The following is a 65550-nucleotide window of genomic DNA, read 5'->3' as shown; positions in this document are numbered from 1 at the left end:
TTTGTTGAGTGAATGAGTAAATGACATTTAGCAGGTGCAACTCAGGAAGTGCGTGGTGATTTGCATCATGTATCTGTTGTTCTTCGTGATTCAGAAACCAGCCAGATTCCTCTCCTGGCCTGAGAAAGGCATTTTCTCCCTCTTTGACTCCACCCTCCATCAGCTTCCATGTGCCATTTACATCCACCCTTTGACTACCTTCTCTACAGGTCACCACCCAAGGGTAGGGAGAGGATAGCTCCTCTCTGCTCCTGCTGTTGCCAAGCAGGGGACTTGGAGCCCCTCCACCTCCCAGCTCAGAACGCTTCGTCTCTGCCTCTCCTCTGCTCAGAACAGATGGCTCTGAGTCCCCACTAACAGAGAAGTTCCTGTTCTGTTATTTGAACATTTTAAACACTTTCTGAATTATAGAAGCTTCCATCTCCTTTGATCATGGACTCGGACTCTCAGAAATGAAGAATCCCTTGAAGGACACTGAGTCTGGCCTCTTCCCTGTCCCACGAGAGACTGCATCTGAGAGAGGGCCGGTGGCCTGCCCAAGATCACTGTAATGGACACAGTCATTCGTATTTGTGTGTATGTGTATATATATATATATATATATATATATATTTGGTCTCTTTTTTTTCTTTCATTGCTGTTTTATTTTGATGCTCTTAAATGCATCCTGGTTTCCTGGTCTTAATGGAGCTATATATAAATCAAGGCATGGGCTAATGATCCAATTGGACTCTCCCATTCAGGGCTTGAAATCTTGAGTAGGGTGGGAAAAGGATAGGGAAAAATTGTCTGGAGCTCTCGTGAAGTTCCCCCAGTAAGATGGCCCAAGAGCCCTGGCTCCTGAATCTCCACATAGATGCTGTGAGCTCCTGATGTGCTTCAACAAATCCCCTTCTTGCTTAAGCTATCAGTCAGTTTCTGTTGCATACCAGCCTACAACCTTAACTGATGTAGTCCCATACCTCCCTGTACAGGATAAAGCTTGGCTCCAGCAGCCTCTCACTGCCTCCTGCCAGCTCTGTTAGAGAGTGCATTAAACCAACAAGCTCACAGGCTCATCTAGGCATGCAGGAGAGATAAGAGTTTTCAGAGAATGAAACAGGCTGATGTCTGGTGTTGCAGGGATACAAGCCAGGATTGGGGTGATCATCTCAATGTGTGTGCTCAACCCTCCAAGCCTGAGGTCAAGGTGGAAGAAGAGGTTAATCATCCAGACCCTATCAACACCTGCTTTCATGCCCAGACACACAAATGAGCAGATACGGGTGCATGCACAAGGACAGGCACACCTGCATACCTGGCATGACACCTGGGAGCTGGAATGCGACATGTGTCCAGGAAGCACAAGTAACACATAGCGTGAGCAGGTCAGGTCTGAGGGCCTCATCCTGCTCAGCAGCGAGGTCCCCCATCGACATTCCCAACGAGTGAGTCCAGAGTATCAGAGACTAGGGTCGCCCAGCAAGTGCCCTTTTGGCCAGAAAGGTGTGTTCTACTGACCACTCCTCCTGCTGAGCCTGAGTGGCTGGGCTCTCAAAGATCTATAGCTAGGACCTCAGCACAGCAAGGTCTGAGCGACCAGCCCCACTGGGGCAGGGGCTGGGAGTTGAATACAGCTAGGGTTGGGTTGCTTACAGAACAGATACTGTCTCCCCCGCCCAGAGTCCGCCACCCTGGTGCTCCTACCCTGCCTCAAAACACTTAGGATGATAACATCCTATAAACTCCTAGCAGGGTATTCTGTCTAGCTCAGTCCCAGAAAGCACCACCCTGCCCTGCCTGGCAACCTAAACTCCAGAAAGCACTTGAGTCAGAAGGAACTACCCTGATTACAGGCTCCAAGCCCCAGCTCCTCAACTGGCACGTGAGCCCTCTGGTCCCAGCCAGTCTCTCCTGCCTCCTCTCCTCCGCTTCCACACACACACACACCCCCTCCTTTCTGACCACACCACACCTCTCCATGACTCACCACATACCTTCTGTCTCAGCCCATGTGTCTCTGCCTGTTCCTCCACCAGGGATTCCCTTCCCCGTACCTTCTCTGGCTATTTCCCAGCTTCTAGGTCAACTTCTCACAACTTCTGAGGGATGGAACCACTTCTTCTGCCTGTAAGTGGTCCTTACTGGGCCCAGCTAAGTGTTTTCTGGTTCTTTCTGGGGCTATGAGGTCCAAGAGCAGGGTTGGAGTTACTGCCCACCACCTAGATGGGCACCCATTGATACCAATGTGTTTCTGGAACTGGCATAAATGAGATTTCTGATCTTTTCCCCAGCCCCTGGACTCAAGCTGGGGAGGTGGCAGCCGATGACCCTCAGGAAGCCTTTGCCCATTTCCTGGGAGCTGAGTCTCACAGGGGTCCTCCCCAGGACTGTAGGGAGAAGGTTCAGACCCTGGAGCTAGGCTTCTGTGGACCCAGTTCATGAGAAATCACGAGGTATATCTCTGGGTCAGGAAGATACCCTGGAGAAGGGAATGGCTACCCACCCTAGTATCCTTGCCTGGAGAATCCCATGGACAAGGGGAGCCTGGCAGGCTACAGTCCATGGGGTCACAGAGTCGGACACAACTGAGTGACTAACAGGCTAGAAAAGCCACATGCAATACACCTCTTAAACAGAGCCAGAGTCTGAAGCTGAGAGAGGACCGAGAGTGGCCCGGGTCACACAGCCAGTGAATCCCACACTGACTGCCTCCTTCTCAGGAGAAATCAAGTATGATAATGTCATTTATAACAAGAAATATATGTTTGGCTGCTCATCCTGTTTCTGGCATTGAGCTCCTAAAACCCTTGGAGTTTGCTAGGTGATGAGATCCTAAAAGTGTCTCCTGTTAGGTGACTTTTGGAACTCACCTAAAGACAAGGCTAACAGCAAACCCTGCAATTAGAAGGTTGGAACTTTTGGTCCCAACCCTGCCCCAAAACCACCTCCAGGAAAGGGAGGGAGGCTAGAAATTGAGATCACATTCCAATGGCCAATGGTATAATCAATCATGCCTGAGTAATGAAGCTTCCATAAAAATCCAAAAGGGAGGTGTCGAGAGAGCTTCCAGGCTGATGAACACATGGACCTCTGGAGAGCGTGGAGGCTCCATGCCTTTCTCCCATACCATACGCTGGCTGGGACCAAAGGAGCAGATGCCAGATGCTCAGATGCCCTACACATCTCTTTTAATAAATCCTTCATAATAAACCAGCAAGTAAATGGGTTTACTAAGTTCTCTAGCACATTAATGGAACCCCAGGAAGGAGTTGTGAGAACCTTGGGTTTACAGCCACTTACCACCTGGACTTGTGGTTGGCATCTGTAGTGTGGGACAGGCCTGGTAGGGTCTTGTAGGACTGAACCCTTAACCTGTGGAATGTGATTATTCTCTGGGTAGATAGTGCTTCCCTGATAGCTCAGATGCTAAAGAATCACCTGCAATGCAGGAGACCCTGGTTCGATTCCTGTGTCAGGAAGATCTGCTGGAGAAGAGATAGGCTACCCACTCCAGTATTCTTGGGCTTCCCTCATGGCTCAGCTGGTAAAAACAATCCTCCTGCAATGTGGGAGACCTGGGTTTGATCCCTGGGTTGGGAAGATCCCCTGGAGAAGGGAAAGGTTACCCACTCCAGTATTCTGACCTGGAGAATTCCATGGACGGTATAGTCCATGGGGTTGCAAAGAGTCAGACATGACTGAGCGACTTTCACTCACTCACTGGGTAGACAGTGTCAGAGTTGAACTGAATTGCAGGATACGCAGCTGAGACGAGAGGATTGCTTAGGGGTATGGGAATGACCCTCTCCCTCCCATGCCCATGTTGTACTTGGGAGCAGAACCCTAAATGAGGACCCTCAGGAATCGTTTTTCTTGTAACCTCAGAGCCAGCCCATTTCATGAGCTCCAAGCATCAGACGGTGGGGGGCGGGGGCAGGCAGTCAGCCTGATGATGGCTGCTCCAGAGGGAGGGCTGAGACTTGGGGAAGTTGGGAGTGACAGATGTGGGTTGAGCTGGAGAGTCCAGCTCCTGGAGCTCGTCCCCTCCAACCTAAGGGGCAGGGAGGACACCCATAGAGGGCAGGGATGGAGCAAACAAGGGTCAGGAGGTGAGCGTGAGTCTGGGTCACTACTCTGCCCACAGCCGCTGAGAGGCAGACCCAGCAGCAACGATCAGAAAGTGAACAGTGATTGCCTGGCTAGGCACTAGGGGAGAGGGCACGACGCTTATGCTCATGGTGGAAAGAACATGCCTCCTCACTGCTACCCGCCTGGAAGCTGCTGATCTCCTGCAGGGCCTGCTGCGCCCAGCTGCTCTGAACCTGGTGAGTCCCACCAAGCCGGCCCTCCCCATGGGGGAGGGAGGGAGGGATGCAGAACAAGGCACTCATGCACAGCCATGCGAGCCCCCCAGCTTGGGTCTCAGGCGGCTGGGTCAGCGCAGGCAGAGGATCTCCATGGATCTTGTGGCCACACCCTGACACCAGCACCCGAGTAGAGACCTATCTTCTAGAATACTGATTCAGCTCCCACCTTGAGTTCAAAGGCTGATGCACACAGAGCTGTGTCCCGTGCCCTCCCGACCCTGCAGAGTGGGGAAGCAGGGTCAGAGCAGACAGTCCAAGGTGGGCACGCCTAGAGACCCACGCTGAGCAGCCGTGCATTCTCCGCCCAGACTGCCCACCTCCTCCTCTCCAGCTCCTGATCCCAGCAGAGACACCTTGAGGCTATAAATAACATGATTGTCTAAAGGCCTATATCCACGGGCTTTGTACCGGCCACACTTTAATCGGGCCTGCTGGCAGCCAGGCTGAGGACTCCGGGCCGGAGTGAGTGGCTTCATGCTGGGTGCAGGCATAGGCTCAGGCGTCCCACGGGGGTTGCTGACAGCTCAATTCCCAGCCCAGCCACAGGCGCTGCCAGCTGTCCAGCTGGGAGCAAAGAAACGGCAGGTGCAGCTCGGCCAGGGTCCTGGAGCCACAGTCAAAGGTGGGCAGAGGCACTGATCCAGTGGAGGTCACCCAGAGGGGTACAGACAGGGCAGGTGGGACCTCCTTGCTGCCAGGCAGGGCCTCAGGGGTCTTCTGGGGAGGCACCCCTGCCAGAAATCAGGCGTTGGTTCTCGCTCTCAAGGATCCCTGTGGGCGGAAATCACTCAGCCAGCCCCAAAGGAGGCAGAGGTGTTTGGGGACCATGCCTGGGCACAGTCTGCTACAAAATCCTCCAGCTTCCATTTTCAAAGTAAATTCCAGATCCAACCTGTTCTCCCCACCTTCAATGCTACCACCATGGTCCCAGCCCCTCTGCTTTCCCCTGATGGCTACAGAACCTCCCTTTGGCCTCCCTGCTTCAACACTGACCCAACCCCACCCTGCCACAGTCTGCTCTCAACACAGCAGCACCACAGTGGTGCTTTTATGATGTCAATCAAACACCCTGGGGCCTGTGCCCTGGAAACCCCATAGCAGCTCCTATCTCACTCAGGGTTAAGGCCTCAGTCCCTACAAAAGCTTTCAGCCCCCCCCACGCTCTGGTCCTTTTACTGTTGCTCTCGTCTCTGCCACTGGCCCCCCTTGCTCCTGCTTCAGCCATAGCGGCCTTCTTGCAGGTCCTCAAACACAAGCCGGTACATTCCCACCCCAGGGCCTTTGCACGAGCTCTTCCCTCCATCAGGAGCACCTTCCCCCAGACAGCTGCAGAACTCATTCCCTCCTCCAAATCTTTGCTCCAAGGTCACCTGTACAGTGAGGACCTCTCTGGCCACCCTTTCAAAGACTGCAACCTGCCCCGCCCCCCCGTTCCTCTCGCCCCACTTTCCTGCCTTATGCCTCTCACAGCACTTATGACCTCAAACACACTCTGTCTTTTACTGCTTCTGTTTGTTTCTTGTTTGTTTCTCTTCACATGGGCTTGGACTTGATGTTCACTCCCCAGGATCTGCAATCTTGCCCGGCACATAGCAGGGGCGTAACAATTACGTGTGCATGAATCAACAAATGAATGAACGGATAAATTAATAAATTCAGGGGGTGGTCAGTGCTCTTTGCTCCTATAGGGTCAGCCCTGAGCCCGGCATGGGTGCAAAGGAGCAGGGTACCTGTGCCAGACTTCTGGGCTTGGGCCTGGTCTCTCTCTAGGTACAGCGCAGTCAGCAGGAAGCAGCCGCCGCCCAGGGCAATGACGAAGGCGCAGCACAGGAAGCTCTGTTGAAGGCTGAGGAAGCGCTGCAGGTAAGTGTCGGGGCGCCCCGCCCGCAGGGCGCTGGAGATCTGCAGAGGAGATAGGCAGGGTCTGCCAGGCCCACCAGGAAGCCACTGGGCCTCCAAGTGCAGCCCTTCCCTGGAGCCCCACCATCCACCCGGCCTTACAAGTCCCGTGAGGTAGGGGCTGCCGGCGTCTCCCAGGATGTGGCCCACTGTGATCTGAAGCGCCTCAGCTGTCGCCCGGCACCTGGGCACCACCACCGACTGCAAAACACAGGAACACCAGGGGATGTCCCTGAGCGAGGACAGGGATTGGTGGCCCCTCAGACCCTCTCCTGTTCCCCCGCTGCCAAGGACCTGCCTGGTGGGGCAACAGGCTGGCCGAGAGAGTAGGGTGGCAGGGGGTCACTGACCCCAATGCCTGAAGCCCCACCACCGAGACATTAGCCTCTCAGAGTCTCAGGAAGGCTCCCCAGTCCCCCAGTATGCAGCTGCCAAGCCCCCAATGAGGGCCACCCCTCTTAAGGGTTTGCTCTTAAACCAAGGGGCCCAGGCAGGGCTGTGACAACAGTGAAGGGGTGGGCGAGTCCCAGGTCAGGGGCGCGGAAGGCAGCGGTGGGCTGGGGAGTGAAGACAGGGTGCACAGCCAGGTGCCCATGTGGGCACCCAGGTGGGGTGGTGTGGAGGGCTCAGTCTCTCTCTCAGCAGGCCCATCTGGGCAGAGACCAAAGGCAGCCTTGCTGAAAAGGCCCACCTGGAAGGGGGTGGGGAGGTTAAAGATATGAATTCTGAAGTCAAACTGTCTGGGTTCCAATCCCACACCCCCCACTCACTAGCTGTCTGACTCTGGGCAAGTCACTTCACATTTCTGTGCCTTAGCCTCCTCATCCCTATATGGGCATAATCATGGGACCTACATAAAGGGTTACTTTCATGATCATTCCTCATCCGGTACCTGAGGACATTAGGCTGAAATAAACTGAACCTGCTGTGCCTCCTGCTTGGCAAGCCTTCCCTTCTCTGGTCCAACTGGAGCATCCCCATTCGTCCTTCAGGACTGACCTTCAAGAAGGTCACCTCCTCTTGAAGCCTTCCCAGAGTTCAGGTGCCTGCCTTGAGCTCCCACAGCCCCTGTGTGCACCCCTAATTGAAGGCACATCCCCCACAGCTGGAAGGGTTCATTGCCCTCCTCCCCTTACCCTTACATGGTCTGGCAGCAAAGCTCCTGCCTAATTTCTCTTGGAGTCCCTGGGGGTTCAGCAAGGCACCAGGCATGGCAGGGACTAGCTGACAGCTTGCCAACTGAACAAGTCAAGTAGAATCATCTTGGAGACTGATCCCAGGAGAAACCCTGCTAGAACCCAGAGCTGCAGCAAGAGGATAGGAGGGAGGCAGGGAGGGAGGCAGGAGGTTCAACTAGAAGCCACAGGTCACACGGTCCCAACAGGACATCCACGGAGGAGCTTCCCACACCAACGCCTTATTCCCAAGGCCTAGTTGGCCATAATCTCAGCCCATCAGAGAATAATAACAACATAATTATTATTATTATAATAATTACTAACATTCATTAAGTGCTTCCTGTATGCATTTTATATATCTCATATATATATATATTTTTATATAACCACTCAAGCAACCCATGAGGGAGACACAATTCCTATCCACTACTACAGCTGATGAAACCCTCCACAGAGAGGGTGAGTAACTTTCCCAGGGTCACCCAGCCAGCAAACAGTGGGACTAAGATTTGACCCCAGGCCTTCTTCTCAGGGTCTGATGCTTGACCATCCTGCTGTTAAAAGCAAAAAGGAGCCTTTCTAGCAATATTTACACGTTTGTAACAGAATGTTTGGAAAACAGTGAGAAGAACCAAGAGGACAAGCTCACCTCAAGCCCTGCAAATGGGGAACTGGCAAGGAGGGCAGAGAAAGGGACTCCAGACAGGGTGAGCCAAGGTGTGAAGGCCGGAGCCGCAGGAATGGAGAGAGGGGCTTGTGGGTGGGCAGAGCAGAGCAGCAGGAGTCACTCTTAAGGGTGACCGGCTGGTCCTGGAGTCACTGGCACTTAGCCACTCTGTCCAGGTGGTGAGAGAAGCTGGGCCTCCCACTCATCACCAGGACCTGCCAACAGGCCTGAGGAGGAACTGACCACAGCTTTGCACCTTCCCCAAGTGCTTCCTTCTCACTCCATAATTATGTGATTACTCACTGGTGGTTTTGGGCAGAAGGGCAGGGCCTCCCAGAGACAGCAGTCCCCAACCTTTTTGGCACCAGGGACCTGTTTCATGGAAGACAATTTTTCCACGAATGGGGTACGGGATGGTTTCAGGATGATTCAAGCACATTATATTTACTGCGCACTTTATTTCTATTTTATTACATCAGCTCCACCTCAGATCATCAGGCATTAGATCCCAGAAGCTGGGGACCCCAGTCCTAGAACATAGGCTCTGAATGTCCAGAAAAGTCCATGCAGGGGCCAGGGTTGCTTGGAGAGAGAAAGTTCCCTTCCTCCCCTCCCAGGAACTCCGACCTGCAGGACCCAGACCGGCTCCTGCTGCCAGTGGCAGGGAGGCAGGTCTCCCCCTACCTGTTCTGGGTCCCCAGGGTCTCCACATAACCAGGGGCCAAGGTTGGGCCTCGCCAGCAGCTGGAGAGCCAGGCAGGTAATTTTAGAAGCTTGGAGGCTTTTGGGTTCCCAAAACTCCAGGCTCACTCTATTCGGAGACAAAAACACCTCTGTTTTTGACTTGCCCTTCTTAGAAGATCTGTTCCCTTTATAGCCCGGGGCATAACCAGCGCCAATCAAGGGCCCACAGAAAGTTGGAGTGGCAGTCACCAGGTGCAAACTTCCTGGCAGCCTGCCTCACGCGCCCCAACTCAGCCCTCACACCCAGACACCCCCGGGAGGGTGAGACAGACAAGTGAGCAGACGGCTACCCAGGGACAGAAGGCAGAGCAGGGAAGCATGGAGACGCGCGGATGAAGGGAGACGTGGAGGGTGATGATCCCCCAGGGAAGGGGGCTCTGCTGAAGAGGTGGGAGGTGATCCCAGTGGCAGGATTCCAGCATCCCAGAATACAGACCTGGGAGAGGGAGCGAGTTCCCCTTCTACCCGACTCCCCACAGCTGGGGATGGGCAAACTAGAGGAGGCCCCAGAGAGAGGAGGGTGGGAAGGGAGCTGGAGACACCATCAGTGGACCAGGAGAGATAGGGAGCTCATTTGGGGATACACAGTCTCCAGTCTTCCAGGGAGCAAGGCCATCCGAGGCCCAGCCAGGCTAGTGGGAAGGTTGAGGACGAGAGTCTGAAGTGGGTCTTGGCTGTGATGTGCCAAGATCCTTTTTATTAACCAAGCCACCAGGAGGCAGGGGTTTCCCAGGATGCAAGGAGTGAGCTGCCCATCAGAGGGGTATGTAAACAGGGGGTGGATGGGACTGGTCAGAATTTTGCAGAAGGTTCATGAGTTGGGGAGCTGGCTGCACTAGAATACTGTCGTCCAGTGCTTTCTGAGAAGCAGCTCCGCCAGGATCACACAGGACAATTCAAGAGCAATGCAGATCCCTGGGCCCCCAACACAGACACAACTGAATCAGACTCTGAGGACACAGGGCCGGGAAAATGAATTTGTAATGAAAGTGAAGTGAAAGTGTCAGTCACTCAGTCAAGTCCGACTCTTTGTGACCCCATGGACTGTAGCCCACCAGGCTCCTCTGTCCATGGAATTCTTCAGGCAAGAATACTGGAGTGAGTAGCCATTCCCTTTTCCGGGGAATCTTCCTGACCCAGGGAGTGAAATTTGTAATAAGCTCCTCTAAACCTGATTCTTATGCTCAATGAAGTTTGAGAACCACTGAAGAGTCCCTGAAGTCTCTTCCCCAGAGAGAATCTGGATTCTCCTCCCTGTGGATAAGCAGATCAAAGAGAGCTGTGTCTCTGAGGCAGGACCACCGTGGGGCCTATGCAGCCCACAGCGACCCCTCAGGGATGCAGGCTTAGCTCTCTCGGCCCTTGTAGCCTGGGTGTAACTGGTAGGTACTGCCTTTATGTTAGGAGAAGGCAATGGCACCCCACTCCAGTACTCTTGCCTGGAAAATCCCATAGACGGAGGAGCCTGGTAGACTGCAGTCCATGAGGTCGCTAAGAGTCGGACACGACTGAGCGGCTTCACTTTTAATTTTCACTTTCATGCACTGGAGAAGGAAATGGCAACCCACTCCAGTGTTCTTGCCTGGAGAATCCCAGGGACAGAGGAGCCTGGTAGGAGGCCGTCTATGTGGTCGCGCAGAGTCAGACACAACTGAAGTGACTTAGCAGCAGCAGCAGCCTTTCTGTTAAACACCTATTGCACATTTGAGCACCCCAAGGCCAGCCAGAGAGAGGGGCAGAGCTGGGAGTGGAAGCAGGTGGACCATTCCAGAATCCTGGCTCCTGGGCTCCGCTGTCCTCTCGCCTTCCGGGCCTCAGAAGAAAGGGCAGCCAGCAAGGACCTCCCTGTACTTCACGCCACACCAGCGTCCCCATACTTCCTGCTCCAGCCCCACTCTAACCCCTGCCAGTCTCTCTCTACCCATCTCCCCTCTGGCCTCATCTCTAGAAAAGCAGCACTCGCCACCTATGACCCCCCCAACTCCAGTGACCTTCCTCTCTTTCCCTCTCTCCCCCGTGCAGCTTCTCACAGGCACCGTCTACTCACTGGTTTACACTCCAGCCTCATCACCTCACCCTTCCCCACCCTGCTCCCGGTCTGTCCCTCCACTCCACAGCTCAGGTCCCCGCAGCGGTCCCCTCACCAGCATTTGGCTTGAGACCCCTCCCCTTTGGAGCCCCTCCCCCTCTCTCTGCCTGGAGACTGAGCTCCAAGAACAGCAGAGACGTGGTCCAGCTCCAGCCAATAAAGTGTCACAAAGCTGTCCCTCCCGTGAGGCTTTGGGAAGGTGGGGAGGCAGGGGAAGGGGGGCTAGAAGCCTCCCTGGGTTGACAAGCCCCACTGAGCTTTGGGGGCTAGACGCCTCTAAGCCAGGGGAGGAGGAGGAACACCAGGTGGGCTGGGTCCAGTCTGGCCCCCTGGGCGGTACCCGCCCACTCCCCAGCACCGCCAGATGGGTCAGACTATGGTTGACTGGCCCCTCACCTCTCCTCTCCCCGCCACCCCCTCCCCGACCCCTGCCCCCAACCCACACGTGGCATTACAAAGAGGCCAGCTCCACCAGGTTAATCATTCCTGCAAACACAGACCATGGGCGGGCGCAGTCTTCACATATCTGTGGGGCTGTCATGTGGAGCGGGAACAGGGATGAGGGGGTGGCAGAGGAAGCTGAGGGGGGCCAGGTTTCAGAGGACAAGCTGTGTCGGGGGTGGGGGCAGGTCATCGCCCTGTGCCTACAAGTGGGCAGCCGCACTCGGGGCAAGCTTTGCCAGCATAATCCCATACACCGAGGGCTTTCCCTCAGGCCGTCTTGCTCATCCCGTCAGGGCAGTTATGATTGCCCCTTTTTATAGGCAAGGAAACCGAGGCCCAAGGCCGTTCAGCAGGTCTGTGGCTGAGTCTGGGCTGGAGCCCGTCTCCTGTCTGGAGGGAGGAAAAGAGAAGAGCCAACGGCCTTGCAGCTGATACACTCACCCGGGAGTCACAGACAGGATAGCGCTGTCTACACCCGCTAGCCTGGGTCAAAGGAAGGGCCAGAGCATCTAGACAGAGAGTGAGCCTCCTGTCCACAGCGGTATTCAAGCAGCTTTTGTTGGCTAATTACATGACTACACTTCCCCACAGCCCTGTCAAACTCAGATTCCAGGATGCCAGGATTCCTTTAGGAGACGGAAGATGAGGAAGTAGGAACTGATGACTTATTACCAGAGCCCCGGGCACAGGGCACAAGCTTTACAGGGATCATCTTGTTTCACCCTCACCATAATCCAGGAGGTCTTTTCATCCCCATTTTCTACACAGGGAAACTGAGGCTCAGCGACACAAAGTGACTTGCCTAGGTCGCACAGAGTTAGTAAGTGGCAGAAGCAGGGCTGACACCTAGGTTCATGAGCCCGGCTTCGTGCCCCTGCACTGGACCACCCTCGGGACAGCTCTGGTTCCCTCGTGCCCAGTGCTGGACCATGCTGGGCTGCCAGGAGGTAGGAAGAGGGCTCTCGGGGTGTCGCTAGGTTGGGGACCCTGTGTAATCCACAAGGGCACAGCCCTTCAGTGTTTAACAACTTCCCTGTGGTCTCCAAGAAGGAGGCAGGGAGGCTGGATGGAGAGTGTGAGGCTCAGGGAGGGTCGTGCTAGACTCTGGACCTAGCAGCATGTGGTCAGGACAGCATCAGGACTCACTGTAGCCTGAGCCTTGTAGCCCATGATATAGGAGCTGGAGTGGCCCAGACCCACCTGGGCTTGGTGGCCCTGAAGTCCAGCATCCCTGACTGCATACCCAGTGTAGAGGCCAAGGAGACCACTTGCTGAGAAGGATAGCAGTCAAGAAACAGGGGCAAAGAAAGAGGCCTGGAGTCAAAAAGACTAGGTCCCAGCCCTGGCTCAGTGCCTCTGTAGGCTGTGTGACCTTGGTCCAGGCCCCTGCCCTCTCTGAGCCTCCATGTGCTTACCTACAACACAGGACTGATGGTCAGAGGATACGATTGAGAGTGTCAGGGAGGCCCCTGATCCAAGGTAACTGCTGCTGACCTCAGTCCCTGACCCCATGGTCTCTGAAGCCCCACCTGACCTCTGGGCCACTCAACAGCAGAAGTCCGGCCCTGAGCAGGACAGACCCCAGCTGCCCCCGTTCAGTGCCCCAGGACCAGCCCTCTGCCCTGACCCCCACACCTACCAGCAGGATGTCGGCAACCACCGCCCAGTTGCAGGACAGGAGCAGCTCCCCAAGGGCCAGGAACACCTGTGGACACAGGGGGTCAGGAGGAGGCTCCCTGGATTTCAGTCACCAGCCCCTCCCCGTGGTGTCTTCCCAGAGGGAGACTAGTCTGCACACAGGAAGCCCCATCGAGACTTCCTGGGGTGGGTGAGGTCTGCAACTGCTATCCCGGTGGCAGCAGCCTCCAGTCATGTTTAGTCACTAAGTCATGTCAGACGCCTGCAACCCCACAGACTAGCCCACCAGGCTCCTCTGTTCATAGGATTTTCCAGGCAAGAATACTGGAGTGGGTTGCCATTTCCTTCTGCAGGAGATCTTCCTGACCCAGGGATCAAACCTGCATCTCCTGCACTGACAGGTGGATTCTTTATCACTGAGCCACCAGAGAAGCTCCCAGAGTGGGCAGACATTCCCATCTGGGCACAGGGGCAGCCATGACCTGGAGAGGAGTTAGGGCCCAGGCCTGGGAAGAGCACGTCCCTTGATGGCCCCAAGGCCCAGCTCACTCCCAGGCCACTTTATATTTATTTATTTACTTATTTTTATTTGACTGCACTGGGTCTTAGCTGCAGCACGTGGGATCTTTAGTTGCGGCATGCCAACTTTAGGTGCAGCATGTGGGATCTAGCTCCCTGACCAGGGATCAAACCCAGACCCCTGCATTGGGAGCACAGAGTTTTAGCCATTGGACCACCATGAAAGTCCCTCCCAGGCCACTTTTAAAGGTGGGGAAACAGAGAAAGGTACAGAGGCTGCTCTGGCCTTGCCCACCCCTCCCACTTTGTTCCCCTAAGGCCTGTATACACTAAGGAGGCACCTACTGCATGCCAGCCAGACCGCCCAAACCAGGCATCCCATCCACAGCCCCTCCCACGCCTTCCCCTTCCCAGTTCCCTGAAGCATCACAGGGAGGTGAGCAAGGCTGAGGCAGTAAACTGTGCCTGGATCAGGGCTTGTCTGAGGTCATCAGCTGGCCAAGGGCAAAGCCAGACTGAAACATGAGGCTTCCAGCCCCTGTCCGGTGCCCACCCCTGCCCTGGGCACCTATGGGGCTCGGAAAACCTGTTTGCCTGTCTGCGGGTGACTGGAGGCCACTGTGGGCCTGTCTCCTCCAGCTCCCTGAACCCCCCACCTCGTGCCAAAGGATTAGGACAATCTTCATTCCACTCACTCAAGAAGAGTTTAATGAGGCAGGAAGGAGGGGGAAAAGTCTCATTTCTTAGAGCTCCTGAGAGCTTATTGCTGGAGTGGAATTAGTCATTCCTGGAGTCACGGGGCTCTGCCCAGGGCAGCCCAGGCTCTGGCACCCAAAGGCCTACAAGCACCCAGGACAGAGGAATCGAAGGGTTACTGCCTGCCCACTGACAACACACTGGGCCTGTCTCCTTTTGTCATCTACCCGACTCTCAGCCACCTCGTAAGACCGGTACCATGACTCCCACTTTACATATGAGAAGGATCCGGCCCAGGTCACATATCACTTTCTGGTGAGCCCCTCACCCCAGTGACAAGATGAGGGACAGGAAGCTGTCAGGGGGCTGGGGGAGACTCTGAAAGGCCCAAGAAGCTGCAGTGCAGGGCGAGGCTGGTACAAGGGAAGTCAGAGGAAAGCTCAGGGTGCGGAGGGCTTCCAGGTGGAGGTGGCACTGAGCAGAGCCCTGAAGGATGGGCAGGATCGGGATGGGTCTAGAAGAGTCCCAAGCCCATGCCAGGCAGAGAACCCGGTGAGCAGAGGCGAGGAGGCCAGAAGGTATCTGCCAGGCTGGGCGGGCAGGAGTGTGGCCAGGGCTGCAGAGAGAGGACAGGACCCTCTGGGGACGGGATGCAGCAGGGGTCTTCTCCCAGTCTCACCAGGCCTTGGCCCTCCACAAACTGGGGAACTCTTGAGGGCAGGGCAGGCCTCCTCTGGGCCTGGGCTGGGCATCCACAGGGCTAGGAATCAGGAAGTGGCCGGTGGGCAAGCCCTAGGTGGGGCCCAGGCAGGCCGCAGACCCGCATTCCACCTAGACAGGATCTGCCAAGCCAGCCTCCTGGGGCCACATGAAAGCGGGGACCGCTCACACCCATCCTCCCCTCGACTCCCACCTCCAGGGCCGGCCAGGCCACTGTCCCCCTCCCCCTCTAGCTCACAGGCCGGGGTCCTACCCTCCAGACCCCCTGCGCTAGCCACCCTGAGCTGCTTTCTCTGCTGGGGCTGTGTTCTATCCCCTGTCCGCCCCGCACACCCACAGGACACACTGAAATACACCTTTTCCTTCCTCCAGCTGGAGCAGGGTGGATCCTGTCCCAAAATAGAGCTGATCAGAGGGAGGCTGCAGCCACAATGGAGCCTTTCAGGCTGAACAAACCGCCGGAGGAGGCCAGGTTTCCTCAGACACACCTGGAAACCCACCCCAAGCCACCAAACCCTTGTCTCCACGCGGCAGCTCTGAGGGGCAAAGAGAGGCCCAGCTAGGGAGAGGCCACCTCCTCATCCCATAATTACAGAGCCTCCTGAGGCGCCGCCTGGGCTCAGGGAGGGTCACTCCTTCAAAGAGGTGTGATCCCCTAAGAGTAGACAGCTCAGTCCCACCCTGCCACACGGGGCCGCTCCGAGGAGATCACCACCCACTAGGCCTTGATTTCTCCAGCCCCACACCCCACCAGGTGCCTCCACAGTGCCAAGGGCTTGTGCTTCTAAAGCTGGGAGAGAGACTTCCCTGGTGCTCCAGTGGCTGAGACTCCATACTCCTGGTTCGATTCCTGGTCAGGGAACTAGATCCCACATGCTGCAACTAAAACCAGTACAGCCAAATAAATTTTTTTAAACGAGAATAAGAAATAACCTAGGAGATAACCTCAGTGGGCGCTGTTTGTGTTCTCCACAGGCTGTGTGCAAATCAGGCAAATCACCAGCAAGCTGCCCAGGTGGCTTTGCTCCTGGATGGCCCCTGTCCCCCCATCATTCTGGTCAGACACAGACAGGGGGAGGCAGGGGTGGGGGTTGCTCCTGCACGCCTTGCTTGCCCTCACACCCCTCCAGACAGATTCCTGTCCATGCTGATCCTAGATGTCCCTCCCTTCTGCCCCCTCCTCCCATCCACTGTCTGGCCTGGGCCAGTCCCTCCTCCTCACCGGTTTCCCAGGCCCCAGGATCCCCCCCACAACAGCAGCCCCAGAGGGGACTTCCGAAAGGGAAATCTGACTCTGCCCTCATCCCCTTAGGACCGGCACATGCTTCCCCTGCACCCTGACTCCATCCCCCAGGCCACAGGGCCTGGGAATGCCGCTGGGAGCCTGAGAAGCAGGGCCCCGCAGTCCCTGGCCTTTTCCATCTCAGGCTCAAGAGGATTTCCCCCTCGAGTTGGGGCAGTGATGGTGAATATTTCTAGCCTGAGTCACCCCCAGCCAGAGAGGCATGTGCACACACACATATGCACTCACACAAAACCGCACAAACACGCACAGACACAAGCATCCTCAAGACCACACACACACACACACACACACACACACAAAGAGCTCCAACACCCATGCACACATACCTAGACCCAAAACCTGAGATGCATGTGCAAAACTCACACACCACAAGGAAACACATAAGCAGGTAACAGGGATGACATTCCAAGTATAAAAACATGTATAGCAAGATTACCAACCAACCAGATAGTGGCTGACAACATTGAGGCAGGCTTGCTGGGGTGAACCTGTTGGAAAACAGCCTAGCATGTACACATGCCTGCTTGTGGTCTCATGATGTGGACAAGAAGTCACGCACACACAATCACACAGGCACACACATATGTGCGTGATAAGTCACTTCAGTTGTGTCTGACTCTTCGCAACCCTATGGACTGTAGCCCGTCAGGCTCCTCTCTCCATAGGATTCTCCAGGCAAGAATACTGGAGTGGGTTGCCATGCCTTCCTCCAGGAGATCTTCCTGGTCCAGGGATCAAACTTGTGTCTCTAAATGTCCCCTGCATTGCCAGGCAGGTTCTCTACCACTGACTCTATCTGGGAAGCCCACATATGCATATACAGATACACAAATGTACTCTTGGTTTTGCACTCAGGCACCTTTATACACATAGACGTGCACACACTCATACCTTCACACACGTCATCACCCCTCCTTATGTACACCTGCAGGCACATGTAGGCATGGGCAGCGAGCAGGAGGGAAGCTGGAACACCTACTCCAGAGAAGACTCAGTCCCTGTGGGGTAGAAAGGACAGTGTCTCCACCTTGGTCCATCTCACTTTTCCAACTGGATAGTCACTGACCTCTGAACTGGAAAGATTGGGTTCTAGGTGCCCCCAGGAAGGGGGAAAGCAAAGGTCTCCCCAAGGCTCATGGAGACTTGGGGAGAGCTAAGGCCGATCCTCCCCTTGCATGGGACAACTCTTCACCCAGTGTGGCTGAGCCAGACAGGATGCAGGTCCCCAGCACAGACTGGTCGTCAGCAAGCTGCTGGGCTGGCTGGCACACTTAGCCCCTGGGCCTGCCAGCCTGTAACCACAGGAACTGGCTCAAGGCACAAGGGTACCGTCCGGCTCCCAGGGGCCAGCAGCCTGGGAGGCAAGCAGGTGGGGAACAGGCTCCAGTCCTCCTGGAGAACTCAGCTGACACGGCGGGTTCTGCTGCACATCCAAGAAGAGACACCTGCTAGCTTCCCCCAGGGACTGGGTCCTCAGAAGAAGGGTAGATGGGCCTCTCTGAGCCCCTCTGAGGCAGCAAGTCTCAGTTACTCCAGCTCAAGATGCAAAATAAAATTATCCAAGAAGCCCCCAAGGGCCAAGTGGTAGGAGAGCCCTCCACCCAACCTGGGCTATCTGCACAGCCTACCAGTCTCGGTCGTGTACACTGAGGAGGCGCCTCCTGCATGCCCACCAGATTGCCCAGACCAGGCATCCCATCCACAGCCCCTCCCAGGCCTTCCCCATCCCAGACCCCTGGAGCATCACAGAGAGGTGAGCAAGGCTGAGTCAGTAAACTGTGCTTGGTTCTCCGCCAAGGGTGACAGCAGATCCCAAAACCAACTCTGGAACCCTCAGCTGACCCTGACCACAGCTACAGGGTGGACACACATCCTGGCTGCTCCCTGCCAAGCACCACACAAGGTTCCCTTGTTGGCACCAGACTGGCAGATGTGGGGCCTTCATCCTTGGTCCTTGCTCAGGAATCTCCAAGGCTGAGGAAGGCAGCATCCCCTCCCGGATGTGAAGGCCTCAGTGACCACCATGCTGACTCTGCTTTGTCGTGGTAGCTGCATCTCTCCTTGGACCACTAGAGAACTCAGAGTTATAACCCAGTTTGGGCTGAAGGAGCCTAAAGGTCATCTGGAGCAACTCCTGGGTAAAAACGCGTTCATGTGTCCAACTCTTTGCCATCCCACGGACTGTAGCCCACCAGGCTCCTCTGTCCATGGAATTTTTCAGGCAAGAATACTGGAATGGGTTGCCATTTCCCACTCTAAGGAATCTCCCCAACCCAGGGATCAAACCTGAGTTTCCAGGGTCTCCTGCATTGGCAGGCGGATTCTTTACCACTCTGCCACCTGGAAAGTCCCCATACTATACTTGATCTTAGCTAAAAGGCTGAGAAGTCTTTTGTAAAAATGGAAGGTTGCAATTGCATCATAGACCTCCCATCCCCCAGAAGTAAAAAAAAAAAAAAATGCCAGGGGAAAAAAATGTTTTTCACCAAAGAAAAGAACAAAGCCTAATGAGATAAGTATTAAATATTGGCAACCAAGGCAAAAAAAAAAAAACAGATGATTCTAGGGTAGAAAATATAGCCCTTCCTAGCTATCCCTCCCCAAAGCTATTCTCCCAAACCCCCATATCTGGAGGGAAATAAACCGAGCAGGGGTCCTTTGTTTCTACTCTCAACTGAGACCCAGTGGCAAAAGCTGCTGGGGAGAAATGGGTAGAAGTGGAGAAAGTGAATGAATGACACTAGTTACTGACTTCACGTGAGGCCTAAAATCAGCTCCCATCCCAGAAGAGGGGATACACCCAGTCATTAAGTAGAATGAACCCTGTGATCGAGCATTTACCCAAATCCCAAATGAAAGAGCAGCGTCCAGGTGTTCTAACAAAGCCACCCCCACCTTACCTGAGCCCTGCAATTCCCTCCAGTGACAGAAAACCTAACACTCAACTCTCAAGCTGCAGCCCCTTGGGGGAAGAGAAGAGTCACAGAGAAGGCAGGAAGAGGGTCGAAGAAAACAAAGAGTTCCCCACACTACGTTACAGCACTTTGACACCAGAGCAGAGCTGCCCACACCCAGGCTGGGGAAAGTGAGCAGCACGTGAACTCTGCAGACACACAGAAAAAGAGAGGGCGGGGAGGGAAGGGGGAAGAGGAACGAAGGGAGCAAGGCAGAGAGGAGGGAGGGAGGGAAGAAAGAAAGCAGGGAAAATAAAGGAGAAAAGGATGAGAGGCAAAAGGAAGGGGAAGAGAAAGGAGGGGAGGAAAGAAAGGAGGAGGGAAGGAGAAGGAAGGAGAGAGAGAAAGAGAGGGAACAGAAAGGTGGAGAAGGAAGAAGAAAGAGAGGAAGGAGAAAGAACCCGACCTGGACGACAAAGGCCAGGAAAAGGAGCAGGAGGAAATCGCTGATAATGGTTCCAAGCCAGCTGTGTGCTCCGTCGCTTCAGTCGTGTCCAGTTCTGCGACCCCATGGACTGTAGCATGCCAGGCTCCTCTATGGAGTGCGTTGCCAGGCCCTCCTCCAGGAGATCTTCCCAAGCCAAGGATCGAACCCGGGTCTCCCTCATTGCAGGTGGATTCTTTACCACTGAGCCACTGGGGTAGCACTTTCAAACTATATTGAATATTAATTCAATAAAGAAAGAACTCAGAGGACTTCCCTGGTGGTCCAGTGGCTAAGACTCTATGCTCCCAACGCAGGGGGCTCGGGTTTCATCCCTCGTCAGGGAACTAGACCCTACATGCCACAGCTAAAGATCTTGCATGCTGCAATGCAGATAGAAGATCCCACATGCTGCAACTAAGATCTGGTGCAGCCAAATTAATAAATAAATATATATTTTTTAAAAAAGAAAAAAAGCTGGTCAGGATTCGTCAATAAGTCCAAAACTTTCAAACTAATATGAAGTTAAACAATTCCTTCGATTTCAATTCAATTTCTTCAGGGAAGTTCATACAAATGAATGAAACATTACATGATTCTATTTATATGAAATATCCAGAATTGGAAAATCTATAAAGACAGAAAGTAGATTAGCAGTTACGTAGAGCTGGAATAGACAATGGCTGGGGGAAACAGTGAATGATTTGTATGACTATGGAGTTTCTTTTTTTTAATAGAAAGTCCAAGAAATGCATTTACTCTGTTGTCCCTTAGGAAGTTTCTTTTTGAGGTGATGAAATGTTCTATTGTTGATGTGGTGACGATTGTAAAACTCTGCAAATATACTAAAAACCATTAAATTTTGCACTTTAAATGGGTGAATTGCATGGCACATGAATTTCATCTCAATAAATCTGTTTTTAAAATTACCATATAGGGACTTCCCCAGTGGTCCAGCGGTTAAAGACTTTCAACGTGGGAGGCAAGGGTTTGATTCCTGGTTGGGGAACTAAGATCCCACGTATCACAAGGCACAGTCAAACAATTTTTTAAAAAGAAATGAGAAAAATTTCCATATAACCCCAGTTTAATAAAAGTGTTTCTAAAAACATAAACCTATGTTTATACACCGAGAGACACATATAGAAGGAAGGTCACATAAAAGTGGAAACAAACAGGCCAAGAAGTTAAGAGTAGCTGATTCTGGAGGATGAGAAAATGGAAAGCTGTTATTTTCTTCTTCAGGCTTTTCTGGTTTTGCTTTTTTTTTTTAATTTTCCCCCAAATAAAAATAGAAAGGTCACTGATAGAGTGTGCTGGATTGAACTGCTGGTCTCAACGTTTTGAGTTTACTGTGGTAGCATGTGGCTGCCACATCCCTGACGTGTCAAGGGCCAGAGTATCAGCCTCAGTCCTCTCCTCTTCTCTATTCAAGCTCAGGCCCGTGCTGATTTCATTCAGCCTCATGGCTTTAAATAACCAGCCTAGACCTCTCTCTCGAACTCCAGACTCATATATTTCCAACTGCCCCTTAACATCTGCAGGTGAATGTCCCAAAAGGCACCTCAAATTCAAAATGTCTAAAATTGAACTCCTAATCCCACTCTTTTCAAAAGAAAAAACCGAAAAAACAACTCAGCACCTCCATCTCAGTAAATGGCAGCTCTGTGTTTCCAACGGCTCAGGCCAAAAACCCTGGAGCTGACCTTTCTCTCATCCTTTTCTCTCACACCCCACACCGAACCCATCAGGAAATTCTGTGGATTCTACTTCCAAAACACACCACGAATCTGACCACTTCTTCACACTTCCGCTACAACCAGCCCAATCCAAGCCATAGGCATCTCTTGCCTGTATTATTGGAAAGTCTGATAATGGATTTTCCTATCTCTTATCTGTTTCATTTTGTTATCATCACAGCAGCCAGGAAGACCTTGTTAAGCCACATGCTAGGCAGTTACAAGTGAAAATGAAAGTGCTGGTTGCTCAGTCGTGTCCTACTCCTTGCGACCCCATGGGCTTTAGCCTACCAGGCTTCTGTCCATGGAATTCTCCAGGCAAGAATACTGGGGTGGGTTGCCATTTCCTTTTCCAGGGGATATTCCCAACCCAGGGATCGAAGCAGATTCTTTACTATCTGAGCCACCAGGGAAGCCCAGGTAGTTAGAAAAAGTCCCCAGCTGGGACTTCCCTGGTGGTTCAGTGGTTAAGACTCCATGCTTCCACTGCAGGGTGCATGAGTTCAATCCTTGGTCAAGAAACTCAGAGCCTGCATGCAATAAATGAATTAAAAAATTTAACAAAACACTTCCCAGTGAATCATGCTTCTTGGTATTCACATCCTTGTACAGTCCTCTCCCAAGGGGAAAACTGGGCCAGCTTTACCCTTTGCTTCAACCAATGCAGTAAGGCAGCAGCGATGCTCTGCTCTTCCTGGCATAAGCCTTAAGAGACTTCACGGCTTCCATGCCTGCTTTCTGAGAACGTGGCCCTGAGACCACAATGGAAGCAACGGGTTTGGGCCAGTGGAGGATGAGAGACTGAATGGAGGAGCCCCAGCCAACCGCCAGACATGAATGAGATCAGCTTGGAGGTTCAACCCAGTCTTCCAGTTAAAGGCAACTACGGAGTGAGCTATGGGCTGGTTCCCAGCCATGAACCCATCCAGCCAACTCACAGAATCATAAGAATAAATCATTAACTGAAGCCACTAAGTGTTATGGTGATTTGTTACTCAGCAATAGCTAACTGATACAAACCATCAGTCAGAGCATCACCTCTGAGCTAGAAATCTTCTAATGGCTTCCCATTTCACTTAAATTGGAAGCCAAAGTCATTCGATGTACAGGGCTCCATACAATCAGCAGCTCCCCCTCCACCCCCACCATTCCCTCTGACCTCATCTCCTCTGCTCTGCCCTGGTTGGACCCTTTCCAACTGCATTTCCTAGAAGACACCAGTATGCTTCCCCCGCCCAGGGCCGTTGCACTTGCGGTTCCCTCTGCATGGAGGGCTCTCCCCACCTCTACCCCCGTATCCACATGGCTCCTTCCCTCACTGGCTTCAGGTTCCTGCTGAAGCATCACCATCTCAGTGAGGCCTCCCTGACCTCCTGGCACAGCCCAGTCCCTCTTCTTGTCCACTCTCTGCACTCTGTTCTTTTCCACAGAACTCAGCCCCATCTAACTCACCATTTATTTTACATCTTTTTTTTTTGGCCACATGCACAGCATGTGAGATCTTAGTTCCCCAACTAGGGACTGAACTCACGGCCCCTGCATTGGAAACATGGAGTCTTAACCACTGGACCACCAGGGAATCCCCTATTTTACATCTATTTTGTTGCACACATATTTTTGCCTGCTTTGTTCAATGATGCACCCTCAGAGCCTAGAACAGTGCCCGGCACACAAGATATGCTTGGGAAATACTGGGTAAGTGAGTGAGCTTCATTTCTGCTCATCCTGGCTAGGACCTGCCTTGCAGCCACCTCGCCATGCCCCCAGCTCTGCTCCCTCAGCCCGTGATGCCCAGCAGGATGTGAGGGTAAAGACCGCCCACTCCCAGGCTTCTCACCTGTGAGACGAGAAGAGCAGCACAGAACCAGAGACGACCTGGGCAGGGGTGGGGGTACACCCGTGGGGCTTCGTGGCTGCGCGTGCCCAGATATAGCTCACCATAATGCTGGATAGCAACGGGACCCGGGGCTCAGTGAAGGATGAGCCTCTGGGCCACAGAGCAGACTATTTTCCCAAAACAGCCACTGCAGTATTTCCACATGCTCTCTCAGATCACTACTAGTCTCCACCAAAAAGAGTAAATCCATTCTCTCTCCCTTTGAATCTGAGCAAGAAGTTACAGCTCCAATGAAGAACAGAATGCAGTGAAAGTGATGCTCTGTAACTTTCAAGGGTATGTCATCAAAGACTATACGGCTTCACCTGGCTATCTCAAAACTCTAGTCCTTGGAAGCCAGCCACCATGTTGTAAGCAGGCCCCAGCCACATGGGGAGGTTATGGGCAGCTGCTCTAGCCAGTAGCTCCAGCTAAGGCCTCAGCCAACAGCCAGCATCAAGCATCAGCCCTTAGCCTTTGACATCCAGCTCCCACCCCTTCAGCCTAGCTAACCCCAAGTGGTAACAGATATGTTACCCTCTCCCCCAACCTTGTCCAAACTACAAAGTCAAGAGCAAAATAAGCGTTCTTATTTATTTAAACCACTAAATTCCATTATGTATCTATAGTAACTAGAACTGGCCCCAAAGTTCATTTATCTCTTCAGTTAAACCAAGGGGAAAGTACTAGCACTCCCATTTTATAGCCGAGAAAATCGAGGCTCAGCAAGGTCGAGATCTTGCCCTAACTCACACAGCTAGGTGGTGAAGAAGCAGGAAGAGGTTTAGGTCTTTCAGATGCCTCGATGCATGCTTGTTGCCATCCCCCAATTCTAACTCCTCCCTCTGGACCACAAAGCCCACCTAAGGGGGTAGTGCCAATGTTCAACCAGCTACCAAACCAGCGATGATGGAGTTCCTACCCTGAGCTCAGTCCCTCCACTGAATGCAAACCCCTTCTCCTCTGAAGGGCAGCGGCTCTGGGAAGAAGGCCAAGGAAGAGGGTGTGAGCCAAGACCTGCTGTGCGCGTCTGGATCCCAATTAACAGCCGAGAAGTCAAGTTTCCCTGCCAAGGGGACTGGAAGGAGGGAAGAGAAGGAACCCTCTGCTCCTGCAGGTGGGCCGCAGGGCACAGGCTCCCCCACAGGAGGCCCCAGACCAGACTTTAGATGCTCAGGAAACCTCATCACCACGAAACATACAGCATGACTTGGCCCTATTTCAGCAAATTGGGGACGAGCACGCCCACGATGCTTCCCCAAACCCTTCCTTCCAATGCAATGCAGCCACAAAAGCAGTGGGGGAAAAGCTATATGCAGCTGCAGACACATGTGTACACACATCCCACACAACTATCTGCTTGCCTGGATACACATGAATGCGCACACTCACACACAGACATGTATGCAAAACAGCACCCTTAGACACACTCATACACACTGTTCATACATACACTGAGCATACATGTACATGCAGCATACACAGAGCCTGACTGTACGGGTACACAGAAATGGACACACGTGAACGTACATATATCTGCATTCATATTCACAGACCTGCATACGGTCACACTTAGACGCATGCACACACCAGCACACACGCCCACATTCCTGTGGGCCTTCCCAGGAAGCCCCATCAATTTCCCCTGGAGCCTATCAATTTCCCCAGGACTGGCAGAGACAGTACAGGAAGAACTGTGGTTCCTTCAGTCTGAGAAGGTGAAGGATGGATGGCGGGGTGGATGGATGGATGGGTGTATGGAAGACACTCAAGTGACTTCCTATTTTGAAGCTAATTTGAACAGAAGCCAATTCCTCAGCCCCCTTTGGCCACCCTTTCTGATACTGACCCACATAGGTCTCCAAAACCTACTAACAATCCTTCACGGTGAACTGCAGCCAGTTCCCACCCTCTGAAGTTTCAGGGGTGGTGTCATATCCAGGGACTTCAGACTTGTGTATCCAACTCCTTGGATGTCAACCTCCTGCCACAAACTCAGAAGGTACCAAACCAAGCTGCTCATCTCCCCCAAGATTCCATTGTTCCTGCCTACTTTCCTATCTCAGTTAATGGCCTCTTTCTCCTTCCAGCTAAACAGGCTAACATCCTAGCACTCGCCTTTGAGTCTTCTTTCTCTCACACCCCATACTGAATCCATCAGGAAATTACGACGGCTCTACCTTCAAAGTGTATCTATAACCCAACCGTTTCTGACCACCCTGACACTTCTGCTCTTGCACTCTCCACCCTCATGGGAAGTCCATTCTCAGCACTGAAGTCAGAGTGATTTCACTGACAGAAGTCAATAGCAGAAGAACAATAGAGAAAGTCAATACAACCACTGTTGGCCACCAAACTGACCAACCTTTAGTTACACTGACCAAAAAAAAGGAAAGAAGACTCAAGTTACAAAGATCACAAATGAACATTACTACCAACCTTACAGAAATTAAAAAGATTATAAGAGAATACAATGAATGAAATTCCTAGAAAGATGCAAACTACCAAGACTGGCTTAAAAAGAAATAAAAAGCCTTAATTGACCAATAACAAGTAAATATTGAGTCAGTAATCAAAAAAACGTGCCACAAACAAAAGCCCAGAACCAGATGGCTTCACTGGGGAATCTGAACAAATGTCTAAAGATGAATTAACACAAATCCTTCACAAACCCTTCCAAAAAATAGAAGGGGAAGAAGCGCTTGTCAACTCATTCTATGAGACCAAACAAAGATATCACAAGAAAACTACAAACCAATACTTCTTATGAATGGAGATGCAAAAATCCTCAGCAAAATACTAGCAAGCCAAATTCAGCAACATATAAATATGATTTTACACCATAACCAAGAGAGGATTTATCCCAGGAATGCAAGGTTGGTTAAACACACAATCAATGTAATATACCATACTAATAAAATAAAGGACAAATGACGTGATCATCTCAACAGATGCAATAAACATAAGCCAGACCACCTGCTCCTTAACACAAAACTCACTCTCAGTAAAAGCCACCTCGACCCAACACCCACATGGCCCAACAAACTTTGTCCCCATCACCTCTCTGTCCTATTCTCCTTTCTTCACTCCACACTAGCCACAGTGCCCTTTTTGTTGGTCCCTAAACCTACCAGATACACTCCTGCCTCAGGTCACTTACAGTTGCCATTCCCTTTGCCTGGCACACTGTTTCCTGAAATATCCCATAATTCACCATATTGTGAATTTTACTTATATATCTTACCTGTTAGCTATCTCCGCCAACTAGAATGTGAACTCCTTAAGAACAGAGCTGTTTTTGGCTGTTTTATTCACTGATATATCTGCAGTATTTAAACCAGCATGCCACTTGGTAGGCACTCAATAAATAGTTGTTTGAAAAGAATGAATGAACAACAATAGCTGGTCGCTCAACCATTCACACAGTGAGCAATGATCACCCCACCCCACCCCCACCTGCCTGACACCATGCTTTGAGCTAGGAGGGCTGAGAAAGATCAGAACCAACCTGGGCCCAGCTGGGAGGGGCGATCAGAGCATATGTAACCAGAACCTGAGGAAGACAGTGCTGAAGAGCGGCGAGGATGGAGAGAGAGGGCAGGACCTAGCCGTGAGCGATGGCTCCATGGAGAGACGGTGCTCCAGCCAATCCGTGAGGGTCCCAAATGATTCAGGCACATGGAGAAGGGGAGGAGTAGAGAGAGCAGATGGAGAGCCCAGATGTAGGGAGCAGGGGGCATGTCCTGGGAACCAGGTGGGGAACTGCATGGCAGGACCACATAGGAATAAGGCTACTAAGGGTATCAGGGCCATCCATGAGGGGCCTGGAATGCCAGGATGAGGAGTCAGACTTAGTTTTCCCGGAGGCGCCAAGGAGCCATGCAAGGCTTCTGAGCAGGAAAGGTCCGTGGTGTCACTCTGGCAGTGCGAGAAGAACAGGTTGTGGTGGGGGAGCAGGAAGACAAGGAGACCAGGAAGCTGGCTTCTTGGGACAGTCCCAGAGAAAGACAGCAAGGTGTGAGCCAAGACGGGACGGAGTGGACCAAGAGAACAGGGGCAGAGGCTGCCCCGGTGGTAAAGACTCCACCTGCCAGTGCAGGAGACACACGGATTCAGTCCCTGATCCGGGAAGATTCCAGGTGCCACGGAGCAACTCAGCCCACAGGCCACAACTACTGAGCCTGCGCTGCACACCAAGAGCAGCCACCGTGATGAGAAGCCCGCGCACGGCAACCAGAGCGTAGCCCCCGCTCACCACTAGAGAGAAGCCCGCACAGCAACGAAGACCCAGCACAGCCACAAAGAGATAAATCAATAGAAATTACTTTTTTAAGTCCATTAAGGAGATAAATTTACAAAAAGAAAAAAGAGAAGAGGGGCGGTTTGGAGGTGTTAGGGTTTGTGACTTGTGTTAGTGGGCAGGGGTGGGGCGTGGGGAGGTTGAGGGGAGCTGGAGCCTGAATCTCGGGACCTCAGGAGCACAGAGCCATGGACGTGGCCGGGGGGGCCTGGTCAGGGCGTCCAGAGGGAACCACACCACTTCTGGAAGGCTGAGAGTTCTGGGGATCCCGTCCGGCCCCTGCAGGAGCCACAGGGAGGAGCAGGTTCCCAACACAGGAAGGTGGACATGTCCCAGACCCGCCCACCTTCCTGCCCCTCAGCCCCTCACGCCCCAGGGCAGGCCCAGAAAAGAGAATCTCCAGCTGGCTTTGTCAGCCAAGATGCAGTGTCATTTCTAGATGAGCCATCCAGCTCTGGAGATGCGCCAGGCTACAGAGGGGGGACAGCTGTGTCCCCGCAACATAGCCAAGGAGCCACTTCCCAGAGCCAAGCAAGACAGTGGCAGAAGCAGAGCTGGCAGGGGCTCCGTGGGCCCAGCCAATGCAGAGACAGGCCTTCAACAGGGCCTCCATCTGCCCAGGGCCGCCGCCTCCCTGCAAGGTCAGGCTCATTCAGTCCCCACCAGCTGGAGATGATGATCCCAGTCACGCTCTCGGCCAATAAGCACTAAGGCATTTATTAGGCTGGCCTGGTGTATGCCAGCCTCTGTTTCTCTCCCACGGGGGTGACAAGGGTCAATGCGGCATGAAGGACATAGACTTTGGAGCCTGCGGGGGCGGCGTTAGAGGCTTATCTGTCTCTGTTGGTGAGGCTGTCTCTAGGCCTCAGTTTTCCCATCTGTTGAGTGGGGATAAGAAAAACCCTTTCCGACAAGGGCATATGGTGGTGGTGGGTTCGTTGCTAAATCGTGTCCGACTCTTGTGACACTATGGACTATAGCCTGCCAGGCTCCTCTGCCCATGGGATTCTCAGGCAAGAATACTGGAGTAGGTTGCCATTTCCTTCTCCAGGGACAAGGGCATGATAACGACCAAATAAGAGCACATGTAGGAGGGAATGCTAACAGAACCTGTCTATTTCCCAGGAATTTCAGCGGAAACCCAACCAAAGCTGAGGATGCTGGTGAGAAACACTCATACCTTAAAGGAGGTGCCACCTACCAGGGACAGTACAGGGCATTATATCTACCCACTTTGGTCTAGCTTATGACACTCCTCCAGGCAAATATTCTACATTTAATTTTAAATAGAGAAGAAGATAAAAGACTGAGACTTTCCCTGCATACTTCTAAACTAGAATAATACAGTAGAAGAATCATTTTTAGAAGAAATGAGGTCCCATTATCTCCAATCAAAGCATTAACTAGGAGAGACTTCCCTGGTGGTCCAGTGGCTGAGATTCCACGCTCCCACTGCAGGCGGCTGGGGTTCAATCGTTAGTCAGGGGACTAGATCCTGCATGCCAAAACTGAGATCCCATGTGCTACAGTGAAAACCCAGTGCAGTGAACAATTTTTTTTTTTAAGCATTAACCAAGAGCTCAAAGGACACACTTTAGAGTCAGAAAAGCTTAGGCTCAAATCCTAGCTTTCTACCCCTTCCTAGCTGAGGCTCTTGGTATGCCTTAGTTTACTCATCTCTTAAATGGGAATATCAGAGCTTCACCTGGAAGGAGTGATAAATATAACATTTGGGAAGACCTGGCACAGTGTCAGCCTATGCGAAACAGTAGTTCCCTACCCACCGCAGCCCACTCCCACCTCTGAAAGGGCCCTCACTTACATAGGAGGCCAGGAGGGTGGTCGGGGCCAGGATGAGAGCCAGGTAGAGGCAGGGGGCTGCAGCAAGCAAGCTGGCAGCACAGATGAGGGGCTCAGCCTGAGGGTTGATTTTCTTGTACCTCCTTGAAGTCTCTGCTCCCAGGATGACCCCAATAATGCCAGTCACAACAGTCAGTGCCCCGAAAATCAGGCTGATGGAAAAGAGCAGAGAGGGCTTGGTCAGCGGTGGGATCAGGATAGGGGTCCAGCCACCTGCCCTCCAGTGCCTGACCTGGTATGTGTGTGTGTTCAGTCATGTCCAACTCTTTATGACCCCATGGACTGTAGCCAGGCTCCTCTGTCCATGGATTTCCCCAGGCAAGAATACTGGAGTGGGTTGCCATGCCCTCCTCCAGAGGATCTTCCCGAACCAGGGATTGAACCCATGTCTCCTGCATCTCCTGCATTGCAGGCAGATTTTTTACAGCTGAGCCACATGATCTGGTAGCTGCAGGGCATGTGGCTGTGGGCTTCTTCCCCTCCCTCCTAACCTAGGTCCTTGGGACCCTGCTCAGGGATCCATGTACTCCCCTACCCTTCCCATCCCCTTTCCTGCCTCATCCTTGGGACTTCACTGGCTGTGTGGGAGACGTTTCCAGCACTCCAGCACCCAGCCTGTCTCATCACCAGCAACCTCCTGCACTGTCTCAGCACTGAAAACTGCCCCACTCAGAAATCTTAATTCTACAGTCCCACTCTAGCCCCAACCTCATTGCCTTCCAGCCCCAAATACTAATGGGATGGAGATAAGTGAACGTTTACTTATAGAGCTCCTATGATACTGGCTGGATGTGAGAGTTGGACTGTGAAGAAGGCTGAGCGCCGAAGAATTGATGTGTTTGAACTGTGGTGTTGGAGAAGACTCTTGAGAGTCCCTTGACTGCAAGGAGATCCAACCAGTCCATTCTGAAGGAGATCAACCCTGGGATTTCTTTGGAAGGAATAATGCTGAAGCTGAAACTCCAGTACTTTAGCCACCTCATGAGAAGAGCTGACTCATTGGAAAAGACTTTGATGCTGGGAGGGATTGAGGGCAGGAGGAGAAGGGGACGACCGAGGATGAGATGGCTGGATGGCATCACGGACTCGATGGACGTGAGTCTGACTGAACTCCAGGAGATGGTGATGAAAAGGGAGGCCTGGCGTGCTACAATTCATGGGGTTGCAAAGTCGGACACGACTGAGCGACTGAACTGAACTGAACTGATGATACTGGCACTCACCTGGGAATTTTACACTTCTTGATTCCATCCTTCACTCTCTATCTCTGAACATCCCTCAAGTAGCCCTTCCTTACTTCACTACCTTTCCCACCTACTCTTGGGCCCACTTCCACTCCACTTGGTCCCTCTTGCAGCTTCTTTCTGTAGAAACGTCATTCCAAGACAACCTCCATACAGGTCCCCAGAGGATGCTTTCTAGGACACCAATCTGACCATGTACCTGCCCAGCTCCTGTCTAAAATTCTCCACCAGCTCTTAAATACCCAACAGATTTGATTCCAGTTCATTGTGGTGTACATGGCCCTTCCTGATCTGACCCTCAGTGACCTCAACCCCAAACCCCAATTCCATCCTCCTCAACCCCTAGACTTGTTTCTGTCCCCACTTCATATCTTTATTCCTTCATCCAGAACACCCTTCACTGATTTTTCTATTTACCAAACTCCTATATATCCTTCAAGACCCATCACAAATGTCTCCTCTTTGGGGATGCTTTCTCCTGTCCGTTTGCTGATTCATTCACTCTTTCAGTTACTATAGCACCTTCTGCGTCTCTATCATCAAGATCACTCACTAGACTGTGAATTCCTGGAGAGCAGAACCAGGCTTGGTTTACTTTCTTGACTCTAGGCTGGGAGCGTAGAGTCTGGAACAAGCGATATATGTTAAGCAAATGGCTCACTAATCTCTCCCAGAAGTTCCCAAGTGAACAGGTGAGGAAGGTGAGGTTAAAAAAGGTCAAGGCCAAGACTACCCAGCTAGTAAGTGACAGAACCAGGATCTGAATATACATCTTCATCCTGCTGGTCCATCCTAGCCCAAAGGATGGACCCAAGCCTCCTTTGAAGGGCAAAGGGATGCTGAGACTGACTAGCAATGAACTCTTGAAAACAACAAATGTAACTAAGACTTTTCCAGCCCTTAACTGGCTTCCTGTCATCCTCAAAGCTCCCGGCCAGCACTGCAGCACTGGCCTCCGATGACCTGTGTAACCTCCCTTCTTTTCTCCCTCCCTCACTCTGCACAAATGATTGAGAATTCTCTAAACGTACCCTACATTTTCCAGCTTCGCTGTCTTGGCCCACACTCCTCCCTCTTCCTGGAGCACCACCCCGCCACCACCAACCATTCTCCACCTGGCCAGGATCCTCTCCCAGAGCCAGACCTCTCCAAAAGTGCCAGGTGCCTGCCATGACCTCCCTGGGTCCCACCAAGGCGTAAGAACATAACAGATGCAAGACCATGGTTACTGACAAACTGAATGTCACCAAAAAAAAAAATCTCCAGAGAAGACAGGGACCTGCCTGAGGCCACACAGACCCACACCAGCAAAACCAGGGTCTCCTGGCTCTCTTCCTACTGAACAAAGCATGTGTGTCCTTAGGCAGCTAAAGGTGCTTAACCAAACCTTCCTAGGCTTCCAGGCTGTACCAGGCTCCAGCTCAGCCCAGTCAAGTGACCCCGAATCCAGACGAATGCTATCTGCCTCTGAGTCTTGGTCTGAGCCGAACTTGGCAGGTTTCTCAAGACCTTTCCAAGACTCAGGATTGATTATTCGGACAAATGATTTAGATGGGGGCCCCCCAGAGCCCCTGATCAGAGGGGTGGACAGAGGATACACCTACCACGAAGTGTCCCCACCCCCACATCGCAGCCCCAGAATCAGACTCTCAGAGCCAAGAGGGTCCTCAAGGCCTGAAAGTTCTGTGCTGATCCCCTGTACAGTGGCCCAGGCAAGCAGCTATCCAATGCCTACTTACATGCCCCCAGGGGTGTGAAACTCAGTAGCCCCTTGCTGCCCCTTCTGTCTGGGCTCTGGATATTGGAAGTTTTCCCTCTGGCTGAGCTTGAATCCTGCGTACTGTGGCTTCCTGCTCCCATCCAACCCTTACCCGAGGGCTTAGCCTAAGGAGGGTGTATGAACAGGTAAGTTCTGGGGACTTCCCCAGTGGTCCTGTGGCTAAGACTCCACGCTCCCAATGCAGCAGGCCTGAGGTCAATCCCTGGTCAGGGAACTAGATCCCATATGCCACAACTAAGACCCGGCACAGCCAAATAAATAATATTTAAGAAAAAAAAAAGCTAAGATCTATGCAAAACCAGGGCTTTCTACCCATCCTGGGGTAGACTAAACAATGCCCCCACCCAAGACATCTATGTCCTAACTTTTGGAACCTGTGACTGTTCCCTTGTATGGGCAAAATAATCTTTGTGGATGTGACTATATTAATGTTCTTGAGCTAGAGAAATTTTCCTCCACTTTTTAGGTGGGTCTTTCAGTGCAGCTACAAATGTCCTTAGAAGAGGGAAGCAGAGGGAGATATGAGACTGAAGGGGACAAGGCAATGTGACCAGGAATGCAGCGATGCGGCCTCAACCAGAGGCCGCCCACAGGCACCAGAAGCGGCACCGGAGGAGGCTTTCCGAGAGCCTCTCGCGGGAGCGTGGCCCTGCTGAACTTGGTTTTGACCCAGTGAAACCATTCTGGACTTCTGGCCTCCAGGACTATGGGAAACATTTCTGTTGCTCGAAGCTACTGAGTGTGTGGACATTTGGTCCATCAGCCCTGGGACCCAAACACTAACTCCCATGTCAGTTTCTCACTCAGGTTCTGGGAAGGAGCCAAGTTAGAGGAAGAGGCTGAAGCAGAGAAAGGGGAAATCACCGGCCCAGGAATGCACAGCCAGTGAATGCCTGAAGTGGGATGGAGTCCTGGCTTATTTTTCCACTTTTTCAAGCTGCTGGGGGACTTTTGGACTCAGTCTTTGCCTCTGGGGAGATAAGAATCTAGCTGTAGAGCCAGGATAAACATCATAATATCCTGGGACTTCCCAGGCGGTCCAGTGGTTAAAATTCTGCACTTTCACTGCAGGGGCACGGATTCAGTTCCCTGGTTGGGGAACTGAATCCCCACATGCCATACAGTGCAGCCAAAAAAAAAGAAATCACAATCTCCTTTAGTGCCTCAGTTTGCCATCTGTAAAATGGGACAACCTCATGCTTCAGGTCCCTCTGAAGCAAGGCTGCCTAGAAATCCCACCATTCCCTAGGTCCCACAGAAGCCTCACTCACCCCCAAGTGCCTTCTGGACCCTCACAGTGGCCCAAGAGTGAGAAGACAGGGAGTAGGGCCCGGAGAGGACAAGGGAACGGCCTGTGGCCACTCAGCAGCAAGAGCTCTGCCTGAGCTAGAACCAGGCCAGTGGGCCCCCGAGTCCTGGTGTCCACCCAGAGACTGAGTCTTGGGACTCAGAAAACCAAGAACTTCCCCATCAAGAGCCCAGATGTTGGGGACGTCCCTGGCAGTCCCACGTTCAAGACTCCACGCTTCCATTGCAGGGGGCATGAGTTCGATCCCTGGTCAGGGAACTAAGGTTCTGCATGCTGGCTGTGTGGCCAAAAAAGAGCAGAGATGTCCCTCACCTGTCCTGGCTGTTGCACGGCTCCCGAAAGCAGGGAAGGAGCAGCCCGTGCACCACACGGGCCTCGAACAGAAACTTGGGGGCCCAGAAGCCCAGAGCTCCAGTCACAAAGGCCATGGCTGTCACCCCAAGCGTCGACCACACAAAACTCCAGCTGAAAGAAAGTGGATGAGACAGAGGACAAGATGGTTGGATGGCATCACCGACTCAATGGACATGAGTTTGAGCAAGCTCTGGGGAGACAGTGAAGGACAGGGCAGCCTGACATGCTGCAGGCCATGCGGTCGCAGAGTTGGACATGACTGAGCGACTGAACAACAAGGAAAAGTGCTCTGGATGGAGCTGGCAGAGGCCTGGGGCTGTCGGAGCCTGTCCGCTCCCTTCCTCCATCTCCTGGGCACTCAGGTGATCCCTGATCCTCCACCAACACCCCCTAAGCAGCCTGCCTGCCTGTCCCACCTCCACACCTTCACTCCCACTCTGCCTTCCTCCCTTTTCTCTGAGGACCAAGTCTCCCCCACCAGAGCGACCCAAATCCAACATCACATTCTCCAGCAATCTGTCCCTCTCCCCTGCCCTCCACTCGGCTCATGGCTCTGTAACAAAGAAGTGGCATCCGGTCCATGCCCCACATTATGGTAAATTATGAGACCTCGGTAGGTGACCCCCACCCACCTCCCCAGCCATGCCTGGAACAGAGGAAGGATGCTCTCCCATGAGGCTCAGAGAGGTGAGTGTTATACACTCGGGCATCTTCCCAACAACCTGAGAAGCCGGCAAAGCTACAGAACCATGTCTGCTGAATAAATGAGGGGAGTGAGGCTCCAAGTCTCAGGTCACTCAGGGATAAGGCAGTGGCAGAGCCAAGGCCGGAGCTCCCTCCCTCCCAGCCCAAATTCTGTCTCATGGCAGGCAGAGGGAGGCCTCTGAGTGGGGGAGTGACATCTCAGCTGGTGACAAAGAACTCAAAGGAAGAAGAGGGCTGTGAACGCTGCTGGGGTGGGCAGGGAGAGCTCCCTGGAGGTGGAGGGAGGGAGGGTGGTGATGCTGGGGCAGGCAGGAAGGGCTCCCTGGAGGCGGAGGGAGGGAGGGTGGTGATGCTGGGGCAGGCAAAGGGGTTTTCAATGACATGCAGGGAGGAGCAGAGACACTCACTTTCTCCACAAGTAACGGACATCCTCACACCAGCTGCTCCGTGGGTCCCCCGTGGTTGCGACCCCCTGCTTCTCAGCAGCTCCCCGGGGTGGGTCTGGAACCAGCATGATAAGCAGGATCAAGGCCACAGCTTCCAGGCAGGGCATGATCTGGGGACAGGAGGGCCCAGGAAGCTCAGGGCTACATTCCTGGAAGCCAGGAGATCCCAGCTGTGACTGAACTTTGTGGACCAGGTTCTTTGGTTGCTCTGTGCCCCAGGGGATAGGGGAAATGGGCTCATATTGGGAGAGCTGGTTATACAGAGCTTGACATACCACTGCTTCTCATCCCCTCACCCCTGAGAGGACAGGCTCCCTGGGGAGCATGATCCCCTTGGGATTTGACTTAATACCTGTCTGTCCTGTACAGACACTACTCTGTTGGAATCAGTGAGACTGACACGGTTGAGAACTGGAGGCTGAAAGAGACACAGATGTGTAGAGCAGACTTTTGGACTCAGAGGGAGAAGGAGAGGGTGGGATGATTTGGGAGAATGGCATTGAAACATGTATACTATCATGTAAGAATCGAATCGCCAGTCTATGTCCGATGCAGGATACAGCATGCTTGGGGCTGGTGCACGGGGATGACCCAGAGGGATGTTGTGGGGAGGGAGGTGGGAGGGGGGGTTCATGTTTGGGATCGCATGTACACCCGTGGTGGATTCATGTCAATGTATGGCAAAACCAATACAGTATTGTAAAGTAAAATAAAGTAAAAATAAAAATTTAAAAAAAATTCATTAAAAAATATGAATTCATTCTTGATTGGAATTTTGGCCACATCCCACAATTTTTATTAGTATTTTTAGTCCTGTTATTTCTTAGTTACGCTATTTAAAATCTAGTCTATAATGAAGGATTTGATATCCCTTGTAACTTAGTATAGAAGATTGTTTTCCAGAAGTTCAAAGTTATTGGTTTTGCTTATTTATGATTTTTTTGTTTAAATATGTGATAATAGTTTTTGTTTTGATTGTATCATGGTTAGAAAAATGTAGAATTTCTGCTTTGGGAAAAAAAAGAAAAAAAAAAAAGAACTGGAGGCTGGACTACACTGACCCTGACTGTTGAGTACTTACTGCTCCAGTAAGGGTTTCTTTTCCTGGCCCACACCTCCATCTGCCACGCCAGCCCTGTCGAAGGGTCTTCCCCTCCCTTGTCTCACTGATCCTTAAGATTCCATAAGGTAGCTTTACTTCCCCACTCTACAGATAGGTAAAGTGAGGCCCCAAAGAGGGAGGTGACTTCCTTGAGATCACACAGCTAGCAAACTGAACAGCTGGGATATGAACTAGGGGCACAACTTCCAGAGGCCATGGTCCATATGCAGCCCTGAAGCTGCCGATGTCTGAACACCCGCCATGGCGCCAGACACTGTGCCAAGGGGCAAAGGCCACTGGAGACTGGAAAGTCCCCACTGGCCCAGGGGGGAAAGCAGAGGGAAGAAAAGGAAGCTGGACTCACTCGGAGGGCCCAACGCCAGTTCCCAGTCAGCTCTGTCACAGCCGACCCCAGCACATAGCCCAGACCACTGCAACAGAGAAGTGGGGGTAATGGGCTGTGAGAGGAGGCAGGCGGCCCCAAGACCAGACTGAGCCAGGGTGCCCCTACCCCAGGGAGCCAGCTCTCAGCAGCTCACAACTGGGAAAAGTGAGCCACATGAGGCCCAGATGTCCCCTGCCCTTGGTAAGTCACCAGTGACCTCTGGCTCCAGGCCCATCCCAACCACCCACTGTCTCCCTATATAAGGACCACACACCCCACCTCTCCAAGTCTCAGCCCCGCCCAAGTCAGGTGATTTCAGGAAACATAAGTCAGAGTTCAGGGGTCCGACTGCAAAGCCCTGTCCTATCCCATTGTGGGGTGTGTGGCCCAACCCTAACACAGTTCCCTGCCTCACCTCCCAGAGTCAGCCCCTCCCTGTGTAGCCCACACTGCTGAGCTGCTCTTTCTCCCTCCTCCTGGAGTGTATTAGTATGCAGGGAGCATCTCCATTACATATCTCTAATCCCCATCGTAGCCTGCAGCTAGGTGTTATTGGCCCCATTTACAGATGAGAAAACTGAGGCTCAGAGAGATAAAGTGACACAGAGAGGAAGGGTAGAGTTGGGTTTCAAATGCAGCCCCTTCTGCTCGATGTCTCCTACATCCAGCCCAGCCCCCGCTCTGACCCCTCTGGGCCTCAGTTTACCATCCAGAGAAGTAGATCCGGGGTAATACCGACCTTCCAACAGGAATAAAGATGTAGAATATGGCCAGCACACGGGTCCGCTGGTCCCTCACGAAGAGGTCTCCCAGGACAGTGGGTGCGATGGTGGAGTAACTGGCTGTGCCAGTCCCCACCAGCCCCCGGGACAAGAAGAAGAGCCAGGAGTACTGGGAAAATGGGCACAAGACCACAGTGAGTTCCAGAAATCACCCTCGGGGCAAAGGGGACTTAAAGATCTGTCAGAGGGACCAAGGGCATCTTGTGACTCGGAGATCAGGGCTCTAAGTGAAAAGTGAAAGTGTTAGTTGCTCAGTCGTGTCCGACTCTTTGCAACCCCATAGACTGTAGCCCATCAGGCTCCACTGTCCATGGGATTCTCCAAGCAAGAATACTGGAGTGGGTTGCCGTTCCGTTCTCTAGAGGATCTCCACAACCGAGGACTCCAGACACCTCACTATTCCCCCAAGTCGCACAGGCGCCCCCTGCTGGCGCCCACAGCCACTGCCCTGAGGAGCCTTCTTCCTGGGCATCCTGGTTAGCAAACTGGCCTTTGCTCACCAGGCCACTTCCGCAGAGAGTAGCAGTTACCCTCACCCCCACCCCCACCCCCACCCCTAGCTCAGTCCAGAGGAAGATGCCAAAGAGGAAGGCCCCTGTTAAGAAAGTCCAACGGCCTGTTGAGAAGACCCCTCCCTCAGCCCCTGGAAGGCAGTCCCCCACAGCCAGCCTGGAGCCCGGAACAGAGCAGAAACAGCGCTGCTGGAGCTGGATCACAGAGGAAGAAGATGGGGGAGGCCCACCCCAGCGGCCTGGGAAGGAGTGAGGGCACCTACCCGGGGGGAGACGAAGGAGCTGGAGAGACCGGCTCCGGACCAGAGCAGGATACCGAAGCTCAGCGTGGCCTTGCGGCTGTGTCGGTCGCCCAGGTAGCCAAACACGGGTGCAGACAGCAGCAGGAAGCTGATGAAGACTGGAGGAGACACACAAGGGGCAGCATGCAGCAGAAGGCTCCAGTAGGCCCAGAAAAGGAAACTGACTCAGCTTGCTTTAAAGTGAGTAGAAACCGAAGAGAGAAAAACCTAAGCTGAATCCCCCAATCCCCGCCACAGCCCAGAGTCAGGGGGAGTGGGAGGAAAGGGTGGGGGGGCTGGGCCCGGACTCAAATCTCGGCTCTGCGGCTAGCTCACTGTGCAGCCTTGGGTGACTAAGGAGTGCTCTCTGAGCACCAGCCCAACAGTGGAGGCCAACATCCCCCTCCCAGGCTGCGTGAAGGTGAGGCAGGAGTGAGTGAGCGCAGGGTCTGGCACAGAGACGCCAGGGCCCTGTCTTTAGGAGAACTGCCACCCCTGCGAACCTGGCTTTGGGCCTGGTGAAATTTTGCCCTCAGGCCCCTGCTGGAGGTAGCGGGTGGAAGGCCAGGTGGGCGGGGTGTGGGCCAGATGCCTGCTTTGAGCAGATGAGCACGGTGAAGAATGAGCACACTGATTATAAACCAGCGGCCCCTGGAGGCTGGAAGAGACTTGGTTTTCCTAAGTAAAACATTCCCCTGACGCTGCACTTGTATTTATACCATTTTTCCAAAGTACCTAACACTTATGAATTGGTGACTGGATTAATGAATGCGTTTACTATTCTGCGAAGACAAAGAAATTGCCACGTTTTTGCTTAACTACACCACGTGGATAGGTATACCTTCACTGCTTCTGTTCCTCAGATAAAATCGCCTCCATCCTTCTCGCTGAGTCCGCTGCCTCCGAGAGCCGGCAGGTGGCCAGGGTAAGGTCTAACCCTTCGCCACCCGGTCCCCCCACCCAAGGGCCTTGGGCTCTTCGGGGCCCCGCCCAGCGTCTGCGTCTTCATTCACTAAGCACAGATGATTGACGTTTTCTGAATCCAATGAATGCCCAGAGGCGTCCCAACTCAGGTTCCAGCCCCTCCCACTTTGCCCTGACCCGTTATCGTATTGGGTTACGCCATAAGCAATTGGCGGAAATTAAGCCAGTTTTGACCTACAAAAATGGCAATTGAATGTGGTTTGACCTAATACTCCGCAGAGAATGGTCTTTGATATCAACGGCATTTAAAAATTTAATAACTACTGCCAAAATGAAATGCGAAAATTGGCCTCCAAAAAGGCTCTATCAATTTACGCTGGAATAGAAGTATTACATATTGTTTGCTGACACTTGATAGGATGAATCGATTTATTTTTGTTCATTACATATTGTTTGCTGACACTTGATAGGATGAATCGATTTATTTTTGTTCATTACATATTGTTTGCTGACACTTGATAGGATCAATCGATTTATTTTTGTTCATTTAATGGTTAAAACACAAATGGTGCCTCCCCGACGTTTTAATCAGCGTCATCCTTTTCCCCAGTGAGGCTGAGTATCAGCCCCTGTGTTCACATCCTCAGCCTATTTTTTTCTGTTGGCTCTCTGTTGATAATTTCTCCAGTCCCTTACATTTGTTTTAAGGATTTAAAATCAAATTCTGAAACTGAATTCCTGGGCTCACATTCTGACCCCACCGCTTCCTAGTTGTGTGACTTTGGACAAAATCCTTTACTCTCTGATTCCCCTTTTATCAGAGTACAAAAGTAATAGTACTTCCCCCCTAAGCTTATGAAGAAGATTAAATAAAATAAAGCATATAAAAGATAGGCTTTCTGTAAATACCCAACAGATGTTATCTGTTATTATTGCTAATTGCATTTATAGTTTCAATCACCATCATACAGAAAAATTTAGCTTTGATGTAATCAGATGTATCAATCTTTCTCTGGGGAGGTTGTTTTGTGTCTTGTTAACACATATCTTTGTCACCTAAAGGTTCTATTTCCCCAAATGTTCTAATACTTTATGAGATTAGGGGTAGGGATCCCTCACAGTACGTGTGTGTGCATGCTCAGTCGCTAAATTCTGTTGGACTCTTTGCTATCCCATGGACTACAACCCACCAGGCTCCTCTGTCCATGGGATTTCCCAGGCAAGAATACCGGTGTGGGTTGCCATTTCCTTTTCCAAGGAATCTTTCCGACCCAGAGATGGAACACAAGTCTCCTGCATCTCCTGCATTGGCAGGCAGATTCTTTACAACTGAGCCACCCGCAGGATATAAACACTTTAAACCAGCAGATCTCCTGGAATGGAGAAGCCCGTCCCTAAGTGGAAGGCAGGCACACCTTCACTCCCAGCACCTCCAGATTCAAATCATTCCTGTGACAAGGTGGAAGTCATTAAGGAGCACAAGGTTCAGAGAAGGACTCTATAAGCAACCACCTGGATTTGAACCCCAGCTCTCTCACTTACAAGCTATGTGGCCTTCAGAAGCCCCATTGGCTTTCTGTGCCTCAGGTTTGCCATCTGTAAAATGGGCATAATAATAATAACCCCTGCCTTGTGGGATTGTTGTGAAGATTAAATGGCTACATGTTATTAAGCCCTTAGAACAGCACCTGGCACATGGTAAAAGCCACATCAGTGTTTGTTTTAAATATTGTAAATCAGTTAACTAACTCCAGCAGCTTCTCTGTCCCATTGCAGTGGGGCAGAGGGGGTGGGGGGTGTCTGACCACTGCTTCGCCCCACCTCCCACCCCATTCTTACAGCTACACTGAGCCCTCTGAGCCATCAGTTTCCTCCAGTCTGCACCCCTGCGGTGACTCAGAAAAGTAAGAAGACTCACCTGAAGTCACCAGGGACAAGCCTGGTTGTCAGGCCTCCAAGCTCACTGCCCTTCCCACATACCTGTTTGGGCTACTTCTGCAGAAAAGACCCTTCCCTTCGTCCAGTCTCAAACACATATATGCACATGCACGTCCCCACTACACACTAACAAGCACATCTCTGTGTTCACAGGCTTCCCCTCTCTCCCTCTCTCCGGTCCTGTCTCTCTCACACACAGACTTCTCCCTCCACACAACTCATTTATCAGGGGCCTTGCAGTAGTAATCCTGGTCGCCATGGTAAGAACCAGGGAAGGGAAATATTGACTCAACTTCCATTATCTGTTTAATCTAGAAGGTTCTGGGTGTTGAGCCTAGAAAGCCTCCCTCTGGCTGCAGTATGGGAAGATGAGTACCATCTGCCCACCTTAGCCCTGAGATAAGAGCAGCTGGGAAAGACGGCCATCTAACGCAATGATCTAACTCTTTGGTTCGGTGCCTCCATTTGTAGAACCGTGTACCCCTTTGCATGTTTTCAGCTGACATCTAAGGCATTTTTTATCGTAAGTTTAACTAGCTGCAAAGGATGTGATTTCCAGCCGTGATTGTATTTTTTAAACTAGATTGTCATCAGTCCTTAGGGCTGCAGATCAAGTTCATGGAAAATATGCATCACAGAGCCTTATGGGCAAAGTCAGTCCTCATCTGGCAAATCGATAGGGCAAATCAGACTGATTGTGAGAAAGATATGAAAATGTCAGCTTAGTTTTTTTAATTAATTTTTACTGGGGTTTTGTTGATTTACAATGGTTATCTTGGTTTCCACTGTACAGCTTCATTTTTTTTTAATTGAAATGAATGTGTTGATACCCATCCCTGAGACAACCATCTCACTTCTGAATTCTGAGTTGTAGATAAAGAGAAGACTGTCACACACACGCACGGGCCAGCGAGATAAGGCTTGGCGCCTTGCCATCCCGGGTTTGTGGCCTGGAGCAAACATCTGTCCTGCCCGCAGGGCCTCGTCAGCAGAAGCCAGCAGCCATGAAGGGTCCCTCTGTCTGATACGGAGGCGGGCGGGGGGGGGGGCGTTAAATATTCTATTTATTTATATGGGTGCACCAGGTCTTAGTTTCACTACTCAGGTTCCTCCTTGCAGCATGTGGAATCTAGTTCCCTGACAAGGGACTGAACCTGGGCCCCCTGGAGTGGGAGGGTAGAGTCTTAGCTGCTGGACCACCAGGGAAGTCTCCCCTGGAAATTTTTTACACCTAGTAAAACTCAGAATGGGGAGAGCTGTATTTTCCTCCCCAAAATAGTGGGCAGGTAAGTATTAAAGGGGAGGTGGGAAAAAAGATCCAGATACTTGTTCTCAGGCAGATCTATCTTAGGAAAGAAATATATGGGCTTGAGGATCCGTACAGGGATTCTCAAAATAGTAAAGAGCACACATGTGTGTCCTATGTTGTGACAGTGTGTGCACACATGTGGGTATGTGTGTGTGCATCTGTGTGTCACCATCCAGAAACCCATAGAGAAAAAGTTAGCACCTCATGACCCCAACCGCCCCCACCTTGATATGGAAGGTGTGGCTGCTCCCCTCTGCTGGACTGTAGGCCCCAGTGGGCCCAGACCCCATCTGAGCCCCTGTGGATATGTGTCGCTGTCTGTCAATCTACTTTTATTTTTTTATTTTTGGCTGCACCACACAGGATCTTAGTTCCTTGACCAGGGATCGAACCCACACCTACAGTGGAAGCACAGATTGGAAGCACAGATCTTAACCACTAGACCACAAGGGAAGTCCACTGTCTGTCTGTCTGGGTCCTAGTGACCAGGGTTTTCAGATCCCTGAGAAGAAAGCACATATTAGAAATTCTAACCCCAGCTACAAAGCTGAGCTTAATAGACATGAAGGACGAATGACCAACTCCCCAGCCAGGATCTGAAGCCTGGGAGCCTTTTCAATCCCCAGATGCCTCCCTTCTTTCCCCAGCCTGTGTGCATGCTAAGTTGCTTCAGTTGTGTCCAACTCTGCGCAGGCAAGAATACTAGAGCGGCTGCCAAGACCTCCTCCAGGGTATCTTCCCAGCTTGGGGACAGAACCCGTGTCTCCTGTGGCTCCTGCATTGCAGGCAGATTCATTACCGCTGAGCCACCAAGGAAGCCTTCTTTCCCCAGCACTCACCCTCAAACCCTAAGAGGCTGTTCAGGCACCAGATCCCAGCCTCTGCTGCCTCCTTCTCTGATACAGACTGTCCCTTCCACCCAAACACCACCCATCCTCTGCGCCAGGGGACTCAATGGGGCTCAGGCTGGCCCCCTCACCAGCTGCTGGAGCTGCACAGAGAACAGGACCTGCCAAAAGACCCCCGCCCAGCGTGAGCTGACGACCCCAGGCTGGGGACTCCCTCCTTACCTGTCTGAAGCAAACCAGCATTGCTGTCACTGATATGGAAAAACTTCTGTACGTCCAGCAGCACTCCTGTGGACAGATGGACAGCGCTCAGGAAACGGGAAGTTGCCTGCCAGGCCTCCAAAGGCAGCTGCCTCTGCATTTGGGACAGACTCACAGCTGACCAGCTCAGCACAGACATGGCACCCAGGCCCACTCTTCTCATCCCTGTCTTCCACACATGTGCACAACCACACACACACACAGGATCCAGCATATCCCAAAGGCACAGACATACCAATTCACGCACGAGCATGCATGCCTGGACTACACACACATACTCACACATCACAGACATGCAGACCCACATAGGCACATACAAACAGGCACACCCAGAGATATATACTCCCAGAAGCAGAGACACTCACACACAGGAGCCAGCACTCACAGCCCTGTAAGTCCAGTCTCGTACACCCACACACATGTACACTGAGAGGTACACATAAAGACACACCCATAGGCCCATGTGCATTTGCACATATGCAGGCCTGCCATTCACACCATAGTCAGAGTGACTGGTGTGCTCGCTCAGTTGTGTCTGACTCTTTGCGACCCCATGGACTGTGGCCCACAAGGCTCTTCTGTCCCTGGGCTTCTCCACGCAAGAATACTGGAGTGTTTCATTCCTTTCTCCAGGGGATCTTCCTGACCCAGGGATCGAAGCTGAGTCTCCTGAACTGACAGGCGGATTCTTTACCACTGAGCCACCTGGGAAGCCCCGGAATGACTGGCAGCCATCCACTTAGACTACGGTGTAATGAAAGTCCCTGAAACTGTGCAGCACAGCAGCCTTACTTGTATACAAACTCCAGATATTCATAGATACACATATACATGCATGAGCATGTACACGCAAAGATCTATGTGCCCTGGCCTGGCCCAGGTGCACACACAGCACGTTCTTCCAGAGGCATGAACACACCGACATGGAGTGCCTGTGAGAGCTTCAGAGATAGGTCCCATTTAGGTCTGACCTTGGCCCCACCTCCCTGAAGGTTGTAGGTTCTTGCTCTAAGATCTTGCTAGCCTAATATCCCATCAATCCCTAGTAGTATATCAAAGCCAGTCAGGGTCCAAGGCACCTACCTATCTGAGCTGTGAGGCTCTGACCCTGTCATCACTTTGAATTATGAGATGGCTGAGGGCCATCAGTATCACTGTCCCCATTATACAGATTGAGAAACAGAGGTCTCAGCCACCTATGGCTGTACAGTTGGGACCATCCCAGCCAGAGGCAGCCTACCCTCCCACCCAGTATCACAAATGGGGCTCTGCAGAAACGCCCCCACAATGGAGAAGAAAACCTGCCATTCACACCTCGAAGACCTGCCAGTGGGTGAAAAAGATGGAAGAAACAGAGAAGTCAAATAAGAGATTTTTGTTCTGATATTTACTTTGGACCCAATTGCCACAAAATCCAGATACTAGCTTCTATGTCTTTCCTTCTCTCTTAATACTTTTAATTACATGAATTAGATATATTCATTGTCAAGAAAGAGACAACACAGATAAGCAAAGTCAATGATGGGCTTCCCTGGTAGCTCAGTGGTAAAGAATCTACCTGCCAATGCAGGAGACATGGGTTCGATCCCTGGTCCGGGAAGATCCCACATGACGCAGAGCAACTAAGCCTGGGCACCACAACTACTGAGCCTGCGCTCTAGAGCCCAGGAACGGCAGTTACTGGAGCCCACATGCCCTAGAACCTGTGCTCCGCAACAAGAGAAGCCACGGTAATGAGAAACCGGTGCATCGCAACTAGAGAGTAGCCCCTGCTTGCCACAACTAGAGAAAAGCAAAGACTCAGCACAGCCAAACCTAAATAAATAAATAAAATTATTTTAAGTCAATGGCTAAGTAAAAAATTCTCTACAATCGCATTCATTTTAGGGACTGGGACTCAGCCCCTTGTTTTGGCCACTCCTGGGCTCCTCCAAGCCCCATGCTGCTCTGGAGGCAGCCGGGGGACCAAGTGTGGGTCCAGCCTTGTTTTCATCTTTCTGCTATCACTCTGGCCTCCCAGAGACCTGCTTCACACAAGAGAATGCTTGGTGCGTGAGAACCACCTGCCTCAACAGTCCCCAGGCACCGGGCAAGGTTTCACTTCCCCAGGCCTCCCTCAACCCAATAACCATGGCCCTGCTACTCACACAGCCAGAGGAAGTCCTTTCAGTCCTCAGGGGCTGAAAGACCTCCATACCCCCAGTTGCCCCTTCCCCTCCTCTTCAAGCCCTCTACCCCAACTCCAATGCAGGGCTCCTCAGCTTCAGCCTGATCTATCGCAGTAGCCTCTGACTGACCTCTGTGTCTCCTGTGGCCTCCATCAGAGCCTCAACCCCAGTTACAGTCTCCCCACTTGAAAATTTTCCGTGGCTCCCCATTGCTTCAGCAGAAAGTGCAAGCTCCCAGCCTGGTCCCCAAGAAACCTATGATACAGCCCCAAATACTCTTTCAGAATTATTTCCTGCTTTCTCCATATCTCTCCACCTCTGATCAGACCCTGCACTTTTGCCCCATTCCCTGCCTTACCGACTTTCTCAGCCTTCAAGACCCAAACCTTCTGCCCCTCATCTGTGAATTCCATCTGAACCCTCAGTGTTTCATCCTGGGAAAGTTATTTGCTCAGTTGTCTCCAACTCTTTGTGACCCCACAGACTGTAGCCCACCAGGCTCCTCTGTCCGTGGGATTTTCCAGGCAAGAATACTGGAGTGGATTGCTGTTTCATCGTCCAGGGGATCTTCCTGACTCAGGGATCCAACCTTGGTCTCCCGCATTGCAGGCAGATTCTTTACCATTTGAGCCACCAGGAAAGCCCCTTTTTTTTCATCCTGGGGCTGTCCAGCTAATAGTCACTCAGCTCTGTCCTGGGTTAGAGACACTTGAACGTGTGTTCTGTGTCCCTCTGAGCTCTTCAAAGGGAGTCACCCACAGGGTCTGGTGCTGTCTGCAATCCCCAAGTCACCTTCATTCTGCATTTGCGAGCTGGTAACTGATTAATCCACATCCTGGCCTCAAGGAGCCCAGCTGCTGCAGACACCTCCTCTGAGCTCCCCAGGTACCCTCCCCGCAACCCATGTTTCCTCATCTGGCTGCATCTCTCTGTCTCGCAGGAGTCCTATTAACAAGTTCCTCTCTCTGCCGCATGAGATGGTCATTCCTGTGTTCAGGAGCTACAAGGTTGAATCCCCCTCCACTGGGTCCCCAAGGCCCATAGCACTCAGTTCATCTTGAATGAGCGCATGATCAAGGCAGAAAAGAAGGTTGAACTTTGAACGAATGAACAAAGAAGTCAATGAGTGGTGACATGCAGACAGAGCGAGTTGAGCCCTGGGGCCTACAGGAAGGAAGGCAGAATGTGCAAGGTTTGCACGCCGCCTGCTGCCCCAGAAACAAGCAGCCAGCTTGGAAGCAGAGCCAGGCCACCCTGTCCTACGCCAGGACCTCACCTCAACGTTCCACCCAGAACTTCCAGAGCTTTGTCCGAGGCCCAGCCCTCCCTGGAGTCCTCACCTACCCACTGCCATCAAGCACCCACACCTGTAGGCACACTCAGTCGGGGGATACATTGGGAACTCGTTTGGTCCTCTCCCCATTCAGGCTGGCCTGAAACCCCTGCGGGGGGCGGGGGCGCAGAGGTGAGAATAGCAGAGATGTGCCGCACAAGGAGAAAGTTTGCTGGGTGGAGGGTCACTGTGGACACACAGCACCAGCTGGTGGCAGGTGCTGCCCAGCTTGCCCGGCCCCTGCCTCACCTGCAATGATGAACCAGTTCATGTAGTTCAGGAGGTTGACGTAGCAGAGCACGGCAGCAGCCACATAAGCTCTCCAACGGGGCAGGCTCCAGGGCGCGGGCATGGATGGAGAGTCTGTGTCCGCGGCCCTCGAAGGTCCACCTGGCCCCGGGGACTGACTGTGAAGCCCCTCTGACTGCCTGACCTCCACAGACATGCCCCCAGCCTCTCCAGCCTACAGCTCCCGTCCGAGGATGGATGCCGGGATGAAAGACACATCAGCTCTGCACAGAGTCACTTCCTGTGGGCTCCCAGTCGCCCAACCTCAAAGCAGCTGCCCTAACCGCTCAGGATCTTATCACAGGTCTCTGCTGAGCCCACTGCAGCCTCACTGGTGAGATTTCACCATCCACAGCCCCTGAGGCTCGAGGTGGGGGAAGAGAGCTCCTGGCCCACCACCCAGAGTAACTGGTCCTTTTGACCCAGCCTGTGATCCGGTAGCTGCCCTGAGAAAGAGAAGCTTTGCAGGACAGGAAGTGAGAGGAGTTTCCTAGAGTCCCGTGTGCTAGGGGAGGGTCTGGCTGCCACACACGAGAAGGACTTGAATGAGGGATTCGAATCTGGGTCCTAGGTGTTGGCCAGGAGAGCGACACTGGACTGGACCGTAAGTGGAGGTTAACCCCTGCTCCTGCGTAAAGTCCTACCTGGAGAGAGACAAAGACGATGAGGGGCTGCCGACAGGAAGGCAGCCCGAGGGCAAAGTTCACCAGTGGATGTGAAATTTAAGGGGAGATTTTTGATGAAGGGCAAAACATTGGCATGCTCTTAAAGTGTTTCTCTAGGGACTTCCCTGGCAGTCCAGTGGCTAAGACTCCATGCTCCTAATGCAGGAGACCCAGGTTCAAACCCTAGTCAGGGAACTAGACCCCTTCATGCTGCGACTAAAAGATCCCACGTGCCACAGCTAAGACCCAGCACAGTCAAATAAATAAAATAGCATCACTAATGAGGGGCAGAATTCCCACCAGGATTGCATGGCCCCAGTCTAATCACGACAGAATCTCAGACAAACCCAAACGAGGGACACTATTTTTTTTTTAATAGACTTTATTTCTTAACAGCAGTCATGGGTTCACAGAAAATTCAGCAAAATGTTTAGATTTCCCACTTACCCCTCTGCTCTCACACATGCTTGGCCTCCCCCATTATCGACACCCATGCCCAGAGCAGGACACTTGTCACAGTTGACAGACTTACACTGACACGTCCTCATCACTCGGAGTCCATCATTCACATTAGGGTTCACTCTCGGTGTTGTCCCTTTTATGGGTTTGGACAAATGAGTACCACCTGTACCTATCATTATGAACTGGAGTCCATGGTGCTAGTGGTAGAGAATCCGCCTGTCACTGCAGGAGACTAAGAGACAAGGGTTCGATCCCTGGGTCAGGAGGGTCCCCTGGAGAAGGGCTACCCACTCCAGTATTCTTGACTGGAGAATCCCTATGGACAGAGGAGCCTGGCCGGCTATCAGTCCATGGGGTTGCAAAGATTCGGACACGACTGAGCTACTAAGCACGCATGCACATCATTATAGTGTCTTACAGAACAATTTTATTGCCCTAAAATCCTCTGTACTCTGCCCGATCATCCCTCCCTCCCCTCATCCTCTGGCAACCACTGAAATTTTTACTGTCTCCATAGTCTTCCCTTTTCTGGAATGTCATAGAGCTGAAACTGTACAGCATGGAGCCCTTGCGGACTGGCTTCTTTCTCTTAGTCATTTGCATTGAAGTTTCTTCCATGTTGCTTTATGGCTTGAGAGCTTCATTTTTGCTTAGTGCTGAATAGTATTCCACTGTCTGGATGGACTGCAATTTATCCATTCACCTCTGAAGGGCATCTTGGAGGCTCACAAGTTTGGACAATTATAAATAAAAACAAAAATAAACAAATGGGACCTTATGAAACAAAAAAGCTTTTGCACAGCAAAGGAAACCATAAGCAAAACAAAATGACAGCCCTCAGAATGGGAGAAAATATTTGTAAACAAAGCAATTGGCAAGGCATTAATTTCCAAAATATATAAACAGCTTGTGCAGCTCAATATCAAAAACACAAGCAACCCAACCAAAAAATGGGAGGAAGATCTAAGTAGACATTTCTCCAAAGAAGATATACAGATGGCTAAAAAGTACATGAAAAGATTCTAAACATCACTAATTATTAGAGAAATGCAAATCGAAACTAATGAGGTATCACCTCACACCATTCAGAATGGCCATCATAAAAAAATCTACAAACAATGAATGCTGGAGATGGTGTGGAGAAAAGGGAATCCTCTTGCACTGTTGGTGGGAACGCAAACCGATACAACCACTATGGAGAACAGTATGCAGATTCCTTAAAAACTAGGAATAAAACCACGATATGACCCAGCAATCCCGCTACTAGGCATATACCCTGAGGAAACCAAAATTGAAAAAGATACATGTAACCCAATATTCATTGCAGCTCTAGTTACAATAGCTAGGACATGGAAGCAACCTTGATGTCCACTAACAGATGAATGGATAAAGAAGCTGTGGTACATATATACAATGGAATATTCAGTTCAGTTCAGTCGCTCAGTCGTGTCCGACTCTTTGCGACCCCATGAATCGCAGCACGCCAGGCCTCCCTGTCCATCACCAACTCCCGGAGTTCACTCAGATTCATGTCCACTGAGTCAGTGATGCCATCCAGCCATTTCATCCTCTGTTGTCCCCTTCTCCTCCTGCCCCCAATCCCTCCCAGCATCAAAGTCTTTTCCAATGAGTCAACTCTTCGCATGAGGTGGCCAGAGTACTGGAGTTTCAGCTTTAGCATCATTCCTTCCAAAGAAATCCCAGGGCTGATCTCCTTCAGAATGGACTAGTTGGATCTCCTTGCAGTCAAGGGACTCTCAAGAGTCTTCAACACCACGGTTTAAAAGCATCAATTCTTTGGCACTCAGCCTTCTTCACAGTTCAACTCTCACATCCATACATGACTACTGGAAAAACCATAGCCTTGACTAGGCAGACCTTAGTCGGCAAAGTAATGTCTCTGCTTTTGAATATGCTATCTAGGTTGGTCATAACTTTTCTTCCAAGGAGTAAGCGTCTTTTAATTTCATGGCTGCAGTCACCATCTGCAGTGATTTTGGAGCCCCGAAAAATAAAGTCTGACACTGTTTCCTCATCTATTTGCCATGAAGTGATGGGACCGGATGCCATGATCTTCGTTTTCTGAATGTTGAGCTTTAAGCCAACTTTTTCACTCTCCTCTTTCACTTTATCAAGAGGCTTTTTAGTTCCTCTTCACTTTCTGCCATAAGGGTGGTGTCATCTGCATATCTGAGGTTATTGATATCTCTCCCGGTAATCTTGATTCCAGCTTGTGCTTCTTCCAGTCCAGCGTTTCTCATGATGTACTCTGCATATAAGTTAAATAAGCAGGGTGACAATATACAGCCTTGACATACTCCTTTTCCTCTTCGGAACCAGTCTGTTGTTCCACGTCCAGTTCTAACTGTTGCTTCCTGACCTGCATACAGATTTCTCAAGAGGCAGGTCAGATGGTCTGGTATTACTCGGGCATTAAAAGGAAAGTATTTGAGTCAGTCCTAACGAGGTGGATGAACCTAGAGCCTATTATACAGAGTGAAGTAAGTCAGAAAGAGAAAAACAATTATCTTATACTAACGCATATATATGGAATGTAAAAAGCTAATAAACTATTTGCAGAGAGGCAGTGAAGACACAGACACTGAGAGCAGACTTATGGGCAGGAGGAGGAGAAGCTGGGAGGCATGGAGAAAGTGATATAGAAACATACAGTACCATACGTGAAACAGATGATAGCCAATGGGAGTTTGCTGTATGACTCAGGGAACTTAAACTGGGGCTCCATAACAACTGCGAGGGGTGGGATGGGGAGGGAGGGGGGAAGGATGTTCAAGTGGGAGGGGACATGGGTAAACCTGTGGCTGATTCCTGTTGATGTTTGGTAAAAATCAATACAATACTATAAATCAATTATCCTTCCATTGAAAATAAATAAATAAATATCTACAACAAGAAATATTGGAGAGGATGTACAGAAAAGGGAACCATCCTATACTCTTGGTGGGAATTTAAATTCATACAGTCTCCATGGAGAACAGTTTGGAGGTTCCTCAAAAGGCTAAAAATAGAACTGTCATATGGCCCAGCAATCCCACTCCTGGGCATATATCCAGAGAAAAACATAACTGGAAAAGACACATGTACTTCCGTGTTCATTTCAGTACTATTTACATTAGCCAGGACAAGGAAACAACCTAAATTTCCATCAACAGAGGAATGGATAAAAAAGATGTCACACATATATACGGTGGAATATTACCCAGCCATAAAAAAAGAATACAAATCCTATCTGCAGCAACACAGATGGACCCAGAGAGTATCACACCGAGTGAGGCAAGTCAGACACAAAAAACAAATATCATATGATATCAATTACATGTGGAACCTAAAAAAAGGGGTACAAATGAACTTACTTACAAAACAGAAGGAGAGTCACAGATGCACAGATATAGAAAACAAACATGGTTATGGGGAGATGGGGAGGGGAGGACTAAATAGGGAGACTGGGATTAACATATACACACTACATACACAAAACAGACAACTAATGAGAACCTGTTGCATAGCGCAGGAACTTGGCTCAGTACTCCATAATGGCTTATGGGAAAAGAGTCTAAGAAGAAAAGAGTGGATATGTGTGTAAGTGATTCACTTTGCTATCCATCTGAAACTAACACAACATTGTAAATCAACTATACTGCAATCAAAATTTTAAAAAAGCTTGAGCTGACTAAATAAAGAAATAAAGGTGATAGAAAAAACATCCATGTGCAAGCTTTTGTGTGGACATAAGCTTTTAACTGGGCTTTCCAGGTGGTGCTAGTGGTAAAGAACCCAGCTGCCAATGCAGGAGTTGTGGGTTCAATCCCTGGGTCAGGGAGATCCCCTGGAGCAGGAAATGGCAAACCACTCCAGTATTCTTGCCTGGGAAATCCCATGAACAGAAGAGGCTGGCGGGTTACAGCCCACCGGGTCGCAAAGAGTCGGACACGACTGAGCAACTGAGCATGCACATAGGCTTTTAACTAGAGCCCTTGCTCCACAGCAAGAAAAGCCCACGTGAACAAGCAGAGCCTGTGTGGTGCAATGTAGACCCAGCACAGCCATAAATAAATAAATAAGTTTTAAGTGTCTTAAAGAAACCACTATGATATATTATTCTTCATGTCCACTAGTATGGACTAGAAGTTTAAGCTTTATCAATTAAAAAACCAAAAATAAGTGTTGGCGAAGATATAGAGAAATTGAAACCTTCATACATAGCTGGTAGGACTGAAAATGGTTCAGTCATTGTGGGTTGAGAGGAGGACCATAAAGAAGGCTAAGCACTGAAGAACTGATGCTTTCGAATTGTGGTGCTGGAGAAAAGACTCTTGAGAGTCCCTAGGACAGCAAGGAGATCAAACAAGTCAGTCTTAAAAGAAATCAACCCTGAATATTCCCTGGAAGGACGGGTGCTGAAATTGAACCTCCAGTTCTTTGCGAAGAGGCCATTCACTGGAAAAGACCCTTGCCATTCCCTTCTCCTCTTCCTGACCTAGGAATTGAACCCAAGTCTCCTGCACTGCAGGCAGATTCTTTACTGACTGAGGTACCAGAGAAGCCCAGTGCAGGAGACTCGGGTTCAATCCCTGGGTCAGGAAGATCCCCTGGAGAAGGGAATGGCAACCCACTCCAGTATTCTTGCCTGGAGAATCCCACGGACAGAGGAGCCTAAGGAGCTATAGTCCATAGGGTCACAAAGAGTCGGACACGACTGAGCAACTAACACACACTCACACACACACACACTTACTGTATAACATCCCCACAAACATGGCTTTAAGCAACGATGGTTGGTGGTGGTTTAATCGCTAAGACATGACCAACTCTTTGCAACCCCATAGACTGTAGCCCACAAAGCTCCTCTGCCCATAGGATTCTCCAGGCAAGAATACTAGAGTGGGTTACCATTTCTTTCTCCAGGGGATCTTGCCAATGCAAGGATCAAACCCATGTCTCCTGCATTGTGGGCAGATCCTTTACCACTGAGCCACCAGGGAAGCCCTTAAGTAACTGTAGTTATTTATTATCCCTCATGGTTTCAGTGGGTCAGGAATTCGAGAGCAGCTTATCAGGTGTTCTGAGTCAGTCTCTTGTGTGGTGAAAAGAGATGCCACCCAGGGCTGTGCTCATTTGAAGGCCAGACTGGGGCTGGGAGGGTCCATCTCCCAGGACCCCTGAGGTTCACCCACATGGCCGGCAAGTTGGTGCTGGCTGTTGGCTCCTCTCTGCGGAACTGTCTGAGTGTCTTCATAGTGGGGTATGTGCCCTTGTGTGTCCTTACAACGTGGCGGCTTGTTTCCTTCAGAGGAAGCAATCTGATAGGAACCGGAGCAGAAACTTCAAAACCTTTCACTTTCTGAGTCTGCATTCTGCTGCGTTCTCATCTGTCACACAGGCCAGCCCTGATTCACTGCAGGACAGGACTACTCAAGGGCATGGATAACCAGGAGGCAAAGCTACCTGGAGATCCTCTTGGAGGCTGGCGACCTCAGCCTTCATCTGTAGGCTTGACCTTTCACATATAAGAAGAGAGGAGATGTTTCCTGAAAGACGGTCATGTGTATTTATCAGGGAGGGAAGTCTTCCCTAGAAATCCCCGGCCAGCAGCTCCTCTGGACCCCTCAGCAAGGTTTGAGCCAATGTCCGTAACCCAGCTGCATGAGAAGCTGGGAAAGTGGGCACGGGGTGAGACTGCCTCTGTTCGTGAGGAAGAGGAAGGAAAGTAGCCGTTGGATGAGCCAACAACGCCTTTCGCAGATGGCTAACCACCTCGGCGCCCTCCAAGAGGGACTGAGCAACCGTGCTCCCAGGAAAAGGGGGTGTCACATAACCCTTGACATTTGGAGGGTTGAAACAAGCCTCCGGTGTGGGTTCCCAAGGAGAAAAGGAAATACTGTCCTAACCTGGGGCTCCTGAAGCTAGTGGTCACCCTAACTAGTGGGAAAAAAATGAAAATGTTAGTCGCTATGTTGGGCCCGACTCTTTGCAACCCCATGAACTGTAGCCCACCAGGCTCCTCTGTCCGTGGAATTCTCCAGGCAAGAATACTGGAGCGGGTAGCCATTCCCTCTTCCAGGAAAGTGTACAGGAAAGAGAGCTGCTGCACACTGAGTGCCACAGTCTTGAGATGTCAAGCCTGAGGAGGCCCTAGCTGAGTTCAGCCCATTTTCAAAAATCACGGGCATCCTTCACCAGCAAGTCCTAGGGACCGGTTGGGACCAGGCTCCCATAGCGACACCCTGTGGCCGTAAGAAGCAACAGTGGTCAGAGCTATTTCAGGCATTGTGTAAGCAACCAAGTTAGTTATGGAAACTTCAGGGTGGGCTCAAGATCCTGGATTGCTTGCGAATGAGACACGTGCAAGTGTGAGTGATCAACTTGGAAAATAAGAGCTGTGATCATATTGTATCCCACATTATGGAACCGACCATGAACCCAGGGCAAAAGCATAGACACATATATCCCAAAGGGTTAACAGTACTTACCTCAGGCGCCTAAAATCATAGGTACTATCTTTCCTTTCTTTTCTTTTTTCCTTACTTGCTAATGGTTGCTGCTGCTGCTGCTAAGTCACTTCAGTCGTATCCGACTCTGTGCAACCCCAGAGATGGCAGCCCACCAGGCTCCCCCGTCCCTGGGATTCTCCAGGCAAGAACACTGGAGTGCGTTGCCATTTCCTTCTCCAATGCGTGAAAGTGAAAAGTGAAAGTGAAGTCGCTCAGTCATGTCCGACTCCTAGCCACCCGTAATAATAAATATTAACATAGTACTTTCCATGTGATGGGTCCTGCCAGCTACCTGAAGTGGGTATGATAATTATAGTTATCTTTTAGACACAGAAACAGCCCCCCAAAGGCTAAACAACTGCCCCTCTGGCTCTGAACTCTGTGCTCCTCTCCTTTATGCTTTACTTTTTCTTTTCTTTTCTTTTTTTTTTGGCCGAGCTTGAAGGATCTCAGTTTCCCTGACCAGGGTTTGAATCTGAGCCCCAGCAGTGAAAATGCTGAGTCCTAACCACACTGGATTGCCAGCGAAATCCTTATACTATCTTACTATCTTATTTGTTTATACTAAATTTTCTGCAGTATCCCACTTATGTAATATTAAAAAAAAAAAAAAGCAGTGGCATGGATAGTTTTTACGATCACACCAAAACATAACACACGCAACAAAACATGGCTGGCCATGAACTGTGCTTCTGGCCGGGATGGGAGGGTGTGTGTGGCAGGGGTCAGGGTTGCTGGTGTCACGCGGGTACAGCTACACCAGAAAGTCAGGATTTTGTGCCTGCACAGGCCCACATCCCCTCTTCATGTGGGCTATCCTGATTTTTTTTTTTTTTTTTGACCACACCACTTGGCTTGCAGGATGTTAGTTCCCTGACCAGAGATCAAACCTGGGCCCTGGTAGTGAAAGCACCAAGTCCTAAGCCCCAAGTCCTAACCGCTGGACCAGCAGGGCTCTCTTGATTTGGGAGCAGTTTTGAAAATTCCTCCTTTCCCTCAGAATCTACGAATGCAATTAATAGGGACCCAGCCCTGGTGAGTGGTGGGCCTGCACTGGGGGTGGGGTGAGGCTGAAGGAGGCTGCCAAACTGAAGGAACAATGGGAAAAGAGAAGGAAAGGAAGAAAGGGAAAGGGAAAGAGGAAGTGGAAGAAGACGGATAAAAAAAAAAGGAAGATAATTTTCTCAACTTCCCCCATCCCTGGCTTTCAATATCCACCCATCAGCCTCACGATGCTACCTACCTCCTACTGGTGTTTCCAAACTCCACTCAGAGGTCACCTCCTTCAGGAAGCCTGCAGGCTTGGCTTATCTCTATCATGAAACTTACTGTTCATTATTGAGATTTTCTGTCTTCCCTGTGGGTCATCAAGCCCCTCAAAGGAAAGGCCCTCTGCCTGCCTTCTCCAGAGTCTGACCCTGGCCTTGACCAGAGGGGAAACACAAAATGGATGTTGTGAGTGAGTGAATGAAACTTGCTTCTCAGGCTACCAGCTGCATCAGCCTGGGAGTTAATCGTTCTCAGCAGCAGCATTTCTGTCGCTCTAGCCTTTACCAGCAAATAGCTAGAACTCTCTTCCTTTTTGAAAACATGACCCCAAACACTTCTGTGGAGATCATACAGAGGGAGGCTTGCTTGTGCGTAAAATGTTTCTCCCAAACATAGAGCACTCAGGAGCTCTCTGCACACAAGGGCACCTCTCTGGGGCCTGGGGAAGACATCGCTGTAGCAGTGTTCACAGCTCCCTCCCCCTCGGGTGTGGACAGGGTGTCAGGCGCAGAGCACAACCCAAGTGGTGGGCAGGAGACCTATGTGGCATCACTCTGCCCTCCAGCACTGGAGGTTTGCCCTCATCAAGCTGGAGGCCCTGTGACTTCCCTGGTTGCCCAGTGGTTAGGGCTCTGCATTTCCACTGCAAGGGGCACAGGTTCGATCCTAGGTCAGGAAATTAAGATCCCACACACCACACAGGACTGTCAAAAATTTTTTTAAAATTATGCTGGAGGCCCTGACTCTTTGGTTAATCAAGGCAAATTATTTTCCAGGCGGTGGGGGGCTTCCTTGGTGGCTCAGATGGTAAACAGTCTGCCTGCAATGCAAGAGACCCGAGTTCGATGAGGCAGGAAAATCCCCTGGAGAAGGGAATGGCCACACACTCCAGTATTTTCCAGGGACCACCTGGGCCCTCATGCAAATAGACACCACCTGTCTTCCTCAAGTATTCAAGTGTAACCGAAAGCGACAGGAGGACACAGATGAAACTCAAGCTGAGTCATGACTTTTATTGAAAGGATTTGGAGAGGCAGGGGCTTGTGGCTTAGGTTCTAGTTCCAGCTCTGCTTCTAGGTATCCTGTGTCCAGCTGTAACACTCATGCCACCAAAGAGAAGAACGTGTCCTTGGCTCTTGGCTCCACGTGAGACTACCCCACCACCCAGACATTGGAGAGACAAGGCCTTCACGGCTACCCGAGAGAGCAGACACTGGAGAACCCAACTGCCCCACTCCTGACCCCAGTCACCTGGCAGCTAAGGTGCCAAGGAGCCCATGGCCCCACACTAGGCAGCTTGAACTAATTATCTTCTGCTGCTTAGCAAATTACCCCCAAATTTAGTGGCTTAAAACAATAATAATATTTGTAATTATAAGGATTATGCACCATGACCAAGCAGGATTTATCCCAGATTGGTTTAATATCTGAAAAATCCACTGATGTAATGTATCCCATCAATAAGCAAAACTCACATGATCATCTCAATGAGTGCAAAATAAAAAGCGTTTAGTAAATCCCACACCATTTCCTGATTAAAACACTCCAACTTAGGAGAGGAACTTGCCCATTCCGAAAAAGTACATCTATGAAAAAAATCCACAACTGACACCACAATTAATGACAAAAGACTGGATGTTCCCTCCCACCAAGATCAGGAATAAGACTAGAATGTCTGCTCTCCCCTCTTGTACTCAACATCTTAGCGGAAGTAGTAGTCAGGACAATCAAGCGGCGGCGCGTTCCCTATGCAGGGGGCCCAGGCTCGATCCCTGGTCAGGGAACTAGACCCCACAGGGAGCAACTAAAGATCCCAGGTGCTGCAACTAAGGCCGTACGCAGCCAAATCAATAAATATAAACATTTTTAAAAAATGGAATTCTTGGTTCCTGCTCCCAAGTTCCTCCTTCCTCCGTCTTCTCACACCATTAAAGCGCCATCATCCACCAGACGCTTAAGTAAAAACCCAAATGAGCCTTTTTCTTCCTTCATCTCCCATACTCAGTCCTTCAGCGAATCCTGCCCCCTCTAAAACACATTTTGAATCTATCCTTTTTCCCCTCATCTCCACCAGCCCTCACCTGGACCCCCACAGAGGGAAGTGAACTGGCCCCTCTGTTTCCACCACTGCCTTACCGGCCCACAAGCTACACAACCCCCGAGTGATCTTTGTAAAATGGATATCAGATTAGGTAACTCCCCTGCTTGAGTAAACCACTGGAAGTGGTTGGAACTACTTTCCAAAGGTTTTCTCCCACACACAGTGTAAAATCAAATCCCTTTCCCTGAATTCAGCCTCTAGTGATCTGACTCTGCTGACTTGGCCCCACATCTCTTATCTCCTTCCCTGCTCCCCATCCTGTTTGTTACAGGCATGCTTTCTCTGTCCCTCAAACACAAATGCTCATCCTCATTTCAAAAACTTAATCCCCTCTGCCCGGAATGCTGTTCCTTTAGATCGTTGCACAACCAGCTCATTCTTATTAAGATACCAGTGTAAATGTCACCTCCTCCAGGAAGCCCTCCCTGACTACTCAATTTTTTAAAAAGTCACCCAAGGACTTCCCTGGTAGTCCAGTGAATAGGTCTCCACACTCCCAATGGAAGTGGGCCCAGGTTTGATCCCTGGTTGGGGAACTGGATACTGTATGCAGCCTGCCACAAAGATCCCACAAGCCACAACTAAGACCCAGCACAGCCAAACTAGATAATAAATAAATTTTTGAAAAACAAAAATGTCACTCAATGTGGAGAAGAGGGAATCCTCCTACACTGTTGGTGGGAATGCAAGTTGGAGCAGCCACTGTTAAAAAAAAAAAAAAACGGTATGTAGGTTCCTCAGAAAACTAAAAATAGAACTACCATGTGTGTGTGTGCTCAGTCGTGTCTCTTTGTGACTCCATGGACTGTAGCCTGCCAGGCCCTTCTGTCTATGGAATTTTCCAGACAAGAATACTGGAGTTGGTTGCCATTACCTACTGCAGGAGATCTTCCCAATCCAGGAATTGAACCCTGCTGCTGCTGCTGCTAAGTCGCTTCAGTCGTGTCCGACTCTGTGCGACCCCATAGACGGCAGCCCATCAGGCTCTGCCATCCCTGGGATTCTCCCGGCAAGAACACTGGAGTGGGTCGCCATTTCCTTCTCCAATGCATGAAAGTGAAAAGTGAAAGTGAAGTCGCTCAGTCGTGTCCGACTCTTAGCGACCCCATGGACTGCAGCCCACCAGGCTCCTCTATCCGTGGGATTTTCCAGGCAAGAGTACTGGAGTGGGGTGCCATTGCCTTCTCCGAATTGAACCCTAGTCTCTTGCATCTCCTACACTGGCAGGCTAATTCTTTACCACCAGGCCACCTGGAAGCCCAGAATTACTACATGATTCAGCAAGACACAGAACCAACCTAAATGTCCATAAGCAGATGAATGGATAAACATGTGGCTCATATATACAATGGAATAAAACTCAGCCACAGAAAAAGACAAAGCCATTTGCAGCACCATGAATGCAACTAGAGATGATCATACTAAGTAAAGTAAATCAGCGGAGAAGGCGATGGCACCCACTCCAGTGCTCTTCCCTGGAAAATCCCACGGATAGAGGAGCCTGGTAGGCTGCAGTCCATGGGGTCGCTAAGAGTCGGACACGACTGAGCGACTTCACTTTCACTTTTCACTTTCATGCATTGGAGAAGGAAATGGCAACCCACTCCAGTGTTCTTGCCTGGAGAATCCCAGGGACAGGGGAGCCTGGTGGGCTGCCGTCTATAGGGTCGCACAGAGTCGGACATGACTGAAGTGACTTAGCAGCAGCAGCAGCAGCAGCAAAGCAAATCAGAAAAAGACAAATACCACATGATACCACTTATATGTAGAAAATAAAATATGACAAGGGTTAAGACTCCATGCTTCCAATGCAGACTATGAGAGTTTTATCCCTGGTCAGGGAACTAGATCCCAAGTGCTTTGCAACACACCCCCAAAATAAAATAAGACCAAATGAACCTATTTATGAAACAGAATCATGGACATAGAGAATAGACTGCAAGGGTGAGAGGTTGTGGGAAGGATGCAGAGGAAGGTTGAGGTTAGCAGATGGAAGCTTTTATATATAAAGTGGATAAACAACAAGGTCCTACTTTATAGCACAGAGAACTGTATTTAATATCCTATGATAAACCATAATGGAAAAGAACATTTTTTAAAAGTATGTATATATAATATATGTGTGTGTGTGTGTGTGTGTAACTGAAACACTTTGCTGTACAGCAGTAATTAACACAGCAATGTAAATCTCTATACTTCAACTAAAAAAAAGTCATCCAGTCACTTTCTGTCCCAGCTTCAGTTTAATGCTCTGCATGGTTCCTATCACTGATTGTTTTTTCTTTCTTCCCCCTCTGTCTTAACAACAGCTGTCATCACCAGCACCTGACACTCAAACCGTGCTCATTCACATTTTAATAAAGAAAGGAATGAATCGCTGTGTGACTTAAGGCAGGACAGTGCTATTTTCTGAGCTTTCTCCACAAAAAAATTATGTGACTGAATAAGCTCTGTCTCTAAGGACCAATAGCCCTTAAGGCAAATCAGAGCTATGATGGTCAGTGACCACCAGGTGTCGCTAAAGACAGCTTTGCTAAGCAGTGATTCCATGGCACAGCCCTTTTCAAGGCTGCACCAGAGGGCTAAACGATCAGCTCACCATTAAGAAGGTCTCCAAGAACACTTGGGAGTCAACACACACCTACTAGAGGCCAGCCAGGCAAATGCCCTGGGGCCGGGGACTCAGTCTTCCAATCTGTCCACTGGGTATAGACTCATTGTCCAGGTTCTAGGTCAAACACTTCCACTGCTGCAGAACTGGGGTGGGAGGAAACAAATTTAAAACATTTCCTCAGGGACTTCCATGGTAGTCCAGTGGCTAAGACTCAGCACTCCCAATGCAGGGGGCCCAGGTTTGATCCCTGGTCAGGAACAAGATTCCACATGCCACAACTAAAGATACCACATGCCCAGTGGTATCTTTACTAGATCCAGTGCAGCCAAATATAAATAAATATCAAAAATAAAAACATTTCTTCAGAGAGTTCCCTTGTGGGCTAGTGGTTAGATTCTGGGGCTTTGCTGCTATGGCCCAGGTTCTATTCCTGGTCAGGGAACTGAGATCCTGCATGGGGCAGCCAAAAATAAATAAATAAATGACACTTTATCAGCATGAGAAGAAACCCTGTACCCATGAGTAGTCACTCTGCATTCCCCCCAACTTCCCTCTTCTATCCCTTACCCCAGACCTGGTAACCACCAGTCTACTCTGTCTCTATGGATTTGCCTGTTCTGGACATTTCATACGAGTGGAAGCATACATGTGGCCTTTCGTATCTGGCTTTGTTCACTAAGCATAATGTTCTCAAGATTCATCCATGTCCTAGCCTGGATTGGTACTTCGTTCCTTTTTATAGCTGAATAATATTCCATTGTAGGGATCCCCTACCACTTGTTTATCCATTCATCAGTTGGGTTGACATTCGGGTTGTTTCCACTTTTTGGTTGTGAGTAATGCTGCTATGAGCATTAAGTTTTTGTGTGAATCTATGTTTTCAATATATTGGGTATATATCTAGAAGCAGAATTGCTAGATCAAATGGCAGCTCCATATTTAAGTTTGAGGAACTGACAGAATGTTTCCACAGTGACTGTTCAGTTCAGTTCAGTTCAGTCGCTCAGTCGTGTCCAACTCTTAGCAACCCCATGAATCGCAGCACACCAGGCCTCCCTGTCCGTCACCAACTCCCAGAGTTCACCCAAACTCACATCCATCGAGTTGGTGATGCCATCCAGCCATCTCATCCTCGGTTGTGCCCTTCTCCTCCTGACCCCAATCCCTCCCAGCGTCAGAGTCTTTTCCAATGAGTCAACTCTTCGTATGAGGTGGCCAAAGTACTGGAGTTTGAGCTTTAGCATCAGTTCTTCCAAAGAACACCCAGGACTGATCTCCTTTAGAATGGACTGGTTGGATCTCCTTGCAGTCCAAAGGACTCTCAAGAGTCTTCTCCAACACCACAGTCCAAAAGCATCAATTCTTTAGCGCTCAGCTTTCTTCACAGTCCAACTTTCACATCCATACATGACCACTGGAAAAACTATAGCCTTGACTAGACGGACCTTTGTTGGCAAAGTAATGTCTCTGCTTTTGAATATGCTATCTAGGTTGGTCATAACTTTCCTTTCAAGGAGTAAGCGTAACATTCTACATTTCCACCAACAACATTCGAGGATTCTGATTTCCCCACATCCTTGTAAACATTTGTCATCTGCCTTTTTGATTCTAGCCATTCATTCTAGTGAGTGTGAAGTTGTATCTCATTTACTGGGGGTTTGATTGGTACTTCCTTCATGACTAATGATGTCGAACGTCTTTTAGTGTGGTTACTGGTCATTTGCATATCTTCTTTAGAGAAACGTCTACTCAAATCCTTTGCCCATTTTTAAACTGGGTTGTCTTCTTATTGTTCTTTTGTTTTCTGATTTATTTTTGGCCATGTGGCTTGTGGGGTGTTAGTTCCCCAACCAGGGATCGAACCCCCACACAAGGAAGTAAAAGTGCAGAGTCCTCACCACTACACTTCCAGTGAATTCCCTCAGTGTCTTTTTATTGTTATGTTTTAAAAGTCCTTTATAATTTCTAGATACAACTCCCTTATCAGCTACATGATTTGTAAAACTTTTTTCCCATTCTCCCATAGGTTGTCATGTTCTTGATATTTGCTTTATATGTCTTAAGGTGACTTGTTTCATCTTAGTAGGTTACTCCTAGAATTATGATGTAGATATTCTTATTTTTCCCCATAAATATTTATTTTAATTTTTCACTTTTAATGGGCTATAGACGATTAACAATATAGTGACAGTTTCAGGTGAACAGCAAAGGGACTCAGCCCTACATATACATGTATCCATTCTCCCCCTTCATAAATATTTTTTGTCTTAAATAATTGTTTGATATTTGCAGAGATACACCAGCTTTCTTTTGGTTAGTATTTTCTATTTACTTTCAACCTTCCGTTTTCTTGCTTTAGATGCTTCTCTTTGTAAACAGCATGAATCTGGGCTCTTCTTATAATCCAATCTGACAGCCAATCTGGTTGAGTTGGTGCATTTACAATTATCGTGACTGAGGCTAATCAGAGGTGTCTGCAAGCTGCTATGGACTGGACGGGAGGAGGGAAAAGGAACAGCCATTTATCAAATGTTAGTTCTGTGCCAGCCCTGAGCCATGTGTGTCCCACAGGTGGCCTTGCTCAATGCTCACGCGGTGTTGGCATAAACATCATTACTCCTATTTTTTTGGAAGGTTTTTTTTTTTTTCTTAATGGCCAAGCCATGTGGCTGGCAGGATCTTAGTTCCCCAACTGGGGACTGAACCTGTGTCCTTAGCAGTGAAAGCTTGAGTCCTAACCATTGGACTGCCAGGGAAGTCCCAGAAGTTTTTTGCGGTTTTTTGAAAGTTTGTTTTTTTTTTCAATTGAAGTACAGTTAACTTGTTTTTTAAGTATACAGCAACACTTTTCAGTTATACATATATATATGTATATATATGCATGCCTGCAAGCTAAGTCGCTTCAGTTGTGTCTGACTCTTTGTGACCCTGTGGACTGTAGCCCACCAGGCTCCTCTGTCCATGGAATTCTCTAGGCAAGGATACTTGAGTGGGTTGCCATGCCCTCCTCCAGGGGATCTTCCCCACCCAGGGATTGAACCCATATCTCTTACATCTCCAGCATTGGCAGAAGGGTTCTTTACCACTTGCACCACCTGGGAAGCCTATATATATATATATATATATATATATATATATATATATATATCCTTTTTCAGATTCTTTTCCATGGTAGTTCAGACGGTAATGAATCCACCTGCAATGCAGGAGACCCAGGTTCAATCCCTGGGTAGGGAAGATCCCCTGCAGAAGGGAATGGTTACCCACTCCAGGATTCTTGCCTGGAGAATTCCATGAACAGAGGAGCCTGGTGGGCTACAGTCCATGGGGTCGCAAAGAGTCAGCGTTAGTCACTGAGCGAGTAACACTTTCCATTATAGGTTATTACAAGATACTGAGTATAGTTCCCTGTGCCATACAGTAGGTCTTTGATGTCTATCTATTTTATATATAGTAGAGTGTACATGTTCGGAGAAGGCAATGCCACCCCACTCCAGTACTCTTGCCTGGAAAATCCCATGGATGGAGGAGCCTGGTAGGCTGCAGCCCATGGGGTCACTAAGAGTCGGGCACGATTGAGCGACTTCACTTTCACTTTTCACTTTCATGCATTGGAGAAAGAAATGGCAACCTACTCCAGTATTCTTGCCTGGAAAATCCCAGGGACAGAGGAGCCTAGTGGGCTGCCGTCTATGGGGTCGCACGGAGTCGGACACGGCTGGGGCAACTTAGCAGCAGCAGCAGCACAGTGTACATGTTAACCCCAAACTCCTAATGTATCTCCCCCCTCCATTACTCCCATTTTATAGAGAAAGGGATCAAGGTTCTGCATGGTTAAGTACCCCAAAGCCACACAGCTGGTAAGCAGCAGAGTCGGGGTCCTGGCTGGACTCCAGACACCATCCCTACGACTTGCGGGGCATCCAGGAACCATCCCAGAGCGAGCAGGATCCAGCTGCACCTTGAAGGTCAGATTGTGATAGAGAAGGAAAGGGTTTCCAGGGAAAGGGTACAATCACAGCTGTTGGGTACTTAGGTGCATCATGGGCTGGAGGGTGGGGCCCCTGTTCCACTTAACCCAGCCCATCCACATGTGTAGAAATATCTGTTCTCCACATTCACCCCTTGCCTACCAGCACTTCTGCCTGTGACGGGCACAGTAGGTCATGCCAATAGGTTACACGGGAATGTGGGAAATAAGGTCATTCTGTTCCCGTTCCAGTCGTGTTCTGGGGAAATGTTTAGCAACCCACTGAATGGGGAGGGGGACTTGGAGCATCTGCCAGTTGCCACAGTGTAAATACTCCCATCTCAGCTAAAAACTCGCTAAAATTGCAACATCACCAAATACACAGCTCTTGTGAGCCCAGAAGAGCCAACTCCAGGACATTACCCTACCTGCTCCCTCCTGGAAAAGTCTGCCCAAAGGTGGATGAGAACTGCTACTGAAGGCTGTGCCTTCTCAGTGGGGGTGCAGACCCTTCATGCCCTGCCTTTTCCTTCTTCAGCTGGGCTTGGCAGTCTCTGCCCTTCGGGAGCGGTACAGAGATAGAGCT

General features: G+C 50.6%; 1 protein-coding gene across 1 annotated transcript; it reads right to left on the bottom strand.

Annotated features, from left to right (window-relative positions):
- Positions 1-4935: 4935 nt before the first annotated feature.
- Positions 4936-47528, bottom strand: SPNS3 (SPNS lysolipid transporter 3, sphingosine-1-phosphate (putative)). Its single transcript, XM_052658672.1, has 12 exons — positions 47333-47528; positions 43544-43609; positions 38285-38421; positions 37467-37618; positions 36707-36773; positions 35202-35350; positions 34048-34200; positions 29365-29554; positions 13010-13075; positions 6351-6449; positions 6080-6251; positions 4936-5120 (listed from the first exon to the last, which is right to left on the bottom strand). Exons 1-12 carry the CDS (start codon positions 47526-47528, stop codon positions 5056-5058), a joined length of 1512 nt encoding a protein of 503 aa, XP_052514632.1. The 3' UTR covers positions 4936-5055.
- Between the last annotated feature and the right edge of the window lie 18022 nt (positions 47529-65550).

Source organism: Budorcas taxicolor, chromosome 19, assembly GCF_023091745.1.
Source record: "Budorcas taxicolor isolate Tak-1 chromosome 19, Takin1.1, whole genome shotgun sequence".
NCBI classification, from domain to species: Eukaryota; Metazoa; Chordata; class Mammalia; order Artiodactyla; family Bovidae; genus Budorcas; species Budorcas taxicolor.
The sequence above is the reverse complement of the archived record's forward strand: the minus strand, read 5'-3'. Positions and strand labels throughout refer to the sequence as shown.

Excerpts from the sequence above, each read along its gene's own strand:
- SPNS3 (XM_052658672.1), bottom strand. The coding sequence starts at position 47,528 with ATGTCTGTGGAGGTCAGGCAGTCAGAGGGGCTTCACAGTCAGTCCCCG. Across the intron at positions 43,610-47,332 it reads GAACTGGTTCATCATTGCAG|GAGTGCTGCTGGACGTACAG; the intron begins GTGAGGCAGGGG and ends ATCTGTCCACAG. Across the intron at positions 6,450-13,009 it reads TGGTTGCCGACATCCTGCTG|TCGGTGGTGGTGCCCAGGTG; the intron begins GTAGGTGTGGGG and ends TGTGTTTTGCAG.